This window comes from Vombatus ursinus, unplaced genomic scaffold (assembly GCF_900497805.2).
Source record: "Vombatus ursinus unplaced genomic scaffold, bare-nosed wombat genome assembly UNPS02011613.1, whole genome shotgun sequence".
Classification (NCBI taxonomy): Eukaryota; Metazoa; Chordata; class Mammalia; order Diprotodontia; family Vombatidae; genus Vombatus; species Vombatus ursinus.
Genome location: NW_020951391.1, coordinates 3,410,555 through 3,470,275, shown reverse-complemented (window position 1 = coordinate 3,470,275; position 59,721 = coordinate 3,410,555). Strand labels below are relative to the sequence as shown.

Genomic DNA, 59,721 nt, shown 5'->3' with positions numbered 1-59,721 from the left:
ATGGGCAATCCACCTGACATCTTTGATTAACTCTGTGAAAACAGCACTTTAGATAATGCCATGTTACCAAGGGCAATTCCACAGGATACATTGGTGGATTTCAAGGGACATAGAATACCATTGATGTAAAGATAGCAGCCCATCTATGTTTTTCTTTTTTTTTTTTTTGTTTTAGGCAATTGGGGTTAAGTGACTTGCCCAGGGTCACACAGCTAGTAAGCATCAAGTGTTTGGTCTGAGGCCGGATTTGAACTCGGGTCCTCCTGACTTCAGGACCGGTGCTGTATCCACTGTGCCACCTAGCTGCCCCCATCTATGTTTTTCTTATCCTGAGAAATTGTCTTTGTCCTTCCACAAGACCTCCATGATATCTGTCCAACTGACTACAGGTCTTCCTTTCAATCATTTAACTTTGTATGGTGAACTAGTAGACCTCTTGATATTATTTTTCACTATTCCTACAAAGAATATATATATTTTTTAATCTGGACTTATGATTTCATCCAAGCCAGGAAACTCCACTATGAAAATCAATGAATGAATGAAAGGAATAAAAAAGCATTTATTAAGCACTTACTATGTGTTGAAGGAAAAATCAAATATTACAAACTATACAAGGACTTGGTAAAGCAGATAATCTCATCCACTAATATTTCTTGTCTTTAGAGAAGATATATGCATCACTTTCTCATAGTAGTTACCTCAACCCTACATTCTTAAATCTTCTTTAACTGTTGGAGAAGTATTTGGTCACCTCCTTTGAACAAGAATTGTTTTCGCATCCTGTTAAATCTTGACAGTTGCATTATAAATAGTCCCTCATTTAATCTCTTGGAAAGATTCCTCCTTTCTCTATCCCCATTTGTCCTATAAAAGCTATTAATTATCTATCCTAAATTACCATAGAATCGTGCTCTGATTGGCTATGGTCTCCAAGGGGTTCTGAAAAGTTTGAAAAAAAAAACTCTCAGTACTCTAAGAAGATGAAGCTGCTACTGTCTTCAAAGCCTTCCTTAGCACACTAATAAATTTTCTTTTTCTTTTCTGTTTGGTTAAGGTTATCAGACCAGCCCCACCCACCCCTACTCCCCTGGATCTGTCAGCAGATCCAGCTGGTGAGTGAGATCTCTGAGGGCTTTCCAAGAACTGAGGCTAGGAAATTCCCCAACAGCACAAAGCACTGAGCTGAGTTCTGGGGATACCTAGAAAAGCCAGACAGGTCTTAGTCTCAAGGAGTTCACATTCTAAGAGGGAGAGGCAACCTGAGTAGGAGGTTTTAGCTGCAAGTCAGATCGATAACCCCCATGGTATATTGATTGCAATGACAAAGCTTTAATGTTATTTCCTCTGATTTTTAAAAGTCAGCATCTCCAGCTAACAGTCTCTGACGCCTTTGATGAGATTCTTGGAGTGCTGGGACCCCGACCCGACATGTGAGTCCTGCCCGAATGAATTCGACCCACGTCTTCTTTCAGCCAAAGATAAAGTTTTATTACCGATGACCATACAGGCCAGACTCTTAAGGAATCTGAACATTAGTGACACCCGTAAGGACAAGCGGGCATGAGGAAATCTCAGCATTTAAAAGGGGGCCAGGATGGTTCTTACATACAGCCGAGTAATTTTGAGGTGTTGGGAGGAGGGGCTGGGAAGAGGATCTGGGTGACCGGGGGAGGAGTTTAGGAAGATGGGGAGTGTTGGGCTAGTTGGGGTAACAAAGAGCTGGAAAGAACCAGTTGGATGGGGTCAGGATAAGATCAAAGGTGGGAAATATACTAGGATCAAAGATTAAACTTCTTCATTAGGATGTCAAAGACTAGGCTTTTTAGCTTTTCTGGGGCTCGTAGTCAAATGGGACCCAAATTCTTTTTTGGAAGGTAAGGGGCAAGCCCATACCCTGTCACCTTGAGGCAGATTCTGAACTGGTCATTTGGACTCCAGAGTTGGCCCTTTAACCACTACACAATGCTACCTCTCATAGGACAGATAAAAAGAGCTTTTTTTAAGTTATATTGGGAAAAAGAGGAAGAACAAAGGAATTGTAGAACCACCACTTAGTTTGCTTCTCTTTTTTCTGCTGAGAAGAATAATCATTGGACCAAAAAGGTGGGCCAAAAATGGTTTATTAGTAATAATAGATAACTGATAACTAACGCTTCCTTGGCTACCTTCAAGATACAACTCAAATCCCAACTTCTGCAAGAGTCTCTTCCCTGTCCCCTCCAGCTAGTGCCTTCTCTTTGAGATTACCTCCCATTTATAATCTATATGTATTGTAGGTAGTAGTTGCTTACATATTGTATCCTCCATTAGGGCTCTTTTAGGACAGGGCCCATTTTGTGGGGGTGAAGGGGTTGCCTTTCTTTGTATCCCTAGGGCTTTGCACAGTGTCTAATATACAGTAAGTGCTTAATAAGTGTGTGTTGACTAACACAGAATTGAAACCTAAGATGAGTAGGGAGATAGGAAGATGGCACCTAAATACTCTGAATGAGTTCAAACCACTGGACTGAAAAGAATTAATAGATGTGACTGATGAACCACTGTCAGTGATCTTTAAAAGTCTTTGGATAATAGAAAAGGTACCACTGGACCAGAGGAAGGCTCATCCCGGTCTTCCAAAAAAGGAAGACTAAAATTAGCAAGTATCTAGAAAAGAAAGCTATTATCAAAAAGGGCCAAGACAGCTTCACAGAAGGATGGAGGAAAATAAGCATTTATTAAGCACCTACTGTGTACCAAGCACTCTGTGAAATACTTTACAAATATTATCTCAATTGATCTTCATAACAACCCTGGAAAGGTAGGTGCTATTATTGTCCCCATTTTACAGCTGAAAGTGGGGCAGAGGTTAGGTGACTTGCCCAAGGTCAAAGTAAGTGTCTGAGGCCAGAATCAAACTCAGGTTATCCTGACTCCAGGCCCAGCATACAATCCTGAGGCCACCTACTTGCCTCAAGATTATAGAGATGTGGTCAAAATGATAATAAAGTCAGTTGGATTCAGAACTGATTGAATGGCAAGACCCAAAGGATATTTATTAATAATGCCTCAGTATCAGTTTGGAAGGTCTTTAGTGGAGTACCCAAGAGATTTGCATTTGGCCCCCTTCAGTTTTACATGTGTATCAGTGACTTCAATGAAATCATAAATGGTGTGCTTATCAAATACAAAGATGACCCAGAGCTAAGAGGTATAGCTAACACAGCAGATGACAAATTTAAGACCCAAAAACATCTTGACAGGCTAGAACACAGGGCCAAATTTGGTAAGATGAAACTTAATTCAACAAGCATTTCTTAAGTACCTATTACGTACCAAGAACAATCTTCAACACTTGAAATGCAAAGATAAAAACAACAGACCTTATGCTCAAGAAAGAAGCTTGCTTTCTTGGAGGGGGGAGGGAGCCAAACAACATATATGCAGATAAAAACAAAATAAATACAAAGAAATTTCATTGAGCATGGGGGATACTTAAGGGAAATCAGGAAAGGCCTTTGGTAAAAGGCTGGCTTTGAGAGTCTTGAAAGGAACTAAGAGGTGGGGGTAAAGGAGAACATTCCAGACACAAGGGACAGACTTTGCAAAGGGACAAGAAGTGTCATATACAATTTACAACAAGTAGGTGAGTTGGGTTAAAATCTAGAGTTTGTGAGGGAAATAATGTGTAATGAGCCTGAAGAGATGATAGATTGGAGAAAGCTTTTGAAGGTCCTCAAATGCTAAAACAGAGGGGTTTTTTATCCTAGAGGCAATAGGGAGCCTCTGATGCTTCATGAGCAGAGAAATTATATAGTCAGACCTGTGCTTTAAGAATATCAATTTGACACTAATACACTGTTGGTGGAACTGTGAACTGATCCAAACCATCTTGGAGAGCAATCTGGAATTGTGCCCAGAGAGTTATAAAACTGTGTATAACCCTTTGACCCAGCAACACCACTAGTAGGTCTGTTTCCCAAGGTGATTGGGGAAAAAGGAAAAGAACTTTTATGTTCTAAAATATTTATAGCAGCTCTCTTTGTGGTAGCAAAAACCTGGAATTTGAGGGGATGCCCATCAATTGGGGAATAGCTGAACAAGTTGTGGTATGTGATTATGCTGGAATACTACTGTGCTATAAGAAATGATGAGTAGGTTGGTTTTTAGAAAAACATAGATCTGCATGAAATAATGAAGAGTGAAATGAGCAGAACCAAGAGAAGGTTGTACATAGTAACAGCAATATTGTTAACTATGAATGACTAAGTTATTCTGAGTATTATAAATATCAAATCAACTACAAAGGACCTATGAAGGAAGATGCTACATGCCTCCAGAGAAAGAATTGATAAACAGAACTATACATAGTATGCTTTTACATAGACATACAGATTTAGATATAGATATAGATGTAGATGTAGACAAAGATATAGACATAAATATATCTGTGTCAAATGGATGGGGCAGAGGAGGGAGGAAGATAGTTTGCAACTTAAAATGTAACAAAAAAAATTTTTTTTAAAAATAAAAATTTGGCAGCTACCCAGAAGATTAATTGGAGAAAAGGCTGGATTCAGGAAGACCAATTAGAAGGCTGCTGCAATACTCCTGCTGAAAGCACATGAAGGCCTGAATTAGGTTGCTTTGGTGTGAGTGAAGAGAAAAATGTGAGGGAAAAAAATTGTAGACATAAAATCAACAACAGTCAGCAGCTGGATGGATATGGAATTTGATTGGGATGTACTTCATAGCTATAAGTATAAAATCTAACACTTGGATTCAAGAAAGCAACTTCATGATGATTGTGGAATCAGGAATCTTCACACAAATGAGGAAGGTGCGGCAAGATCGTTTTTTATTGTACTGTAAGATAAGTGTGAGTTAACAGTGCGAAATGACAACCATAAAAATTAACGTAATCTCAGGCTCCACTAAGAGAGGTTCAGGGTCCAGAACTAATGAGGTCATAGGCCCGATGCACTCTAAACTGTTCAGAGCACATTGGGAGTACTGTATGCCATTCTGGGAATAATATTCAAGAAAGAATATGGATATGTTGAATAGTGTCTGGAGGAGGGCAACTAGGATGGTGAGGGTCTTGAAGTCATGCCATATTAGTATTAGTAGAAGGAAATGACAATGCTTAGCTTGGAGAAGAGGCAGCTAGGTGGCACAGTAGATAGAATGCTTCACCTAGAGTCAGGAAGACTCATCTTTCTAAGTTCACATCTGTCCTGGCTACTTACTAGCTGTGTGACCCCAGGCAAATCACTTAACCCTGTTTGCCTCACTTTCCTCACCTATAAAAATGAGCTGGAGAAGGAAATGGTGAACCACTCCAGTATCTCTGGCAAGAAAACCTCAAATGGGGTCAGACAGGCCTGAAAAACAACAGAACAACAAAAGCTGGGAGAAGAAAAGACAAGTTTGAAAGGCTACATGAATATATTAAGCTTGCTCTGTTTGGCCCAAAAGACCACAACTAGGCATAACAGGTAGGTATTCCAAAGAGTGCATATCTTTTTGAAAAGATTTTACAAATGAGGGATAACGCTTGGAATTTGAAAAGGAAAATTTTATTGCATTAGCCATGGTCATTACTATTCTTGCCTATAGTTTATGTATTTTAACTAATTAACCACAGCCAATTTAACCTAATAAGATCTACAGTGCATTAAGTAGTTTCCCCATGGAAAATTTATAGGAAAATGTGGACCAGAATCAAAAAGATTGAAAAAGCAATGTAGTATTGCTAAGTATGCCAGTGAAATAATGCCTAATACCAAGGAAGTTCAAGAATACCTCAAAATATCAAAGATAGAGTCTTATTTTATATTCTGATAGCACATGGGATTTGAATGCTCAAAATTAAGTCCATTCTTAGCAAGACCACTATGCTTTCTGGAAATTTTTTTTTCTTTTGCTGAAAATAAAGATATTTCATGGTATTTTGAATTTTCTTCCCAAATGATCTGAATGCTGGGAAAAAAAACAACTTTAACAATCTCAGACCCTCTGCTAGCCAAAAGGTCACGTTAAGAAATTTTTCCAACTTATTGGGCCAAGAGTATAAAGAACCACTTGCAGACAAAGAATAGCAGCTTGAGTTTCCCCAACAAGCCAAAGAAATGACAATTTACAGAATTCTCCGCAGGAGCTTAGAGGAAATGTCAAGAGCTCTGTAGGAGGTCAGGAAAAGCAGACATATGAAGACAGTTAACGCTTAAAGATCCTAGGCAGGTTATGTAACAAGGGTGGCAGACAACAGATGTTCCATCAGATTTACAGATTCAATCTCACAGGTGCACAAAACTTGATGTACGTCAATAATCAGGTTGTCTGGGTAGAAATAGAAAGTGAGCTTGATAGCCAATTACATAGCATTTTGTTCTTCTGTACCTACACCTATTGATAAGTATTGATTGAACCAAATGTAGGAAATTAGGTAGAATCTTGTCTACAGGACATGTACCATTGTACAAATATCTGTATGATACATGTGTATATATTATACATACAGAATGATTTTTTCATGTTTTAATTCATTAATGTTTTCCAGTAATTGACTTTTCATGATTCTCAATTCTAATAAAAGGCTGATATTAATATACTTCTGGTGGTAATGTTTAGCTGTGAGTCATGGAATACCAGAACCTCTAAAGAGCAAAAATTTCAAATGGCCACAAAGTACAGCACGAGTGTGAGTAGGCTGTAGCACACCAGCAATGGAGATCCGTGCAGAAGCATAACAGAGATGTATAATTAGCAAAGGAAGCAGGTCATTCAGGTAACAAGAGAGAGGGATGACAATGGACAGCCCACACTGGTAACCCACAAAAAGTGGAGAGGTCTAGAGGAAGGGCCCTGAAACCATGGGAGGACCACCAATGGAGAAGCTTAAGTGACAAGAGACACAGAATAGGGAACTGTGCCAGGCTTGTCATTTACACCATTGATAGGAACACCCAAATGTAGAGATCCATTGAAGCGTCGAGGTTTTTAAAGACTTTATGTAAGTAGTATTTCAACATACAGGCTTTTGGGAGTTAAGGTATAAACATTTAACATCAGCTGGTAAGGCGCACCACAACTTTTATAATTTACTTCCCACTCTAAATCTCATCCTAAAATGTGTTTCAGTTCAATTATGCAAGCTTCAGGTTAGGCCTCAAGGGATCTCAGTCAGGAAGGCAAATAGAATTCTAAACATATTAAGGATTTCATTTACAAGTAACATCAATATTATGATTTAATATTTAAGTTCCAGCGTATACAAAATTAAAGTAAGATGTTCTGGGTGGTATTTGATACCTTCCTTCCTCTTGGATAAAGATACCACATCTCTTCACATGGATCTGTGACAGTTTAAAAGAAACAAATCAATCCAGGAATTGTTGTGTTTTTAAGCCCTTCTGCTCAGTGCCAATAGTTCATGCATTTCATTTCTAGGTTGCTCCCAAAATTTTTTGCACTTTTTCAAACACCAAACGGCCGATGCCAACTGCTGGAAAGAACTTCACAAAGTTGGGAGTGATGCCCCTGAATAAGCCTGTTAGCCCTTCTTTGACAATTATTTCTTGAAAGAAATAATAGATGTTCCTCTGTGGAGCTCCTTGTATGGAAGATAAAAAAACAAAAAAAAAAAGTCAGACTACTTTAATACTAACTTCCAAGTCTGTTTTTGCATGTTTTAATGTTATGTTAACATAGTACATATAATATAGTTGCACTATCGTTTACTACAATACCAACTTTTCTTTAAAAGCTTGGACCATAAGTTCAAGCTGACAATGAGCATCCCCCCTCATGAGCATGTGTGAAGAACAACAGTTATAACTATTAGATGGGTGTTTTAGTGACACTTGGATTCCTGTTTCTCAACTGTTATTCTGCCTTTTTTCTTTGTGATGCCTGGGAATTTGGCTTGGATTTTTATACTACTGTAGAAAACCTCTGTAAGACATTTCAGAACACGCCCATTGATCACAGTAAATGGCAGGGACATTTTTCTAATTCTCTTTAAAAACCTACACCATTCACAAGGAGGCCTTCACCATGCCAGATTCCATTAGATATTGCTGATATTTTCTTGTAGCAGATTTTTATTATGGTATTCCGAGGGTTAGGGCAGATGGAGGGACAGCCCCAAGGGTTTAAGTCTCCCTTCTGACACACACTGACTGTGTGACTCTAGAACAGGGGTGGGGAACCTGTGGCCTCCAGGCCTTCTAGGGCCTTGGGTGCGACCTTTTAACTGAGTCCAAGTTTTATAGAACAAATCTTTTGAAGGGGATTTGTTCTATGAAGTTTGAATTCAGTCAAAGGGCCACCCTTGAGGATCTAGAAGGTCACATGTGGCCTTGAGGCCACGGTTTCCTCACCCCTGATCTGGAGCAAAACATTGTAGCACTTGGTGCCCCCAGACAGTCCTCTAAAGTTGAAGAACAGCTGCTTATCTGAACTGGGAGAATGAAATAACAGATCAAAACTATTAAAAAAAATTTTTTCTAATTATATACAATCCCATTATATAAAATGGAAATTACCTATAAAATTCTAACCTTGCCAACCTAATTCTATCATCACCCTAAATAAAGCTAAACACAGTATTAACTACAATGCCCCAGAAAGACATTTGAAGCCTGTACTTTCTCTGCCAGAATTATTCAGGAAATAAAGGCATCACTACCTAGTAAGGTTCTTACGTTAGGTATCAACAACAAGTCAGGAAAAACCAGATCTTCAAGATGATTGAACTTCGTTATTGAAGAAACTACTCCTCGTAAAGTCCAGGTCTCAGGATCGTGCCAAACCAACAAATACAGTAACTCAAAATCCGCAAAATCCTAAAGACCTCAAAGAGAATGCCAGCCATGTGCCAGGTGAAGGAGTAGAGAGCATGATGTACTTGGAGGAAGGAAGACCTGCATTCAATAACTATCAATAAACATTTATTAAGCACCTTCTATGTGCTGACACATCGCAGCCACTTAACAGTCTTATGACCCCAAGCAAATCGTTTAACCTCTGAGTCTATTTCCTCTTTTGTAAAATGGGGATAATGATAGTATCCATTTCAAATGGTTGTTGTGAGGATTGAATGAGATAATGTGTATAAAGCATCTACAAATCTTAAACACTATATAAATGTAACTATTTACAATAAAACTATTATTTGTTTTTCAATAAAACTATTTTCAATGAAACAATTTTTTTTCAATAAAACTATTATTACAATACACATGGATGAGGCAGCATGTTGGAATAGGGAAGCAGCCTTGAAACCAGGAAGAGCTAGATTCAAATCCTGCCTCTGAGGCATATTGTCTATATGACCTTGGGCAAGTCACTTAACCTGTTAGTCCTCTAGCCAGCTCTCTAATGCTATCAGTTACAGGGAAGGTGCCAAGCTGCACTGGTAGTTTTCCCACTGAGAGTTCTTTACACCAATTAAATCATAGGTCCAGTCCCTATCCTGACCCTAAATAACCCTTTTTCTCTCTTAGCTAACACAATACTTTAACCAATTTTCTACCCTCTCTGTCTCTGTATCTAATGGGTTTAGAAATAACAGATGACTTCCAGATTCTTGGTAATTAGATGGTGACCTATAGATATGTTGTTGTTTAGTGGTTTTTCAGTCATGTCCAACCCTTTGTGACCCCATTTGGGGTTTTTCTTGGCAAAGACACTGGAGTGGTTTGCCATTTCCTTCTCCAGCTCATTTTACAGATGAGGAAACTGAGGCAAACAGGGTTAAGTGACTTGCTCAGTGTCACACATCTATTAAGTGTCTGAGGTCACATTTGAACTCAGATCCTCCTGACTCCAAGCTCAGCAACTAAGCTTCTCTGAGCTATGAATATAAAATGCTGTATACTCTGTCAGAAACAATCCATGTTTAACTGTTATGCTTTGGGCCAGGGAAGGGTTTGTTAAGAAAGAAACAGGTGACTCCATGGCAGCAATTGTGTGGCAAAGTATTGCTTCCTTCCTCTACACAGATCAAACCCTCCTATTCCCATTGAAATGCTTTTCCCCCCTCATTTTCCTCTTCCTCAGAATTTAGCCTGCTAAACAGCGTTTTGTTACAAATGAGGACGTAAAGGGTTTTCTTGGGTAAGATTGAGCAATTAATGCCCAGGCTGTTGATGTATGCATGCTACTCCACTGAAACACGAAGCCAGCTAGTGTCCCTGGGCTCTGGCTGGTGTCCCCAATGCCTCTCCTACACTGTGAAGTAGGTTGCCTATATCAGACACCTCTGATAGGTGGCCTAACTTCCTTACAGCAGCCGTCAGTCCTTAACATCCCACCCCAACATATACCAGTTCATTCCACCAGAGGTTCAGGAGTAGAATTCTCCCCAGCTGTTATTTTTTTAAAATTTCAACTCACCTTCCTCATTAACCTCCCGTCATCCTCCACCCCAGCTCTACTGTCCCTGCCACAAGTTGCTGGCTTTTTGGTTCCTCTTCCTACCTCAAACTCTTAGTTCTTTATGGACCACCCTAGAACCTTAAGTTGCAAGAAAGCACTTAGTAAATGCTTTTTCATTCATTCATCTTCCTGTAGTCCAGGTGATGTAATGGCATGGGTCCCTTAGATGCTGATTCCTATTTACACGACACAATCCATCAAACTATGCAAACAACTCCTGGCTCTTCTCTGCCTGTACCCATATAGGCACCTAGTGGATACAGCCCTGGGCCTGGCTTCAAGAAGACCTGAGTTCAAATTCTGCCCAGACACTGTTAGCTGTGTGACCCTTGGCAAATCACTTAACTTCTGCCTCAGTTTCCTGAACTGTATAAATGGGGTTAATAATAGTACCTACCTCTTAGGGTTGTTGTAAGGACAAACTAAAATAATTCACATTTAGCAAAGTGCCAAGTACATAACATAAAAACAGCTAACATTTATAGAGGTCATACTATGTATATACAAAGCGCTTAAACATTTGTTCCCTTCCTCCTTTCCCCCTTCCACATCTCAGGAGTTAGGGGTACAATGCCCCCATGATCTGGAAAATCCATATAAAATTTTTTGTCCCTCTCTTTGTACCAGAAAAAAAATCTGAATTTTTATTTTTATTTTATGGTATATTTATAGTACCTCATTGTAAAAATTGGGTTAAACATTAGGTCTTAGGCTTTGTGTCATCTGCTGACCTCTTGTCATCTGCAGCTTCTGCAAAAATCCCCCAAAATTCCCATTTCATTTTTTATGCTATAAGTTATATCAAAACATCAATAAGGAAAGTCACGATATGGAAGGGATAACTGTACCCTCATCAGCTAGATCCATAGCTTAACTTCTCATTCTCAACTTTTACTTCTGCATGTGTTGTTTTTCTTGAGCCCCCAATCTGGTCATAAGGAAAATGTATTCAACTGGTAGTCAGAAGACTGGGCTTTCAATGCTGGCTTTGCCACTTACTATCTGTGTGGCCTTGGACAGAAACTCACCTTGGGCCTGCATCCAAGTTCTCACTAGGTTCAGAGGGTAGCTGGCTAATTGACCACAAAAGTTAGATGAGGCACTACATAGCAGCAACATCAATACACCAGGGTTTACAGAGTCTTCGGCATAATTATTTAGCCAATAATTCTTCAAAATCTGTTAGAGAACACAGAAGCAACTATATGCAAATCTAAGCAGAATAGCAATGAAAAACCAACTACTAAAACTTTTTTCTCTTTCATATGAAATCCTTGCCATCTGCCATGCTGATTCTGATTTTGTAGGCTAGATTATTGCCAAAAGAGAGTGGGGGGAAAGGGAGAAGCTATTTCTACAGCTACTGTAGGATATGTACCATTCTAGCAATTAGAGTTGGCCATGTTTTAGAATAAAGCTTGTCTGACCCCTTGAAAAATTGGTTTCAAACCCAACATATCAAAACCATTTCTGCTAACCAATGTTTCTTTGGGGCAAGCCAATCTGGGAAGCTGATTTTGTTGTTGCAGAGTAGATGATCCCTTCCATCTAAAATGCTCTGTGACTTCTAAATGGTTATAGATGGAATCATAGCCATAGCCATAGTTTTAGACTAAAACTCGTTTGAAAGGGCCACCACACTTACAGTTATTTTAAATTGTCTATATTTTCTTGAAGGATTTTGAACTTTATACTTGAGTCCTGAAGTCACTGTTGAAAATAGTATAACTTCACAAAATTGAGAGAATAAATCATTAAATTCAAGAGTGTCTTTATTCAGTGTTTACTATTTTAAATATAGCCATCAGAGTCTGGGTCAGCTATATCTAGATGCAAAATGTTTAGATGAGCTGAGATGCAAGGATGGAAGTAGTTTGACATTCATACTAGAGTACAAAGTAGTACAAAGATGGCAAAAGAGAAAAATGCATTCAGAAAATTTAGGATAGGGACTGGACTTGTCATTTCATTTGGATAGGGAACTCCCAGTTTGAATATTCTCTCTACCAATGCAGTTCAGCATCTTCTCTGCAATTTAGTCTCAAGAGTTGTCTAGAACATTGAAAGATTAAATGACTTACCAAGGGTCCCATAGCTACTCCCACAGAAGTGAGACTCAAACCCAGGTCTTCCTACCTTCAAAGGCAAATCTCTATCCAGTCCATCACACTGCCTCTCCTAAAAGTTAATGCATTAAGTCCTAAAAAAGCAATAATAAAGAGGCTTAAAGGGTAGAGATCCTGTATTGTTCAGTCATTTCAGTCACATCTGACTCTTTGTCACCCCATTTGGGGTTTTCTTGGCAAAAATACTGAAATGGTTTTCCATTTCCTTCTCCAGCTCATTTTACAGATGAGGAAACTGAGGCAAACAGGGTTAAGTGACTTGTCCAGGGTCACACAGCTAGTGTCTGAAGCCAGATGTGCACTTAGGAAGATGAGTCTTCCTGATGCCAGGACAGGGGCTCTATCCACTGCACCACCTAGCTGCCCAAGTAAGTTACTTAAGTTCTCAATACCCTCAGGCAATTTTCCAAAGACTAGAAGTTGCAAAGCAGGTGCTAATCTATATTGTTAGAGTGTGTTTCCTCACAGGGAGTTAGTTCCCTATACAAATGAAATTGTAGCTTTGGGTGAACAATGTGAGAGAAATAATTAGTAATAACCAGTATCTGGGGGGATCCAGAGTTCTCCCCTTCTTCTAAAGTCCTGATTTTAAAAAGTAAAAAGTTCAGTTTCTTGAAGGACATTACTGATAATGAGATTGAATTAACTTCTCTATCCAACCCAATCCAGCCCTACAAAGAACCTCTAGTCCAGGTGAATCCCATTCAATCAAGCTTGGGTGGAGACAGATTCTTTTGTCTAGGGGTGGTCTGAGTATAGAGGTAGTTTCTCTGTCCAAGGGTGACATGATGTCACTCTCAGCCCCTCATTTTAACACAGCTCATCTCCCATTTGTGTTATCCAATGTGAGTTGATTGATGAGAGTCAGGAACATTCTCTTTGAAGGGTATTTAAACTGTGAGCCCACCACTATGATTGTCTTTGGTCTAAGAGAGACATGCTGGCCTTATTAATAAAATAATCAAATCACCCAGAAATTATTAATTTCAGACCTTTTTAATCACCACAAACCATAGTACCATGCTACACTTTACACAGAATATGGCAAAACCACCAGTGAGCCAGTGCTTTGGATTGGCTTTCAGTAGGGCTGATTCATTTGTGCTACTCTAATTGCCCGATCAACTCTTACCTGATCATCCTGACCAGTAGTATGTACTTTTGAGATAACCTATCAGGATTCAGGGAATAGGTTTGTGGTCATCAAACCACTTAAAATCAAATAGACTACAGAGAAATAAAAACAAAAATAAGAAACCTTGGCCATGGTGTTTGACCAACCTCATCTTTTAACTAAGTGTAATAGATGATATTCCACTGCCGCTTTCTTTTCTTCCTGATCTTTAAATTTGACCATATATATATTTGGAGTCAAGCATTATTAAAGCCAAAAATAATTCACGAGGATAACCAAAAAATGAGTACCATTAGCAAAAAGAGGATCTGAACATATTAAAGAGACAAACAAAATAGATATTGTTCTGTCTAAAGTGGTCTGTTATCAAAAGCCAAAATAACCTAATATGTTTCTTTAAATATAATTGAGGATTAAATTTCTTCTTAACTCAACACTATAAGTCATCTTGGGAGTAAACTCACCTCATAGACGGATAAATCTATGCCAGCATAAGGAATGATGCTCAGAAAATTAGGGACATAGCCTTTGTAAAAAGTTCCAAGGGGTTCATTCTTCACAATTTGTATGGCACAATTAAACATCCCTGAGTATTGTCCAGTTCTGCCTAGAGCCAATCTGGTCTTTATAACCTGAATGCAAAAGAATATAGTCAAATCTCTGATCAGATTTATTAAACCCAAAGCACTCTAGTGAATTTTGTCATTTCAGTCAGTTAATCAACATTTATTAAGTATCTACTATATGCCAGGCCCTGTACTAAGCACTACAGATACCAAAAGAGGCAAAAAAAAAAAAAAAAAAAAACCATCCCTACCTTCAAGGAGCTCACAATCTAACGGATTATTTCACTGATATCATACAGAATTCCCGAAAGGAAGAAATCTTACAGTGAATCATTTTCTCAGCTGCGTATACTTGCAACTGTCTACAGCAAGACTGTTCAAACTGAGCTTGGTGAAATCTTGCTGTGGTTCCATGGGATACTGGGAAAGGCCTCCAGCAGACTGCGACATGTGAGTTGAGTCCCAAAGGAAGCTAGGGATTCTCAGAGGCAAAAGTGGAGAGGCAGAGCATTGTAGGCATGGGGAATAGCCAGTACAAAGGCCCAGATACACAAGTATGAGAAGCGACAAATAAGCCAGAGTGGCGGAATCACAGAGTACATGGAAAGTGATAATATGAAAGAAGACTAGAAAGACAGATTGTTTAAAAGACCAAATGAAATAAAAATATGTTAAGTGCTTTGAAGTATTTAGGTGCTACATGAATATTAGTGATTATTGTTAATAATCAAAGTTCTATGAGTTGTTGGTATATTCATATTCTTGTTATATCCCCTATCCTATGGACAATGCATTCTGCTACTGCTCCTCTAATCCTGTGATTCAGAAACTACCAAGGTGATTTTTTTTTTCCTGATAACTCTCCCCATACTCTCATTCCTATCACACTCAGTCTTTCCTCCTCAATCCAGTGTCTGCCTCCTTTCACTGTGCTTTCTGTAGCTTCTCTGCTGTACCAGAAAACTCCCTTTTACTTTATTATTTATTACATTTATTTATATATTTAATATATTTATTATTACATAATATCTATTATACATTATATATAATTATCTATATGATTATTATTTATTCTTAATAGATTTGTTCATATATTTTTCCCATCTTCTAGAGTTCCTGAAAATGTGGCTCTTCCCTGTTCCCTTTTCCATTGCCAACTTCTCCTACCCTCATGCCCCTTCAGCACACTGGCCTAGACCCACCTGCTGCCACTCAGCAGTTTCTCCTTCGAAGTTGACTCCATCCATCCCTGCCTAGGTCCTTGTTGCTATCACCTACTAACCTCTCAGCACAAAGAGAGCGCTCTTTCTTTACCTCAATGACTTAACCAGCTGGCTCAGCCTTCTCTATCCTATCCCCTACCTTCATTCTTGGAGATGCCAATATCCATGTTTATGTCTTTTAGTCTGCTGACATCCTCAACTTGCCCCAGCCCCAGCTTTGCCCTACTTCAGCCACCCACCAAGGTAGCCACATATCAGAGTTCACCAGCATCCAACGATCTTGAACTCTGAAATTGCCCTCTCTGATGTCTTTCTGCCTCTCCTCCTGTCTCACTTGTCTGAAACCTGCTCATCAGTCTTCCTGCGATCTTGAGTCACTCCAAATCTCGATGCTCTCTTATTCTAGCACCCCGCTTCTAACATCATTTTTTCCCTTCGTAGTCCTGACCTTGTAAGACTAACCTTACACATAATTCATTCAACAAGACACCGCCCAATCTCCTTGAATCACTATTCCCCTCCCCCTTCCATTATTCATTTATTGCCATTCCTCCACCTGGGGTCACTAATAACATCTGCTGACCTCAATCCTACTCCAGGAAGTCATGAAAGCATGATGACTGAGTCTAACAAAAATTCATATTATCTGGAGTCATAATTAAGAATTCCAGTCCCCGGGACAAATTCAATAAGGCAGGGAAGGGGCAGGTAAAGTAAACTGGAGGCAGAAGCCACGAGAACTGACAAAGTGGATGAACTGGGAGGCCCAGGCAGGCAGGAGTTTCCGTCAAGAAGACTGTGGAAAATAGATAAATAAATAAATAAAAATAAATAAAAAAAAGAAGACTGTGAGCCAGGTATTGAAATTGCTAGGGAATAAGGAAAGAGACTTGGAAGTACGTATAACATGTTCCAAATCCAAAGAAGTGAACATTAAAACAACTCTGAGGTTCTACCTCGTACCATCATACTAGCAAAGATGACAAATATGGAAAACAACAATGGTGGAAAGGGTTGTGGGAGCACAGGTGCATTGGTGCACAGTGGGTAGAACCGTGATATAGTCTAATGATTCTACAAGGAAATTTGGAATTATGCGCGAAAGTCACTAAACTGTATAAGTCCTCTGACAGAGCAAAACCACACTCTACAAAACAGCGAAAGAATCTATAACTTAAAAAATATATATTTATGGTAGCACTTTTACCTATAGCAAAGAACTGGAAAGAAAGTGAGTACCTATCCATTTTGGAATAACTGAACAAACTATGATATAGAAATGTCATGGAATATTATTGCGCTTGTAAGAAATAAACAGAAACTTGGGGAGATTTGTATGAACTGAGACAAGGTGTTATAAGCTAGGTGGCTAAGTGGCCTCAGTTTCTTTATCTCTAAAATGGGAATAATAATAGCTCCTTCCTCCCAGGGTTCTTATGAAGATCAAATGAGATAATAATTATAAAGAGTTTATCAAAATGCCAGGCACATAGTAAGTGCTAGCTGTTGTTATTATTATTATTACTATTATTATTATTAAGTGCTAGACCTGGAATCAGGAAGACCTGAGTTCAAATCCAGCCTCAGACACTTACTAGTGGTGTGACCCTGGGCCAGTCACCTTAATTTCTGTCTGCCTCAGTTTCCTCATTTGTAAAATGGGGATAATAATAGCACCTACATCACAGAATTGTGGTGAGGTTTAAATGAATTAATATTTGTAAAGTGCTGTGTAAATGCCAGTTATTATTATTACTATTATTAAGTAAGCAAAACCAGGAGAACAACTGAATCATTGACTATACTGCTATAAAGAACAACATATTTGAAAGACTTAGGAACTCTGACAAATGCAGTAACCAGTCACAAATTCAGAAGCCTAATTATGGAGCATGCTTCCCATCTCTTGGCAGAAAGGTGATGGGAGAGAGGTACAGAATGGGACACTGATTTTCAGGCATAACCAATTCCACTTTTTTTTGTTTGACTGCACTTATTTGTTACAATAGAGTGCTGTTAATGGGGAAGGAGAATATTGTATTGGGGAAGGAGATAGTGATAGTGATGCAAAAAAAAAGAAAAACAAAAGCGTATCAATGAAATGTACTAACAACATGCAGAATAGCACAGAAGAAACTTCATAAGGTGACATGGACAAGAAAGGCAGTTGATAATGGGTATCATATTGCTTACCTTCTTGGTGGATGGGGAAGGGACTGGAGAAAGGGAGAGAATTTGGAACTCAAATATTTTTTAAAATGCTAAATAATTACTGGTTTTTTTTTAAAGAAAGAAAAAGAAAGGCAGTTGTTGTATACTTTAACATGAGTTCTCTAAGGACTCCCCAGAGTCCATTAGGATTCTATGACAAACATTTTCCATGACAGTGGTAAACACCTTTAGCACCTGCATGGCTCCATGTTTTGGGGCTCACTTCATGTTGATATTCAGAAGACTGCTGAACAGAGTCATTCCACTGTTTACATCTCCCTAAGAGTCTTTCATGATCTTAACAGATGGCTAAGAGACTCTTTTTTGCAGGACAGTCTTTGCCCTATATAATCAATAGTCTTTGCCCTTCTATAATCAATAAACACCAAAAGCAACAGGATCTTCAATAAACATCTCACATTCTCCATGCCTTTCTATCAGTTCTATGATTTTGGAGATTTGGCCTACTATATAGAAAATTGACTAGTGAAGGTTGTCTGTTGCTTTCTCACATTATCATCAATGTATCCATTGTAATTATTTTATAGAAATGGGAAAGTATTCATATAGGTCAATAATGTCCAGTCTTCTCAATGACCTCAGACCTCCATATTTTTTGTTTTTCTTTTATGTGGTATCTTCCCTGCTTTGAGATGTCCTGAACAATGATCCCTTGATGCCTGCAAATTTACTTCTGAGCATACTTGGTTCAAGTGTTACTGGGCTGCTCTTCCCAACTCAGTTTTCTTAAGTGTAAATTCCCCGGAAAATCATGGAACATCATATCAAGGTGACAAATGACCCAAAGGACAATGAAGAAATTGATGGCATGACGCAGAAGTTTCTGAAGACTACCAATGGAGATGAGTGCATGAACGAACTCTAAGTGTAGGTGGGACATGTTCTCCTTGACAGCTACATCTGCACGAAGTGGGAGGCAGTGAGAGATGGTGGAAAGAGCATGGGCTCTGGAGAGAGAGGACCTGGGTTCAAATCCTATCTCTGATGCTTACTACATGTGTGACCTTATCATGTGACAAGAATGTCACTTAACCTCCCCTCAACCTCAATTTCTTCATCTATAAAATAAAAGCGTTGGACTATATGGCCCCTAAAGTTATGACCCAAAATGCAACAGGTGATGTCAGATACCACCCCTACTCTGATTCTGGTTGGGCAAAAGATTTTGCAGCACAGCTAGTAGGAGAATGAATCCGAACTCTCAGAAGTGACAAGATTTTGGAAGATTTGGGACACTGTTCTGGAAAAGAGAGAGGAAGAAAGTGGATAGGGAGACTGAAAGCTGTCACATAGCTGTTTCTAATTCCTGCCACCACTAACAGGAGACTTTCCCTTTTCCATATCCACAAACAACAGCTCCAGACATACTCCCAAATGGACAGTTGTTCTGAGAAGCCACACTTGCAAGATTTTAAGACGTCATTGACCTGGCATTGAGAAGCAAGACCTTGCAGAATCTAAGGTTGCTGGATTCACTCTGAGCAAGCTGCAGACATCTCTTTTCCCTTTCCTTGGGTTGCTACAACACGTTGCTAGAGCAGCCAGAGGTGGGCACAAAGAGTTGGTTCACAAACCTGTCTTCCAGTTTTCTTGTTCTCCTTACTAGCTTAGAGGGCAAGGCCAATAAGCCAGCATGGGAAAAAGAGCTGGGAGGTCTCATAACACACATTCCCCACAAGTTCAGAAGGTTGTTGTGCCTTGGGAAATGAGTGGTGAGAATGCTTGCTGCTTGACTCATTCCTTGTTTTGCATCTTGCACTCTACTTTAAGTAGATGTCCTTTTACTTAACTATCATGTCACATGATTCAATCTGGCTGGTTAGAAAAGAGAATCAGATGAAAAAGTAGAGGCTTATGAGCAGTTAAATAAATGGAGAATTGATTACTGGCATGAGTAGAAGGCATGGCCAGGAAAAGGGCCACCTCTTTGTCAGAAACTGAAACAAAGAAAGAGAGTATGGGGAATGATGTCGATACATAAAATAGGGGTGAATAAGAAGATCAGGTGAGATGGCCTCTATTTTTTCAAAAGAGTTAAGATGCAAAGTCTTCTGCTAAGAGGGGGCAGTGTCTAAGGACTTGAAGACAACATTTCCAGCAGCTAGTTGTGGGGAGTATTAGAAAACATAGAACCCTAGATTTAGAGCCAGACAGAACCTTAGAGGTCATCCAGTACAACCTCCTAATTTTAAAGATGAAAAAAATGAGGCTTAGACTAGCTTAATGACTTATCCAAGGTCATGCAGATAGTAAGCCAAGTTTCAAACGGAAGTCCCTCTGTTTGAATCTAGTGTGGGATTGCATGTAGCATTGAGGGACCATTTGAGATTAGGTAGCATCAATTTGTGGAGGATCCAGTTGGCATGGTTTGTAACTTCCCCCAGCAGGAGAGGAAGATGGTAATGTAAGCCATGGTTGTGGTTCAGTAAGTCATGAGCAATGAGACTGATGGAGGCAAAGGATTTCAGAGTAGAGGACAGTGTATAGCTGAACTGGTTAATTCTAAGGTCACTGCTGAAAAGGGAAGAAAGTAATGGGCTGGGAGAACCAAGAGGGATGAAATAAATAGATATCATAATGAGAACAAAGACTAGGTTCTGGAGCAAGGTAGAGGGATGGATGAAGGATATGAAGTTGTGATCAAAGATAAGAATTTCACATTTCTGTATAATAAAACAGAATAGTGACGGATGAAGGTTAAAGGGTTAGCATTACTGTGTGTCTTGAAGATAGTACAAAGGCACACGGCATTGGAACTGAGGAAGCTAACAAATTGGGAAGCTGGGATGTTGAGGCAGACATCTGTTGAAGTCTGGAGTGTATGAGATCAGGGGTTGAGGCAAAAAAGAATACAAGCCAGGTATTGCAATTCTGCTCTCCACTACAAAAAGACATTAAGAGAATACACATTGGCAAAGAAAAGGAAAACTTTGGGGGTGGGGAAGATACGGAGCTCCGTTTGAGTGCCTTCAGGACATCCACTTTGAAATGGGCAATAGTCAATGGGTGGAGTAGGTCCAAAGCATTAGAACGAGCCTACCTACCTAGAACTAGAAAAACAGATCTGGGAGTCATCTGCATGGAGGCAATAAGGAATGCACAGAGAGGAATAATATGAGGCAGGGATGGTGCCAGACTCTGGAAGAACTTGGCTTGAATATTAGACATTCCAAGCCCTGACGGCTTCAGCTTCAGATCCTACCATTCCTCTGCTTATATTTAAAGTTCAAAAACCTACTCAGGGCTTCATTAGAAAGAAACACATTTTATAATTTACATTAAAATCATCAATTCCAGCAATTAATTTTTCACAATGGTCCTTACTTCCATGGGGTGGATGAAGGTCTGTGCAGTCGCGCCAGCCAAAGAACCAGAAACAAATCTCTCAATATTGCCAACTTTGGTACTGTCATGAGTAAACAACTTCTTATACTGTGTGCATAAATAAAAGGGTTCACATATATGTTAATGCTAAAATAAGAGAAAGATCAGTTCCAAAAAGAATGACACTTATTTAATATGAGCTATTATTATGATTGAATAACACATGTACAGTGCTTTACTCACATAAATTTGTAAAGTTTATAAATGTTAGCTATTATTATTGTTGTTATATTATTATATTACATAATATTATTTTATAATTATATATATTCTCTATTGTATAAACCTATATTGTATCTATATAAATATCATTATATATTATATCATTTATTATGAGCCCATACCCAGCAAAATATGTATAGTTTAAATGTATGTGCATTTAATTCACTAGAATATTAAGTAAATTATCTCTCTTGGGCCTCATTTTTTTCTCTGTCACATCACTATTGCTGTGTATGTACAGTCAGATATAAGATACTACATTTGAAATAAAAGCACAGAAACTCAAAAGAGGTAGGGACTGTACCTTATGTGCACCTTTTGATAGCAAAGTGGATTCAGAGGTAATACTAACAATGCAATGTATGGCAATGGCTTGTTTATGCAAGGATATTTAATTTGAATGGTTTTTTCTTGGAGACGAGGCCGTGATAATCTAATACAACCTGCTAGGTTACTGTATGAAGCTTTGATTTCTAAACTAAAGAATTTTAGCCAAAATTTGTAATTCCAGACATTCCAGAATTATTCAAAGACCTATTTTATTTTTTTTATAAATAGGATGATCAAAAGAGCTATAATAAATGTTAAGAAAAATAAAGCAATGAACTAACTTGTTATATTAAAAACGACATTCATCTTTCTACTAAAATGGTCTTAAGGCTTTTTAAAACTCAAAAATTGTTTCTTCTTAATGAATATTGGCAGTATCTTACCTGTTCGTATGTTAAGACCTTAATAGCCGTCTCTGGTGCAAGTTTTAAAACATTCACACCATTTCCCCTCCAAAAGGATAAGATGCCTCCCTCTTTCAACATATGCTTAAATCCATCAACAATATGAAGATGCTTTGAGTGTACATCCTGGGTCTATGACAAAGAAAAGAAATGGCCTCAGTGTTGTTATTCTTTACAAAGCACTTGCACATTGCACCTTCTATTTTCAATGTGTTTTAGCAGCCCATGGTCCATTTCAACAAATAACAATAATAATAATGAACATTATATTGCACTTACTATGTGCCAGACCTGAGCAAAACAGTTTACAATTAACTAGTTTGATTTTGTCTGATTATAGAATCATTTTGAGCTTACATGAAATTTATGACTACTCTTAAAACAGCACAGTTATTGAAAAGTACAATAGGGGGCAGGTAGGTGGCACAGTAGATAGAGAACTGACCCTGGAGTCAGGAGGGTCTGAGCTCAAATTCAGCCTCAGACACTTGATACTTACTAGTTGTATGACTCTGGGCAAGTCACTTAACCCTGATTGCCTTCAAAAAAAATTTTTAAGTCCTCTTTAAAGGAACAGCTAACTTTGACAGACATCAGTACAGCTGTAAATCATGCAAATGACTGTTTTATTAGTAGAGAGTATTTCTTGTTTCCATTGCATGCATATCTTTCCTTGTGTTGTGTGAAAGCTTACCCGCAGTTCTATTAGTAAAGTAGTTATGGTCCAGTGATACACTTTGTAGTCAGAAACACTGTTAATAAATGTGTTTCTTCTTGTTGAACTGTGTTTACCATGTGAAAAACCACTGAACTGGGGGGGAGGGAGGAAGATAGGACTGATCAGAGAGGTAGAGATAATTACTGCCTTCAAGGAATTAAAAATCTAGCAGAGGAAAAGATGAAATACATAAAGAACCCAAATGTGAAATGGTCAATAAATGCATCAGAGTGAAGCAACGGATAGAGCACAGATCTGGCCTCAGATACTAGCTTTGTGACCCCGGGCAAGTCATTTAACCCCGATGGCTTCACAAACAACAACAACAGCAATAATAATAATGCATCAGAACGGGACAAACAAGATGTTATGAGAGAGCAATAACATAGAAGGCATAATACTCTAAGATGCCATAGAGAATTGAACAGCAGACAGAAGAGAGAAAACCATTTCTTTCATCTATTCGGCATGTAGCTATTGAATCCTTCTCTTTCTCTTTTCTCCATCCCTGTCTTTCCATTCCCATCTTTTCAATCCTACTTCGGTCCTCTTCTCTTTACCTATCCCAATTCCTTCTTTTCTTCTTCTCACTGAATTTTAGTACATGCAAAGTGGATTTTTTGTTATTCTTAGTTTTCTTTCCAGTATCCATAGCCATAACAATCTCTACTTCCCAGGTGTTAGATATTAATTCTCACGATCATGGTTCAAAACAGTTTCTACCACGCTTGCGCGGTAGATATAGGAATAAAGTGATGTAAAATTGTGAGGCTATTGCTGACAATATGCTTTCTTTGTCTGTTGCCCTATAAAGCAAATGGGTACTGGTCAGTTACTGAGGACCCCCATAGAGGTGAATGTGCAGGCTGAATGCTGTGCGTGCCTTGATCGGCCCCCAATCAAGACTTGGGAGGGGGAATCTGTGTGTTTGCCTCAGCTGGCTCCCATTGAGGCTTGAGGGGATTTAGGGGAGAGCACAAGTTGTGCTGGCCTCGACTGACCCCATCGAGACGAGGGGTAGTTTACCCCCCTTCACTCCGGCCCCTGCGAGACGGGTTGTTAGGGAATGCTGTAGGAATTGGAGTTCCCATTATCAGCAAACTCCCTTTGAGAATACTAGACTAGAATAAAGTAAGCTTATTTAACACCTTATTATGACTCCATTCCTGTCTTCCTATCTGAACAGATCAAGGTGAACCTGCTAGTGAGAGAGGTGCCGGAAGCCCTCCTGTGTCTCATTCCTAAGAAATGGCGTAGTTGGTGTGTTTATTTGCTCAACACACTTCCCCATCCTTCTCTCCTTTTTCTCTCCCCATTCTGGGTCCTCTCATTTCCCTTCATCTTTTTCCCCCACTGTGTGTCCCCATATTCCCATCTCTCCTTGATTCATGATGTCTCATCTCTGACAGACCCCAATGCTGCTCACTCTACTTTGCATTAAGTGTTTACCTTCCTTCTGAGGACATTCTTGCCACCCGCCAAGGACTTCTACCCCTACCTGTGGTTACTCCCACCTTTTAGTTTCTTTTCCTCTGAGATGGAAAGTAATCTGTGTATATCATCTATTTACATGTTGTCTTCTCCATTTGAATGTAAGGTCTCTGAAGGCAGTGACTGTGTTTACCTGTCTTTTGTGTGCCCAGCACATAGTGAAGTTTCTGGCTCATAAGGAGCACTTAATAAATGCTTATCAACTTACTGGTTGACCCCTACACTTGAGGTTGAGTCATTGGAATCAAACAAGTAAGACCTGCTGGGGTCTTAGACAGTCTACCCTTAGATAGTCACATGTGTTTGGTATATCTATCAAAATACTCTATTCATACCTTCGAAGGAATATAACTTTAATAGCAGCTGGTTGAATTCATTTAAAAAAAAAAAAGGTAGTTTGTTCCTAGAAGAATCACTAATTGAAGTATCTCTGTATATCTAAATAAGTTATATTGTAGTATTGAGACATAGGATTTAAAAATTGTTTTATCTCCTAAAGAAATCCCTCTATTTCCTAAAGAAAAACTGCTGTTCCTATATATGTATTTCTTAATCCAGCATTAACAGAACTCCTTCACAAGTAGCTTTATAATATAATTGGGGAAGAGTGTTGAGAAAGTAATAACCCCCACCCCAAATAATTTCAATATACTTTTTCCCCTGAAACAGTGGGATGGTGGGTATGCCCACTGATGAAAGGGTGTGAACAACTCTTGATTGGTTTTCAGTGACTGAGACAGCCCCAATATGAATAGCTCACTGAAAGTTAAAAGGATGAATTTTGGTTGGAGGAATTAACCTCTTTGCTAATCTATCAAAAAAAAGCAATATACTACACTTAGTCCTTTTTGCCTTATCTGCCCTTTTGTCTTTCCCCTGGAATCAGTCTTTCATAGTGGAATGGAATGGAGTACAATGAGAGAGGGGATTTCTCTCTTTCCTCTCCATTAGAACTGGTAAATGGCACTTGGGGAAAGAATCATACATATGCTTATCCAAATGACCCAGGAGTTAAATTCTATAGAATGGACATTCCTAGCCCAAGATATGCCCATGGTCAGGGCAACAATAAAGTTCCTGCAGAAGCACATGGCAGAAACATAGATTTACATTTAAAACATGTAAATAACTATACACATAGATGATATACCCAAAGTGGATGGAAAGTAATCTCAGAGGAAAAGGCATTAAAAAGTGAGGTGACCACAAGTAGGGATAGAAGTCTTTGGCAGGTGGCAGAAATGTCTTCAGAAAGAACTTCCCCCCAAGAGGGAAGTTCATGGACAATATTCTTGAACCCCAACCTCATGTGTAGAGGAGGGGGATTTTAATTTCCTAGGTGGTATAACTCCAGAATCTAACCTTCTTGTCAGAGAAGTGAGATTGCTCATTCAGCACCATCCTTAGAGATTACCTCAAATAAAATCTTTGAAGGAAAGAATTATAAGGAGAATAAATAGCTTAGAAGAGAAAATGGTAAGCCTACTACAGTTAATGGACTCTCTGAAAATTAGACTAGGCCAAGCAGAAGTCAATGATTCCATGAGACAGGAAATACTAGAACAAAATCAAAAGACAGAAAAAAATAGAAGAAAATGTAAGGAATCTGCTACCAAAAAAATATCTGATTTAGAAGATAGACTGAGGAATGACCATTTAAGAATCATCAGACTCTCTGAAAACCATGATTTTAAAAAAGCCTGGACGCTATATTCCAAAAAATCATTAGGGAAAACTGTGCTGATCAATTACAACCACCACCTGAAAGGAACCCCAAAAGAAAAGTCCCAGGAATATTTTGGCCAAAATCCATAGCTTCCACATAAAAGATAAAATAACACAAGTAGCAGTTCAAGGCCCAAGGAAACAGAATCAAGTTCACACACAATTTGGCAGCTACTACTATAAAGGAGCAGAGATCTTGAAAGATGATATTCCAAAAGACATCAACTTACAGCCAAAAATAACTTACCCTACAAAGTTGAGTATAATCTTACAGGGGCAAAAATGGATTCTTAATAGAATAAAGAACTTTTATGCATTTCTAATGAAAAGACTAGATCTGAGTTGGAACTTTGGAAAGTAAGAATAAAAACCAAGAGAAACCTAGAAATATAAATTGGTTTAAACAATCATAGGGGGCTGTATAATGATGTTAATATTATAATTGAGGAGAAGACACAAGTGTCCCTTCGGAACTTAAGTCTTTAAAGAGTTTTGAGGAAGTTAAATAAGAAAAACAGAGGACCTAAGGGTAGATTGGTTCTGTTCTTGGACTTTTAAGAGGGGAAAGAGAAATAAAATACTAGTATAGAAAGGAGGAAGAAGGGGATGGATTTTGCTATTTCTCATAATTGGGGTGCATGAAAAGAAGAGCATACAAACATGGAAAAAGGAGTAGGGGCAGGAAGCATGCAATAAATCTTTCTCTTAATGGCTGAACACACTCATAAACACAAAAAATATTTGGTGTACAAATACATCAAACTCAACAGAGAAATAGCTAGGAATAGGGATGTGGGTAGTTAAGAGGGAGGATAATACCAGAGAGGGACTGGTCATAGGCAAAACAAACTTCCTGATTCTGAAGAGGGAGAATGAAAAAGAAAAAGGAAAAGAAATGGAACTTAAAGGCTACATATCCCCTGAAGAATAGCTGAACAAATTATTATTTAGGAACTTAAAGAAATATTATTGTGCTGTAATAAATGATTAGAGATGATTTCAAGGAAACCTTAGAAGGCCTATGCAAAGTGATGCAGAATGATGTAAGAAGACCTGAAAGAACACTTTATACAGCAACACCATTGTAAAGATAAACAACATTTAAAGACTTAAGAAATTTAAAACTCAAAAGTTTACAGAAGTGATTGTTGATAAATCAAAATAAATTAATAAAAAATAAGAAAAAAGAAAAAGAAGAAATATTACATCTGGTTGTAAGAAAAGAAATTACATATATTCTGAGCCAAGAGAATTGTGTAAGAGGGAAATTTACATTAAGGAATGAAAAAAAATGTTCCCTATGCAGTGAACAATTTAGGAGTTCCCAGCAAAATGTAATTGGGGAATAGTCAACAAAATAAATAAAACTATATTTAAAAAAAAAGAAAGAAAGATTTAAGAACTCTGATCAACATAATGACCGACAGAGATCCAATAATAAAGTATTTTATCCACTTCCTGACAGAAAGATGATGGACTGAAGATGAAGAAAAAGGCATACTTTTTAAAAAATAACATCCACTGGGTGGATTTTTTTTCCTTAACTATACTCATTTGTTACACTGGAATATTTTGGAAACTTTTTTTAATGCACAAAACAGAATAGAAGGAAATTCAGAAAAAAACACACATTGCAGTCCAACTTTAAAAGTAATACATTGGATTTATTATATACTTTTCAAAACAAGTGGTATGTAATTGAGATCCACAGCTTCATAAAAATCTCCTTTTTATAGTCTACTTTGTGCATGGAAATTTTTTTGGTGTTTGTTAAGTTCAGAATAAAAAAATCTTAAAAAAAAACTCAAGGTTATGAATACTGATGTTATAAATAGGATGACTAGGAGAATATTCTCCAGAATTTTCAGAACAAAATTGACAACCAACCCAAAGGTAATTGAGAGATTCATGATGGACCTAAGCATGTTATCATAGATAGAGAGTTAAAAGGTTCCTCAGAGGCCTATTTTACAATACAACCTCTTTCATTTTCCTCATTGACTGACTTCTGTGAAAGAAGTGGTATAAATGACAGCAAGAAAATATTTGATGAGAAAATAAGGTGGACTAGTCATAAATTCATGAGGCAGCTAGGTGGCACCACAGTGCTTAGGGTGCTGGTCCTGGAGTCAGGAAGACATCTCCCTGAGTTCAAATCCAGTCTCACACACTCACTAACTGTGTGACCCTGAGCAAGCCACTTAACTCTGCCTCAGTTACTCATCTGAAGAAAATGACAAGCCACTCCAGTATCTTTGCCAAGAAAACCCCAAATGGGGTCATGAAGAGTCAGACACAACTGAAAAACGACTGAACACTCATAAATTCTGACTGAGACTCTGGGAACACACCAATCCCCTACAGAATACAAAATAAGAAGTTTGGTAAATCACTTATGAAAGATCTGTGGAAAAACAAGCACAAGAATCAAAGAGACTGATGAGGCACGGAGAGGCTGTGATCTGCATGGATGGAGGAAAAGGTCCCTGCACTTAGAATGTAACAGATTTCACTACATGAAACAACATGAAATTATTCTTCAAGGAAGCCCAGTATTTCAACCTCCAAGCACTAGGAGTCTTGTACTTATGGATCCTATGATAATTTTTAATAAAATGCTTAATTTACATAAACCAAGTGTCATACATTAAGAGCCATTAAGTCTAAATTAATATTAAATTGTATTTAAATCAATATTAAATTGTATTTCCCTACTAAAATCAAACTCACATATCAAAAGCACTACTGAGATCTGAAATACTTCTTTTAAACAGCGCCACGCCCTTGTCGTATTACTTGGAAACACAGACAGATGAAATATGCAACCATTTACCTGCATAATGATTTTCAGCCGATCTAGGGGTGCTGTGCAAGTTCTGGCAACTGCACCCGATATCCCACCTGCCAGCAGATGTTTCCACCACTTGCCAGATTCTCTTTCTTCTTTTGAGAAGTCGTCAGGAATGGTTATACCATCCCCTATGTCGATCCCCTAAATGAAAAGGAAGTTACAATATTATTTAAATTAGAAATGGATCATCTCAAGAAGGCAGCATAAAGTAGTGAGGGAAGAGCATGAAAGTCAGAGGGCCTGAGTTCAGATCCTGTTTCAATCCCATTCTTATAGGGTTCCAGTGGGAGGGACAGGCTGAGTCTCATCCATACCGCCTTAGGGTTGCCTTATCAGGATAACATTTTATCTGGTTTTTCTGCACAGAGCAAGAGCCATTTATTAGGGCCTGGCTGTCATCTCTTAATTTAGGACATGGAGTCTGGATGTAGCCTTAATTTAGGAAGCAGTTTTGGCAAGTGGCTTCTGCGTTCTCCTCTATACTTTTAATTTCTATAGCCCATTTATTGTTATCTTACACTGGCTACTTACATACTTACTACACTACTGGACAGGTGGTCATGGGGACCATAGCAAAAAATAATTTCCATACAGTTGCCTATTATGGTGTAAGGAATTGTAGTAGGTGTTGGGAATATAAAGTTAAATGAGATATGATCCCTGTCCTCAAGGAGCTTCCAATCTAGTTGGGAAAATAAATTTGCACAACTAAGTATACTGTCAAATAGAAGAGGATAAGCACATGAATATAAATCAATGCAATGTCAGTTCACATAGAATTGGGATTAATTTCAATTACAAATCACCCTCCCTTAAAAAAACACCATTTTCTTCCTATGTAGATCAACTTTCCCCTACCTTACATAGGATGGGTAATATGGATCAAAAACCTTGACAGGAACACCTTGATGGTTTCTCTTGATGCCACACATATTACCAGGATGTGATTTTGGGTTAATATATGATACATTTTGTAAATTATGCTTCTTCAATCTTTGGAATGGTTTATACATGACTCCCAGGTTCCCTTTGCAATCTTATCCCCTGCTATTGCCCCTTTATGTTGTTGTTCAGTCTTTTCAGTCATGTCCACTCTTTGTGACCCCATTTGGGGTTTTCTTGGCAAAGATACTGGAGTGGTTCGCCATTTCCTTCTCCAGCTCATTTTATAGATGAGGAAACTGAAGCAAACAGGGTTAAGTGACTTGTCCAGGGTCACATAGCTAATAAGTGTATGAGGCTGGATTTGAACTCATGTTGGTACTCTATCCACTGTGCCACCTAGCTGCCCCTATTGCCCCTTTATACTTGGGGCAGGGAGGTGGCCATCAGGGGGGCCAGAAGGAGATACAATTTTAACACAGAGCTCTCTGAAGGAATATCAGTCCTGTCCACATTCTTAACCTGGGATCCCTGACTTCTTTTTTTAATAGTTTGATAATTATATTTCAATTTAATTGGCTTTCTTTGAAATCTTCTTTATTTTACTTTATGCATCTAAAAACATTCTGAAAAAGTGTCCATAGGTTTCACCAGACTGCCAAATGGGTTCTGTGACACCCAAAAAAATTAAAACTCCCTGGCTAGGCAGCAGGACGGAGAATTAGAAACTATATGCCCTGGCCCCTGGTCTCATCAGTCTGACTGCCACAGTCCAAAACTTGCTAAGTAAGGGGTTGCTCTACCAAGCTTCCTGGGGTTTCCCTATGTGAGAGCTACCTTTGGCTTAGGGCATAAAATAAGCATGAGGTATAACACAAACTACACTTACAGTAGAACGTTTCCAAAACCGGGCAATTTCCTCCATGTTCTCTGCTGGGTTAAATAAAAAGTAATCTCTCCATTCATTCCAGTCCACTGACATAGTCCCATCAGTATCAATGCTGAAATAATAATAATGACATGCTTAAAACCTGTGCTCTAATTCATACATAAAATTATCAGCAGTAATTAGCATTAGCAATCCATCTGGATGAAAAACAGTTCCATATTACACATTTGTGGCAACTACCACAACTCATTACCCTGGAACCATTTTCATTTTCTAGCATTTTCTCAACTCCTTCTCCTCTTGAAACACCTTGCTCCATTCATGGCTCAGTTCAAGAGATGTCTCCTACAAGAGGCTTCTCCCAATTTTTCTAGTTGTTAGTACTCCCCACTCTGAAATTACTTTGTCTTGTATTTGTATGTATTAAGCATTTACTTATCTGTGAGCAAGTGAAAACTGAAGGCAAAGACTTTGTTCTTTGGTTTGGGGGTTCCTAGGACCTAGCATGGTACCTGGCATGCATTAAACCCTTAATAAATTCTTATTGAATGGAACAGAACTCTTTCTTTGACTTGTCTACCTGTGGTTGTTATTTCCCCAACTTTAGAAGGATTTCATATATATGCCTTCCCTTCCTGAGCTACAGGTATGGAAAGAGGACTTTCATTATGTACCCAATTCAGGAGTCAAATGACATGGAATCATTTGGAAACAAACTAACAGCCACTTGAGGGAATTACAGACAATTCTCTGATACCAGGATTTAATGACAGAAATACAGCCAAATATGGTGCTTTCTCCATCAGGATTTTTGAGTCTTAATGGAGTTGGAGGAAAAGAAAGCTCTACTATTTCAGTGAAGTTGCTGCTCTAGAAGGTCCTTCTGTGCTGCTGACATTAATTGTGCAGAAATAATTAGTGATTAATTAGAAATATAACAATGCAACAGTGTTGTTGATGTAATCACATCCTCTACCATTCAGAACCAGCACCACCACCAAGAAGTTCTAGCAGTTCTTGCCAAAAACTCAAAAAAGTACTCAAATGCTTTAATGGGTCAGTAATCTCAACAGTTCAGGAGATCCTTTTATGAAGAATGCAACCCACCCATACCTGTCCATCCTGTGTGACTCTCATCTATGTCCTCCTAAAAGTTCACCATTGAGAGGTCCACCTAGTTTTCTAGAGGTCCATCCTCACTTTCTCCCAACATCTGGAGGGTAGCAGGGAGGCACTCTGCTGTCTACCTGTTGTCCCTCACTTTTTCCATGTGACCAGTTCATCTTCTCTTCATTAATGGTAAATACTTTTGACAAGTATACATCTCCCTGTTTTATGATTCCACTAATATCTATTATCAGAGATTCAATCATTGAACAGGATTGTTTCTGTCGTAACATCTTTCAACAAATAATGAATGATCTTGATATGGTAGAATAGGGTTTTTTGTTCATTTTTTTTATTTTTGGTAATCAACAAACAATAAACACAATGATGTCTTTTCTACATCTTTCTATCAGTTGTGTGGGATCCATTGTTGTCTAGTGTTTGTGCAAGTCTGCTTGTTCCCTAATGCCCTCATTAAGGATATCTTCAATTGATGGATAGATGAACCTCATAAACACAAATGAGAGAGCGGTCATATAGGTCAGTGGTTATTGATGTCTTCCTGAAACTTTTTTTTTTGGAATCAGCAAAGTCTGAGATTTTTTTTCTACACCTCTGGTAACTTCCCCTCCTTTAGACACTCATAAATCAGTCCCTCAATGCCTTCTCAATTGTATCACCTGCTCTTTCTCCCTCCCCCCATCTCCTCTCTATATACTTGACCTAATCTGGCTGCTTTATCCATTTTTGTTCTCCTTAGTGTTAATTATACTTCCTCTGAAAGAAAATGAGGGACTGTGATGTTAGGGTCCAAGTGTAGTGACTCCACTATCCTTGATGGAGAGAACATTTTTATAATATTTTTGCAGATATTTTCCTTTTTATTCTCTTTGTAGCCCTCTTTCCATTTTTGTCCTTGAATGTCCTTGGGTGACTTTGCTTAGTTGGATATTTTTGCTAAACCTTCTTGAGACTGGTTTTACTCTCCTATTGCTTCTCTCTACTCTATGATACTGCTCATAATTATTGATCATTCTTCTTTTTAAGATTTTACAAAGGTGTTTATATTCTAACCCATCTCTCTATGTTTGGCAAGTAAGTTAAATGCTTTCTGCCTAAGGCATTTTCTGGGTTCTTTTGAACTCCTTATTGTAGCAATACTGGTTTAACTTCTGAATGAAAAAATTATAGTCAGTATTCATATCATTTCTGTTACCCATTTCCCATTAATAGCTTGTTTAAATAATTCAGGGTTAAATCTTAATTGTATTCCATATCTTTTTCTCATTATTCCCAACATGGTAGAACCTGCCAGTGCTTGCATTCCATTGGCATTACCTTTAAGAACCCAGAATCACCTCCACACCTCCATGAGGCACCATGAGGACTCTTGTAAAGCCAACAATGGCTTTTTAAATATTCTTTTGCATATCACCAAAGATAAGGCCTTGAACTTCCAGTATATCCATGGCTCTCTTAGTCCAAGATAAACCTCAACCAACTATAGCTCTTATTTGAAAAATAATTTTTTCACTTTACAACTATTTTTAGTAGTGTATTTTTGTCTAAAAGAAGAAAGGTAGTACTAAATCATTCCTTCCCATCCTGTTTGATTCTTATCCATATCCTCCTTAGAAGGCCTTCCTCTAGGTCTTCTGGTATCACATGGGTACTACTGCAACATCCGGGCTGCCCACCTATTATTCCTCTCTCACTAGCCCACTTCCTTTTCCAATCATAAATTTTCTAGATGACATATCTTAGGCCATCTCTTTTGCACAAGTTCTGCTGTACTTGTACTTTGCACAAGGTAATGTTCTGCTGTCTACTTCCAATTGCAATATATTTGTTGCTCTTTTACCCTTTGGATCACCAGCAATTTTGATTCTTTAGAAAATGTAGCATTGTTCCCTGACCTGTAGATTTGGGAGAAAAAATGCTTTAAAAAGTTGAATTTGGGGAAAACTTGGGGGGAGGGAGTTTGTTTCAGGGAGAAGATTTGGATTGTTGAGAGTTCTGTGCAGTTTCCAAAGAGCAATTGATCCCATTCTCTTCCAATTTAGTTCTGGGCCCAGCTCATTGTCCAACCAAAGTGTCTACCCAAGATATATCAATTGATAGACCAACTAAATTGAATGCTCAGACATGTCATGATCTAGACTCCCGGCATTCTTCATCCACCTGTTCTTTCCTATGTTGATTGCTAGGCTGAACTTTCTTGAGTGCCTATGGGCTCATTTGAGAATTTCTGTAGTATTCCAAGCCCCTTTAGAAGCCTCTAGGGGAACCTCATCTTCTACAGAGAGCTCCTCTTCCAATTTAACCTTGAGCTAGCTGTCCTCCAAGACAATGGCAAATCCTTCTGAACACCATATGTCTTCTTCTTTTATGCTCTGTACTTTTCAGTTAATTGTGTGACTGAAAATGTGACCTTTTTTTTAACCCATCCCTACACACATAGACACACACATAGAAAACTGCCTAGAGCATTAGAAAGTTATACGGCTTATTCCTGTTTACCTAGTTATCATTTGTCAGAGTAAAGACTTGAACACAGTGACTACAAAGCCAGCACCCTATCCACTATGCCTAACCAGTCACACATGTGACTGTAAAGATGTTCTCTGTCATATATATTATTTGTGAAAGCCTGCCTATTCCCTTATCGTCTTTTTGGTGAGGATACCTTCAATACATACGCAAAATATCTTCATAAAGGTTTTACAGAGAGGAAAAGTAGGCAGATGAGTTAGTAATAACTAATATCCTCTTTTTTATTTTTTTTTTGGTAAGACAATTGGGGTTAAGTGACTTGCCCAGGGTCACACACAGATAATAAGTATTATGTGTCTGAAGCCGGATTTGAACTCAGGTCTTCCTGATTCTAGGGCCAGTGCTCCATCCACTATGCCACCTAGCAGCCCCTAATTAATATCCTCTTGATCACCTTTTGTTAGTGAATTCTTCCCCGTCTTTCAGGACCCTCCCCTATTTCATATATCTTGATTGTCATTCGGTCAACAACCTCAAAATGTGTTGTCTACAGCACAAAGATCCTCTGTGTATACTTGGTCTAGACTAGTTACTCTTCCTATCTATGTCATCTTGCTCCATTTCTACTCTTCTCAGAAAGCCTATCAGAGACAGGAATGTTAGCCATACGTATAACAGAGCTACACACACAGTGAAAAAAATAGAAGGTGAAGGCAGGATGTAGTTATGCTTAATAGAAGGAATTAACAGGTGATGAGATCACCAATCCACTAAATAAGTAAGCCCTTACACTGTGCACAGTATCTTTTTTAAAGTCCATGTATATGTATATTTATGTACATGTATTTATATACATATATATTATACACACATGTAGAGTCAATCCAATAAACAACATACATGAGTCAAATAAGTGTTTATAAGATTAAGGAAAAAGAAAAAAGGACCATATTTCTATAGATTACAGCTTCTATTATGGAACACTGAAATGTAAGTTTTAAAAAAATTATCAAAAATAAAAATAAGGGCTAACCTTTGAAGAATTTTGTCTACCTGTTGTTCAGAAATGTCTATACCTAGTATCTTGAGAGACTGGATAATTTCTGAAGTTTCAATTACTCCTTTAAAAGAATGAAAAGAAAAATACGCCATTTAAAAACCTTTGAAAAGACACGGATGTCAATATTTTAGGGGCATGGTTATAACAATCTATAAAATTCCAACAATTATGATAGTACCTGGCCTTTATAGGCAAAGGTTAAATAAAGAATCAAGAATGAAAACCCTATTTGAACTTGTAGGGAAACATCAAAGAAAACAATCAGCTTTTTATATATATATTTTATTGATATCTTTTGTTTTCACATCACCTTCATTTCCCAATGTATCCCTTCCCCCTCCCTAAGAGCGCCATTTCATATGACAAAGGGAAAAAAAGCAGTTCAACAGAACTAACCAACACATTAACAAAGTCTGATATTAATAATGTGCTGTGTTTCACATATCCATGCTCTATATATGTGGGTACATGTATATGTGTATTATCATGTTTGTGTACATATATGTATATGTTTACATACATGTATATATCCATATATATCTATAGAGAGAGATATAGATACAGATCTATCCAGATGTCCTTCTATAAAGAAGGATGGGAGGTGTATTTTCATAGCTTCTCTTCAGGACCAAGTATGGTCATTACAATTACAGAGGAGTCAGTACAGATTCTTTGTTGTTCTTCTTTCCCATTTACAGTGGTGAAGACATTGTTTGTATATGGATCTCCTACTTCTGCTTACTTTACTTTGTATCAGGGTACATCTAAGTGTTGCCCTGTCACTCTTTATTCTTCATACTCACAGGATCAAAGCTTTAGAGCTGGAAGGGACTTTCTTAGAGACCATCAAGTCCAACTCCCTTTTTTACACGTGAGGAAAGATACTGAGAGCGATAGTCACTTGCTTAGAGCTAGTTCAGGCAGAATAAGAACTCAGGACTTCCTGACTCAAAGTCCCACACTTCAACTGGGCCACCTGGCTATGTACATCACTTCTAATAACACAATAACATTCCATTACATTCAGGCACTACAATTTGTATAGCCACTCTCCAACTAAAGGACATCTACTTTTGCTTCTTTTTAATACTGAAAAATGCCACTATAAATCTCTTTGAGGCATTTGTTTCTAATACTGACCTCCTTGGAGTATATTATATGCCTAGCAATGGGTCTTCTGGGTCAATTTGTTAGCATAAATCAAGATTGCTCTTTAGAATAGTTAGACTAATTCACAGTTCTACCAACAATCCATTAGTGTACTTATCTTTCCACAACCTCTCCAGCATTGACCATTCTCATCTTTTTCACCTTTTACAATTTGCTGGCTGTGAAGTGAAATCTAAGGGTTAACTTTGATTTACCCTTCTTTATTAGTAGTTATTTGGAACAATTTTTCATATGGCTGCTAATAGTTGCAATTCTTTTGACAGCTACTTTTCCTCATCCTATGATCACTTATCCACCAAAGAATGGCTCTTAATCTTAAGTATTTTGGTTAGATCCCTGTATATCTTGGGTATCAGATGTTTATCAATTTTAATATAATATAATTTAAATTATCAAAAAAATGTATTCATCTCTCTCCTTAATTTGGTTAAAAATTCTCCCGTAGCCATAAGTGTGAAAGATATCTAATATTTATCCATATAATTTTTAATGTAATCACCTAATATCTTCAAGAGTCATGGAGAGAGCAAATAAGACAGAGCTGGGGAACAGTTTAGACATATTTTTAAGATCTTAAGAAAAATAGAAAAGAGAAGGAAAAAGGAATACACTAGGGAGAAAAAAGAAGGAGGAAGATGGTACTACTTACTATCTCACATAATCAGAGTTTCTAAAACTATACAACTATCAAAGAAAGAGTTGGTGGTAAGGTACAAATTAATGAACTATACCTAAAACCTCACTTTTACCTAAACCAGACAAAGGAGAGTTAAACAGATATACACAGAGTTTGGTCTAGAAAGACACTAAACTCAATAGGGAATAAGGTGAGAACAGACAGAGGGGCAGTGAAGATTAAAAGAGAAGGTAAATTCAATAAGGAATTAATCATGAATAAAACAAACTCCAACTTCAGAGGGTGGATAATGTGAAGAGGGAATAAAAGGGAATGAAATGTAAGAACTTGTGACTGGGGACTAGACAAAAAGAGAAGAGGTACAGGGAATGGAAGCAGACTACATAAAATATAAATTGTTAGAGTTAAGCATACTCCTCTCTCACTATCCTCTTCTTTGTAGATAGGAAGGTTTGGTGGGCAAAGAAAGGAATCCAATAATATATTATTTACAAGAAAACACTTGAAACATAAAGATTCCCACAAAGTTAAAAATAATGAGCTGGAGTAAAATCCATTATGCTTAACACAAACTCAAAAAATCCGGGATAATAAACATAGTCTCAGACAAGGCAACTTTAAAAATAGAATTGATTGAAAGAGATAAAGAAGTAAATTACTTATTCTTAAAGAGACAATACATAATTAGTATTAATATTTTATATATACTATACTTGAGTCATACATATATATAAAATATATACACATATAGATTATAAATAAAGGAAAAGTTAATCAATTTACAAGGAGAAATATAGAGTGAAACTACAATACTAGGGGATCTCAATGTACCCATCTTAGACCTAAATAAATCTAACCAAAAGATAAGCAAGAAAAGTTATATGATAAGTCTCTGGTGATTACTGAATAGAAATAGAAAAGTGTATTTCTCAGTTGAGCATGGCCATATTGTGCCATAGAAAGAATGCTGGTTTGGAAGACAGAGGAACTGGGCTTTAATCCTGGCTCTGTTACTTATTACCTATGGGACTTTGGGCAAGTCATTTCACCCTTTTGAGCCTCACCCATACAAATATTAGCCATGTAATAAAGGATAAAACTTCACAACTATGGAATATCTAACATACCCTTTACAATACAATAAAAATAATATTCAATACAGAGACTCTGAAGAAAGTATTAAGAAATTAATTGGAAACTAAGTTCCTTAATCCTAAAATAAATAATGGGTCAAAGAACAAATCATAGAAACAACTATCAGTCCCATTCTCTCTACTCACACAGTCATGTTTCACCTGATAGTTGTCATTCTCTGTTTTTGTTCTCCCTGAATTAGGTATCAAAACCATATTTGTGTCATATAAGGAATTTGGTAAGACTCCTTCTTTACCTATTTTTTCAAATAATTCATATAATAGTGGAATTAATTGTTCATTAAATATTTGGTAAAATTCACTTGTAAATCCATCTGGTCCTGGGGATTTTTTTTCTTCTTAGGTAGCTCATTTATTGCTTGTTTAATTTCTTTTTCTAATGTAAGGTTGTTTAAGCATTCTATTTCATCTTCTGTTAGTCTGAGCTGTTTATATTTTTGTAAATACTAATCCATTTTACTTAGATCATCAGTTTTATTGCCATATAGTTGGGCAAAATAGCTCCTAGTAATTGCTTTAATTTCATCTTCATTTGTGGTACATTTACCTTTTTCATTTTTGATATTGGCAATTTGGTTTTCTTCTTTCCTTTTTTGATCAAATTAATGAATGGATTGTCTATATTATTGTTTTGTTTTCCATAAAACAAGCTATTATTTGTATTTATTAGTTCAATAGCTTTTTTATTTTCAATTTTATTGGTCTCTCCTTTGATTTTTAGGATAACTATTTTGGTATTTAATTGGGGATTTTTAATTTATTCTTTTTCTAGTTGTATGCATAATTTATGGATCTGTAATTTATCTCTTTTATTGATATAAACCTTTACAGATATAAATTTTTCCCTAATGCTTTCATTACACCCCACAAATTTTGGTATGCTGTCTCATTGTTGTTTGAATTCCTTGTTTCCAAATCAGCTCAAGCACCATCTTTTACATGAAGCCTTTCTGAATTCCCCCATGGCTAATGCTTTTAGCCTTCTCTCCTCCATCCCCTGACCCTACAAAAAAAATTACTTTACATTTATTTTTCATGCATTTTACATATACATCTATAAGCTTGTCTCCTTTCCCTGATGGAATGAGTACAGGGACTGGCTCACTTTTGTCTTTGTATCTCTAGTACCCAGCACCATGCTTGGCATAGAGAAGGTACTTAAATGGTTCTTGATTGATGAATGGATAAATGATTAATTCCAATCTCTGGGGGAAGAAGAATTTTAAATTTTAAATAAAGTACTAGCAAGGTAGCTATAATATCATAAAGATCATATATTATGACCAGGTGGGATTTATACCAGAAATTCAAGGCTTATTCAAAATTAGGAAAATTGTAAGCATAATTGACCATATCAATAATAAAAACAAAAAAACTATTATTCTTTGCAGATAATATGATGGCATATTTAGAGAACTCAAGAATATACTAAAAATAGTCAAAATAATAAACAATTTTAGCCAAGTTGTAGGATATAAAATAAACCTACATAAATCATCAGCATTTCTTTACACTACCAACAAAACTCAGCATGAAGAGATTGAAAGAGAAATTCCATTTAAAATAAATACAGACAATAAAAATACTTGGGGGCCTTCCTACCAGGACACACACAGGAACTATATGAACACAATTACAAAACATTTTTTTTACAAAAGAAAACATAGCTCTAAACAATTGGAGAAACATTCATTGTTCATGACCTAGAAAACAGATAAACAAGATATAATCAAAGAATAAATGGATTACCTGAAAATCATGACCAAAAAAAAAGTTTGCATATTATATTTCAAGAAATCGTAAATGAAAACTGGCCAGATCTCTTAGGACCTGGGAGCAAAATGAAAGCAGAAAGAAATCACCAATCATCCAAAGTGGCAAGCAATCACAATCAAGATCACACAAGACTTGGTTATTAGTCGCTCAGATTTCTTCCTCCAAAAATTGTTAAATTGGCATTTTTTAAAGGAAGAAAATCCAACAAACATGAAAAAAGTGCTTCAAATAACAACCAATTAGAGAAAGCAAATTAAAGTAACTCAGAGATTCTACCTTACATACATCAGATTGACAAAGATGACAAAAAAAATTAGAATTGTTAGAGATAAACAGGCACACTAATACACTGAGAATAGAGCTATAAAATGGTACAGCCACTATAGAAAGCAACTTAGAACTATATACAAAAAGGCATCAAACCGTGCCAAACCCTTTTGAGCAAGAGATATCAATACCAGGTCTATTACCTCCAAAGACATCAAAGAAATAGTAAATGTATCCGTATGTACAAAAAATATTTATAGCATCTCTTGTTGTAACAGCAATATACTCCAAACTAAGGGGGTTCCCATCTATTGGGGAAACAGCTAAACAAATTAGAGTACTTAAATGCAATGGAATGGAATACCGCAAGAAATGACGAAATGGATGATTTCAGGGAAAATCCAAAAGACCTGTATGAAATGATGTAGACAGAAGTGAGCACCCATTGCCTAACCCAAAAAAAAAAAAGAATCGAGCAGAACCAGAAAAAACTAGTTGTACAGTAACATTGTAAAAAAAAAAAAACTTTTGAAGACTTAATCTGAACAATTCAACATGCTACTCATCTCCTAATGGAGAGGTAATGAACTCGAGATGCATAATGAGATACATTTTCAGACAGACAATATGGGATTTTGTTTTGCTTGTTATAATTATTACAAGGGATTTGTTTGTTTGTTTTTGTTTTTGTTTTTTTCCAATGGGAGAACAGGTGAGAAGGCAAAGGGAGACAAGGATAAAGTAGCAAAAGAAAAGAGTCATTGAGGCAGAGGCATCTTTTTTTTTTTTTTAATGGAGAGACAAAAACAAATGGAAGGCTACAAATAAGGCCAGGCAAGCAGGATATCTTTGAAAGTTACAGACTGACCTTATTACATACTTTAAAAAAACATGAAGTATAAGTATTTCATGTGCCATCCTCTTGTTCTGTTATACCATGAATATGCAAATGTCTATTCCATTTGGTGTTTGTTATGTTCAAGAAAATTAATTTTTTTATAAAGAAAAATAACCCTGAAAGACTTGAGGCTTCTGATCAATGCAATGACAAATCACAATTCCAGAGGACCAAAGATGAACCAAGGTAGGTGATGGATGAAACACACAGGATAGGCATGTTTAGAATAGGCACTCTGGCACAATTCAAGAGTATGCTTTGACCATAAATATTTGTTATGAGTGTTTTATTTTTCTTTTTTGTCATAGTGCAACTGGGAACTAGAGAATGTGGGAGAGAAATTAAATGGTTGCTAATTAAAAAAAAAAAAAAGAGAAAAACCCTTACTTGACTGTACCATTAACTCAAGTAATACTCTGATATTTCTTCTACTTTTCTCTGCCAAGTACCTTTAAAAAGCAGTCTACATTCCTTGTCACATTCTCTTTTCATTCACTTCTCTCAGTCCTTTGCAGTCTGGTTTCCAACCTTACTACTCAATTGAAACTATTCTTTCCAAAGTTACTCATGATCTTTTGGCAAAAATAATGCCCTTTTTGGTCAAGAATATCAAGGGGATTAATGGAAAAAGTACAAAGGAAAGTGGCCTAGCCATATCAGATCTAAAACTGTATTATAAAGTAACAATCATCAAAAACTATTTGGTACTGGTTAAGAAATAGAATGGTGTATCAGTGGAATAGATTAGGTACACAGGATAGTAGTAAATGACTATAGTAATCTACTATTTGATAAACCCCAAAGACTCCAGCTTCTGAGATAGGAACTCACTATCTGAAAAAAAAAAAAACTGCTGGGAAAACTGGAAAATAGCATGGCAGAAACTAAGCATAGACCAACATCTCACATTGTATACCAAGATAAGGTCAAAATGAGTAAATGATTTAGACATAAAGGATGATACTATAAGCAAATTAGGAGAGCAAGGAATAGTTTACCTGTCAGATCTATGGGGAAGGGGAGAATTTAAGACCAAACAAGAGATAGAGAACATTATGAAATGCAAAATGGATAATTTTGGTTACATTAAATTAAAAAGGTTTTGCACAAACAAAACCAAAACAACCAAGATTAGAAGGAAAACATAAAGATGGGAAACAATTTTTGCAGCAAGTGTTTCTGATAAAGGCCTCATTTCTCACATATATAGAGAACTGAGTCAAATTTATAAGAATACAAGTCATTCCCCAATTGATAAATGGTCAAAGGATATGAACAGGCAGTTTTCAGATGAAGAAATTAAAGCTATCTATAGTCATATGAAAAAATGCTCTAAAACACTATTGACTAGAGAAATGCAAATTAAAACAACTCTGAGGTACCAACTCATACTTATCAGATCGACTAATATGCCAAAAAAGGAAAATGATAAATGTTGGAGAAGATGTGCACTAATGTATTGTTGGTGGATCCAACCATTCTGGATTGCAATTTGGAACTATGTCCAAAGAGCTATAAAACTGTGCATACCCTTTGATTCAGCAATACCCACTATGAGGGCTGCATCCTAAAGAGATCATAAAAAAGGGAAAAGGATTCACACGTACAAAAATATTTACAGCAGCTATTTTAGTGGTAGCAAAAAAATTGGAAATGAGGGGATGTCCATCAATTGGGGAATGGCTGAACAAGTTGTGGTATATGAATGTAATGGAATACTATTGTGCTATGAGAAATGACAAGCAGGACAGTTCAGAAAAACCCTGGGAAGGTCTATAGGAACTTATGCAGAGTGAAGAACACAGTAACAGCAATATTGTAAGGAGGATCAACTGTGAAAGACTTAGTTATTTTGATCAAGACAATGATCCAAGACAATTTCAAAAGACTTATGACAGGAAAATGCTATCCACCTCCAGAGAAAGAACTGCAGAGTCTGAATGCAGATCGAAGCACACTATTTTCTCTTTTTTGTTGTTTTTTTGTTTTTGTGGCTTTTCCCTTCTGTTCTGTTTCTTTTTTCACCACATGACTAATGTGGAAATATGTTTACGTGATTGTACATATATAACCTATATCAGATTGCTTGCCATCTTGAGGAGGGGGGAGTACAAGGGGGGGAGAGAGGAAAAAATGGAACTCAAAATCTCATTTTAAAAATGAATATTGAAAACTATCTTTACATGTAATCGGAAAAAATAAAATACTATTTACAAAAAAATGCCCTTTTCTCAACCAGTATTTGATAATGTTGATTATTATCTCCTCCACCTGGATACCATCTCCTCTCTAGATTTTCATTGACCCTGTGCTTTCTTGATTCTCCTCCTACCAATCTGATCACTACTATCAGTCTCCTTTGGGGGCTCCTTCTCCGTAACATACACCCTTACTGTGGACGTATCCTAAGGCTCTATCCTGGTCCATCACATGGACTTAATTATCAGCTCTATGCAGATGACTCCCAAATCTATACATGAAGCACAAGTGTTTTCCCTGAGCTCCTATTGTGAATGTCCAAATGCTTATGGGACACTTGATACAGAATGTCCCATAAGCATCTCAAACTTAACATTTCCAAAATAACCCTCCTTGTCATTTCCCCCCCCATCTACCCATAACTGTGCCCATTACATACCCCTCTTCCTAAAATGTCTTATTTCTCTTAGAGCACCATCATCCTCCTAATCATTCGTTTTAACCTCATTGGTTTTGTCCCTGATTCTTCACTCTCTCTCTTTCACTCCACATATCTAATTGGTTGCCAAATATTCTCTTTTCCACCTACACATCACCTTGCCTATCAGTCCCATTCTCTCTACTCACACAGCCACATTTCACCTGGACTACTGCAATGGCCTTGTAGCTGGTCTCCCTACTTTATCTGTCTCCTATCTCTAATCCATCTTCCACACATCCACCAGTGATTTTCTTAAAGTACAGGTTGGGCCATCTCACTCACCTGCTCAATAAACTCCAGTTACCCCTAGGATAAAATATAAATTCTTTTAATAGACATTTAAAGTCCTTCAGAAGTCAGCCCTAACCTTTAATTTCCAGCAGTATTACATTACTCCCCTTTCCACATTCTATAGGCCAGCCAAACTGTCTTTCTTGCTGTTGTTCATACATGACATTCTATCTCCCACCTTTGTATTGGCTGTCCTCGGTGCCTGGAATGCACCCCCTCCTTACCTCTGACTCTTTGAATTCCTTGTTTCCGAATCAGCTCAAGCACCACCTTCTACATGAAGCCTTTCTGAATTCCCCAGTGGCTAATGTCTTTAGCCTTCACTCCTCCATCCCCTGCCCCTACAAAAAAAATTACTTTATATTTATTTTGCATGCATTTTACATATATATCCATAAGCTTGTCTCCTTTCCCTGATGGAATGAGTACAGGGACTGGCTCACTTTTGTCTTTGCACCATGCTTGGCATAGAGAAGGTACTTAAATGGTTCTTGATTGATGGATGGATGGATGATTAATTCTAATCTCTAGGGGAAGAAGAAAGCTAAAAGCTTTCATATTAGACAATGAAATGTCCTTCAGTACTGGTAGTGTGTGTGTGTGTGTGTGTGTGTGTGTGTGTGTGTGTGTGTGTGCACTTTAAGCCAATTGCAAATGGAAAAAATGAAACTCACCATCGTGATTTTTGTCCAGACTAGTAAATGCCAACTTCATCTTTTTCTCATGGTTTTTAAGGTACTGCATAAACTCTTCAAAATCTAGCTGGTTATCCTTGTTAGTATCACCAGCACTTAAGAGATCCTACAAGCAAGAAGAAAACCATTAGAGAGAAATTCTTCAGCACTATTGTATAGCTGGACTGATCCTATTAAGTGAATCAGTTTTGTCAGTCCATGGCTAAATCAAGGAAAGACATGAAAATTACAGACTTCCAGTACAGTGGTATCAAACTCAAATAGGAACAGGGGCTGCTAAATCCCACATGAGAATCTCTTCAGGCTGCATAATGACATAGAAATCTACATGTTAATAATATCCCTGTTTTATTGTCTTTTTGTTTATTTGTTAAAGTTTTCCCAATTATATTTTCACTACATTTCACCTTGGGCACTCAAGAGTGTTATGGGTCATACCATACACCCCATGTTTGACACTTCTGTTTTAGAATGAAAAGGGACCTTAAAGATCACCTAAGACCTACCTCTCACTTGACGTTCCATAGTTTCTGAATTTTATAAAACACTGGAAAAATCACCATTATACCAGATGCAAACAAATCCAGGTTTCAGGAAGAATTCTTTATTGAAACAATGAAGCAAAGACTTCCATAATAAAAGGCATGTTTTCAAATGTTATTATAGTGATAGCTTCTCTGATATGTACATTAAAAGTCCTCAAACTAGAGAAATTTCTAACTGATGCCCAAGCATGTCACTGTTCTCATTCTGCTGGCTATGGCCCTCTTTGCAAAATATAGATACCATCCCAAAATCATCCTATTTATTTTACAGAATTAAGAGAGAAGGCAGTATGGTACAGTGGAAAAAGCACTGACCTTGGAGTACTCATATATCTGTTTACATGTCTAATTACCCACTACTTATATATCCTTTTAAGGAACATAAGCCCCTTGAGCACAGGGCCTATATTGGGTTTTTTGTCCTTACACCCTGAGAAATTAACACAATGTCTTCCACATAGTTGATGTAATAAATCCTTGTTGAATGTAATTTAAGTCATCCAGATAAGAATGAAAAGGAAACTTATTAAGGTCATTTTGAATTCTATGAACTTCTTTTGCTTTTCAACTACGTATCATGGTCCTTCTACACATAGATTGGCAGCATAGACTTGGAATACGCTTAGCACAAACAATAAACTAGACAAAGCATCCAAAAGTATGACTATCCCACTTTACCTTGAGCTGCCTTAATACCATATTAATTAGCAAAAGTAGTTCTCTGAAGCAAAGTCACAAGTCTCTGCTTCCTAGAGAAAACTTGAAGCCTCATTCTGCCTGCTTCTACTTCCACAAATCTGTATAGGTCATCCCTAATGACTAGAATAAGAGTGGCCAGGTGGTGAGGTGGATAGAGGGCCAGGCCTAGAGTCACCGCTTCCTGAGTTCAAATCTGGCCTCAGATACTTACTGGCTATGTGACCCAGGGCAAGTCATTTAGCCCTGTTTGCCTCTGTTTCCTCATCTATAAAATGGGCTAGAGAAGGAAATGGCAAACCGCACCAGTGTCTTCACCAAGAAAACCCCAGATGGAGTCATAAAGAGTTGAACATAACCAAAACAATGGCCAAACAAAAACATGACTAGAATGGACTCCCCCAATAAATTCAAATTTTGTTGAAATTTTTCTCTTTCTTCAAACCAGCTGTCATCATTAAAGCCTTCCTTGATCCTCCTCTCTTCAAATATTTCATAGTCTCCTCTGCGAATTTAATATATTCTAATCTAATTAAGTTACATATATAAATATATATGTCTTTTCTCCTCTTACTAGATTAAAACTCCCCGAGACTGAAGACCACATCATCATTTATCTTTGAATCACCAATGCCTAGCAGAATAATTTTCAATAGAAGGCACACTTAAAAAATATTATTGAATTGAAATGACAAAGCAAGTCAAAATGACTTGCTCTTTCTATCCTTGCTTGGTTCACCTTTATCAAGACCAAGTTTTAACTAATTTGCTTTATTAGAACCATTCCTGGCTGTCTACATTATCTTTGAACCCTTTATCTAATGCCTTTCCTTATAATCAGACACACACTCTTCACCTGTTTCCTCTTCTCTATCTATATATAAACCTACTCTTCAGAATTAGATCAATTTCCTTTTACAAACTCACATACATGTGATTTTACATGAAAAAAAGCGTTGTGGAGATAGGATCCTTGTTTTTTACCCTCTTTCTAGAGGCAGCTAGTGATGCAGTGAATAGGGTGCTAGGCCTGGAGTTAGGAGTAGTTCAAATCTAGCCTCAGACAATTACTAACTGTGTGACTCTGGGCAAGTCACTTAACCTCATTTGGCTCAGTTTCCTCAACTGTAAATTCCTTAACTGTAAACTCTAAAATAATAACACCTACCTCCCAGAGTTGTCGAGGGGATCAAATGAAATATTTGTTAAAGTACTTAGCACAGTGCCTGGCGTATAATAAGTGCTATATAAATTCTTTTTCCCTCCCCTTCCTACCAACTTATTGTGTGGACATACAAATTAAGGTCGCAGGTGAGTAATTGCTAAGAACATTCCTTTAAAAATGCATACACAAAAAAAAATGCATACACTCAGCTTGGAATAAGGAAGACTCATCCTCATGAGTTCAAATTCAGCCTCAGACACTTACTAGCTGCGTGACTCTGGGCAAGTCATTTAACCCTGTTTGCCTCAGTTCCTTATCTGGAGAGGGAAATAGCAAACCACTCCAGTTTCTTTGCCAAGGAAAACTCCAAATGGAGTCATGAAGAATGTGAAATGACATAACAACAACAACAAACATTCCAGAGGGCTTGAGAGATCAAATTCATTATCTTTTGGAAACACATATCTCTCCACCTTCAAGATTTAGCTCAAGTACCACCTTCTACACCCCGCCCCCCCAAAAAATGCATACACAGTCCCTACCTTGGTATTTACCATCTTCAACCTAAGAAAGTTAAAAAGGCATAAATTCTCAAAACTTTGAGTGATTCTGATGATTTTGACCAAATTTATTTTTAATATTCTAAAGATAAAAACCATCAGTTTTTATGGTTTCAAGCACATGTAGTTTAAGTAGTCTGTGTCAATAATCTGTTTCCTGATGAAATCATTGCCCTCCAAACTTCAATGTTACTCAATGCCATTTTCAGACCACATCTGCATTATCTTTATTGCAAGGATCGATGAGGAGGAAACGGAATTAAAAAGCTTCTGCCTTTTTCAGCCCATTTGTCATTTGTGTTTCCCCCATAAGAGAGGAACTTTTTTCTTTTTATCCTTCTCTTATGCCTTATTCGTTTAAGGAACATTTTTCTATTTCCCTTGAAAGCTGCAAAATGGGGCTTGTTGTAGAGGAAGTGGGAAGAAAAGATGAATTATGGCAAAAAGATAGGCAGCTAGGTGTCACAGTGGATAGAGCTTGGAATCAGGAAGACTTATCCTCATGAGTTCAAATTCATCCTCAAACACTTACTAGCTGTGTGACCCTGGGCAAGTCACTTAACCCTTGTTTGCCTCAGTTCCTCATCTGCAGAAGGAAATGCAAACCACTCCAGTTTCTTTGCCGAGGAAAACTCTAAATGGGTCATGAAGAATGTGAAATGACATAACAACAAAAACAAATATTCCAGAGGGCTTGAGAGATCAAATTCATTATCTTTTGGAAACAAATATCTCTCCAACTTCAAGATTCAGCTCAAGTATCACCTTCTACACAAAGCTTTCCCCTACCTCCCTTAACTACCTTGAATTTATTCTGAATAATACAGACATGTTGCCTCTACCACAGAATGGAAGCTCCCTGAGGATAGGGATTGTTGCCTCTAACCACAGAATGGAAGCTCCTTGAGAATGGACTGATTGAATAGAGGTCTCTGATTAGGTTTCGTGTTAACAAATGCCCAATGTCCACCGCTAGGCACCTATGTTCTTTAGGGAACAGGAAATCAGAAGTGATTCAGACAAGCAAATGCTAACCCAGATCTGACCACGTGTTTCAGCACTATATATCCTTCGAATCTGATGCATTCTATGCGTTTGAACAGAATGAAACCATAACCCCAAAATGACAGACAGCCATGAACATTCCCACATGTAGGCAGAATGAGTCTTCTTTATAAGGTACAGCTTCAACCAGTCTTTCCCCTGCATGTACCCTTAACATCACTGACCCTCTCTGCAAATACTCTTACCACCAAGTATAGGCCAGTTTATATCAAGAGATATACTAACAGCCTCCCTATTTTCTGGCTCCAATGAATGCCCTAAAAGAAATACTATTGCAAACTATTAGAGATCTCTCTAGCTGAACTCCACAGCCCTGGCCAGCATGGAATGGAGATCAATCAAAAAGCATTTATTTAATTCCTACTGTATACCAGACCTTGTGCTGGGAATAGAAAGACAAAAAACAAAATCCCCCTTCCCTAAGGAGCTTGTAGTCCAGTGGGGGAGGGTAATAAGTGCATATGCATAGGAATATACAAAATATATACATACATAGGAAATAGCCAGCACAAAGGAATGAAGGCAAGAGGCGTAATATCATGTTTGAGAACTAGTAAAAAGTCTTGTTTTCCTGAACTACAGTGTGCTTTGAGGGAATAATGTACAATAAGACTGGAAAGCTAGGTGGCACAATGGATAGAGTAACAGATCTGACATCAGAAAGACTCATCTTCCTGAGTTAAAGTCTGGCCTTGGATACTTACTAGCTGTGTGACCCTGGGCAAATCACTTAACCCTGTTTGCCTCAGTTTCCTTATCTGCAAAATGAGCTGGAGAAGGAAATGGCAAACCACTCCAGTATCTTTGCCAAGAAAATCCCAAATGGGGTCAGGAAAAATTGGGCATACTGAAACGATTCAACAACAACAATAAGGCTGGAAAGGTAGGATATAGACAAGTTGTGAGCTAACAACTTTTGAGAGCCTTATCAGCCATTCAAAGAGAGGGAAGACATGAAGAGTGAAATGAGCAGAACCAAGAGAACATTTTATATATATGTATGTATATATATATATATATATATAGTAACAGCAATATTGTTCAAAGAATAAGTATGAAAGAAAGAGTTATTCTAAGTATTAGAAATACTGAAATCGACTACAATGCATCTATGAAGGAAGAAGCTATCCACCTCCAGAGAAAGAACTAATAAATAGGAGTATGCATAGCATGGTTTTATGTGTGTGTGTGTATGTACATCAAATGGTGACCTTCTCTAGTGTGGGGTGGGGAAAGAGGGAGGGAGACAGTTCAAAACAAAATGTAGCCAAAAAATAAATTAATTAAATTAAACAAAAAAAAGAAAGAGAGAGAGGGAAGACAGGAGGACAAACTTCCACCTCCTACATTGTTTCCTTGCCCCCATTAATTAAGGCCCCAAGCCCCTAAAAAAGGGGTCTGAGACAGATAACTCTTGCCATTAATCCATTCATTACCCAAGGAAGGTGTAAAGGACGACAGGAGCTGGTTTTCTGTTTTGGTAAATGGCCAAGAGAATTGGTGGAAGGCAATTAAGCTGAACCTTCCACAGTCTCTCTTAACAGATGTTTTATTCATTTTCTTGGTATAATAAAATTGTGTGTGGCTACAGTGCAAATCAAGTGTGGAATGGTATGAAATGTAGAAAGTTGGTCAGATTAAAGGGAATCTGCCCAGTGAGGGGAAGGGACAAACCAAATGAAGATTTCCATAATTTTACTATTTCAAAGTGATGTTCTAGTATCATAGAAAATGTAAAACACTGAAGCATATCTATTAAAAAGAGAAGTTTTCACTTGCCATTTGTATTTATTATAGTTTTAGAAGTCTTATCAATAAGGCATGAAGAGAAATTTTAAAAATTAATTATTATCAAAGAAGTCAAAATATCTGTTTTTCATACAACATGATCATATATCTAAAAAATGGAGTCAACAACAACAAAAATTAATGGTGACCAATGATTTTACTAAAGAAATTAGACATAATTCCCCTCTCCAATTATCTGTACCATATTCCAGCATTAAAAATAACAAGAAATTAATAGCAAGAAAAAGAGCCTTTACAATATTAAAAAAAAATGCACTAAATATTGACTTGAAGCATACATACAAGAAACCTGTAGAAAAACAACTTCCTTAACAGAAATCAAGGAAAAACTGACTAAATAGCAAGATATTCTCAGTGCAAGTCAGGTAAAAACTGCAAAAAACAGTAAATGTATCCCAAACCAACTTACAGATTTAATGCAATACTATGCAAAATACCAATATGTGATTTCACTGAATTAGATAAAATCATAAAAAATGTCATATGGTAAAATAGTGACAAAGACTCAATCTGTGATTTTCATAAGGATAGAAGAGTAAAAAAGAAAAACAGCAAAGTGGGGCTAACAATACTAGATATGAAAACATTACAAAGCAATAATTATTTTTAAAATGTCTCTTACTGGGGAAAGAGTAGAAAGTCAAGGAAACATAATAGGACCCAGGAATAGAACCCAGTGAATATAAAAAAAAGTGATGCTTGATAAGCCCACATTTTAAAAACATTAGGAATAGAATCACCATTAAAAAAAAAAAAACTTTTTGAAAAAAATGGATGGCAATACAGCCAAAAAACAAATGAGTTTAGATACACATCTTATGCCATATACCATAATAAATTAACTGGATCCACAATTTAAATTTTTTAATTTATTAAAAAATGGAAGAAAAAAAAATTTTCTTACCTAGTTAAAGGAGGGACAATTTTATCAAACAGAACTTATTCAACACAAAATAAAAGGGTTTGGTTATATGAGAATAGAAAGACTTTGTAAAACAAAGAACAATTTCTCTAAAGTTAAAAGAAAAGAAATAGATTGAGAAAATATTTGCTTTCACAATATAAAAATATGTATTAAATGCTTAAGATTCTAAAAGGAACTGATGTAAATATACATTCTCCAATGGAACAAGAGTCAAATGATACAAATGGGCAATTTAGGAACAAGAAAATGCAAATTGTTGCTAAAAGAACATCAACTTCCTCAATAATCCAAGAAATGCATGTAAAGACAACCTGAGGATATGTTCTTATAGAAAAATACAAAAAATTTATGAAAATCTAATATCGGTAGAACCGTGGGGAAACAGGCATCCTATTACAACGAGACTAGTGCAGACGTTTTGGAGGGCAACATAGCAATATATGGTGACTAATACAACTTTTCATGCCTTTCAATCCAGCAAATCCATTGTGATGACTTTATCCTAACAATATTTTTTTTTATTTTAAACACATCTCTACAAAAACATTCATAGTTTAATACGAAAGAAGTTTAAAGCAAACGTATGAAGAGGACAGCAAAAAAATAAGTTGGAAAATATGGTTCATGCATGTAATAAATAGAAATAATACAGCATTTACTATATGTCAAGCACTGTGCTAAATGCTTTACAATTATTATCTCATTTAATTCTCACAACAATTCCGGGAGGTTACAGTTTTGGTAGTTGTATCCCCACCATCTAGCACAGTACCTTGTTCATAGTAAGCACTTAATAAATGATTATTGAATTTAATTAAATAAATGCCAAGAGGCATTTGAAGAAGAAAGGGGGAAAAGAGTCATAAGGATAGAAGAAGAGTAGAATGTGAGAAATATAATGGATTCAGATGCCATGGGAACTATACACACACATCTTTTACCATCCCCTTTAGCCAGTGCTATGTAAGCTCTATTAAGAGGTTTCCACTAGGCCACATACCTCCCCCAGTCTCCAGTCCTCTCAAATGACACCTCCTCCAAGAAACCTTAACCTATCACCATACCTTTCCACCCACACTCCCCATATATCACTTTGCTGGCACATCTATGTGCTCACCATATGTCGCTTTGTATTATAGTTATTTGTCCTATGTGTCTTTTCCCCTACCTATAAATTCCATGAGAGCAGGAACCTCTTACCATTTTTTTGTCTTTCACCCAGCAAACAGCATAAACTCTTCATAGAATAGTTGCTTAACAAATGTTTGTTAAATTGCACAAAACTCTTGATGGTATTTGTACACCAGAGCCTTAAAAGCTCAATTATTTTCCAAAATTAAATCATAGGCTCATAGTTTTAGATTTGGACCTTTCATCTCTTCCAACCCTCTCACATTTACAGAAAAGGAAAAGGAGGCCCAGAGAGAGGCTGTCACTTATCCAAGATCACCCAGGTAATAATAAGTGGTAATACAAGGATTCAAACTCAGATCCTCCAACTCCAAACCCAGCACTTTCTCCATTAGAAAGCCATTTATCTAGGGCTTCAATTCTACATCTAAGAGTTCTCAGCAAGCAGCAGCCATGAAGACACATTTAGGCCACTAGGTGTCTAGAGAGGTTTCCTAAAAGCAATGGTCAGTACTTTGAAAGGGCCCCTCTCCCAGAGCCTCACAATTTCTGAAACACATTCAGAGGTTACAATCTGTCATCACTGTCAACCGTAGGGGACACTCTTAGGGGATTCTCAGAATGAAATCTTTCCACTTTTGCTCACTCAATCATAAGATCATGGATTAAGTTGGAAAGGAGGTCAAGATAGGTGAGATTTTCGTTATTTTTCATTCATCAAATTAATACAAGAATGAGGATGGGGAAAAGGTGTTTTTCTTAATTAAATTAATTAAAGAAATTCAATTTAGCTATGTGTCTTTCGCTAGATATTGGAGGAAAGGGTTTGGTTTTGCCCACGTCTGGCCCGTCCCCTTTAAAACCTGTTCGGGGCTGCCCACATTTTGCTCATCTTTGCCTAGAGAGAAGTGCAACTTCCCGAGACCCTCTTGAAGCTCGACAATGTCCACCTTCCCGTCCCCGTCGCGGTCCAGCTGCCAGAAGAGGTACTCATAGCGGCAGTTGGACTCTTTGTCTTTCTCGTCGCTACTGGAGGTTAGCACGAAGCCACGCACCCAGCGGAGCATGGTGTCCAGAGGCAGTGGGGGGACACCCTGGGGGACGTGGGAAAAGCCTCCTCTGGACACCAGCCGGGTTCCCAGCTTGCCCTCCTCGGCCCTGTCCAGGCCTTGGCCCCCGCCCGGCCCAGCCGAGGACGGCGGTGGCGGCGGCTCGGGCTGCAGATCGAGACGGGCCCGAGCCGTCTGTCCGCGTAGAGGCAGCTGCACCAGCACCCGGCATAGCGGACAGCAGGCAGCGGCGCTCATTTAGCTGCTGTGCACGGAGGTGAGCGTCCTGGATGGGAAGCTCTGCCCGTCTGCCTATGGCTCAGGGTTGGCCGGGACCAGGAGGGCCCTGCAGGGGCACATTTTCGGGGCGCAGTTAGAACGCAGAGAGGAAGAGGAGCCTAAAGTCCTGCGCCCGTTTCTCCGCGGAGGGCAGTTCCTGCAGTGCAGCTCCCAAGAGTGGGGCAGGACGAAACTGGGAGACTAGCACTGATATTGTGTCGGGGCGCAGGGCGCTGGACTGGCAGGGAGCTGCAAGTCCCCAAGCTCGTGTCTTTCCTGAGCATCCTGACTCAAGCCACCTATGGTCTGTTTAGCTGTGTCCCTTTCTGGGTCCCTGCCAGCCTACAGGACAACACACATTCCGGTGCCTGGCTCAGTGCATTAAACGCAGTAGGAGCTTCAGAAATGTAAAATGAAGCGTTAAGGCAGCTACGGAGATTTCCTCCAGGGATTAATTTTGACTTTGACTTTGGGGTGGGGTCAGTCTTTCTGTAGGAAACGAGACACCTAAGGAAGGGCAAAGAAGGTGAAATGAAATATAGGTAGCGATAGTTTACCTTCGGTTCTTCGCTGCTTTGATTGGTTCTTGTGATAATACTTTTGGGGTTGGGATCCTGAAGGATTGATATAGAGAAAGCAGAGGAATTGCGTAGAAACCTGTCCACACCCTGAATTTTGTGTTAAGAAGCTAATGATCTGATCTACAGTCAGCTCCATGTCTTGTTTTAACTGACTATATAGAGCTTCTTCACCTTTGGCTGCAAAGTATATAATCAATCTTTATTGACCATTTGGTGATATCTGTGTGTAGAATTGCCTTTCGGGTTGCTGACAAAAGAGTGTTTGTTGTGACCATTGAGTTATCTTGACAAAACTCTATTAGTCTCTGCCCTGCTTCATTTTGAACTCCTGCTTCATTTTGAACTCCAAGGCCAAACTTGCCTATTATTCCAGTTATCTTTTCACTTCCTTCTTTAGCATTCCAATCTCCTATGATGAATGTGACATCTTTTTTGGTATTATTTCTAGATGTTGCAGGTTTTCACAGAACTGATCAACTTTGGCCTCTTGGGCATCAGTGGTTGGAGCACAGACTTGTATTACTTCTATAGAATTATGATGTTGAAGGGTTTGCCTTGGATTTGAGCAGATATCATTTGGTTATTTTTGAGATTATACCTCAGTACTGTTCTTTTTACCTTTCTGTTGACTATGAGGGCTATTCCACTTCTCCTAAGGGAGTCTTGACCAGTTGCATATGGAGTGACATCTAAATTAAATTCTCCCATTCCTGTCCACTTCAGTTCACTGACACCCAAGATGTTTAATCTTTCCATCTCCACCATCTCCACCACATCCAGCTTACCTTGGTTCATTGATGTTACATTCCAGTGTTCCATGCCACATTGACCTTTACAGCATCAGACTTTCCTTTTGTCACCAGGTACATCCACAGCTGAGCTTCCTTTCAGCTTTGGCCCACTTTATTAGTACTGGAGCTACTTGTAGTTATCCTCCGCTCTTCCCCAGGAGTATGTTGGACACATTCTGACCTGAGGGGTTCATCTTCCAATGTCATCTCTTTCATCATTTCAGTACTGTCCATGGTATTTTCTTGGCAAATAGACTGGTGCAGTTTGACATTTCCTTCTCTAATGGATCACCTTTTGTCAGAACTTTCCACTATGACCTATCTGTCTTGGGTAATCTTGCACAGCACAGCTCATAGTTACATTGAGCTATGAAAGCCCCTCTGCCATGACAAGGCAGCGGACTATGGATCAGATCATGAGCTTCTTATTGCAAAATTCAGACCTAAATTGAAGAAAGTAGGGGAAATCATCAGTCTATATAAGTAAAACCTAAATAACATCCCTTATGAATATGAAGTGGAGGTGATGAATAGACTTAAGGGATTAGATCTGGTAGATAGAGTGTCTGAAGAACTATGGACAGAGGTTCATAATATTGTACAGGAGGCAACAACAAAAAACATTCCAAAGAAAAAGAAGAGTAAGAAAGCAAAATGGCTGTCTGATGAGCTTTACAAATAGCTGAGGAAAGAAGAAAAGGGAAAGGGAAAGATATACCCAACTGAAGGCAAAATTCCAGAGAACAGCAAGGAGAAAATGTTTTCTTAAGTGAGCAATGCAAAGAAATAGAAGAAAACAGTAGAATAGAAAGGACAAAAAGATCTCTTCAAGAAAATTAAAGATGTCAAGGGAACATTTCTTACAAAAATGGACATGATAAAAGACAAAAATGGTAGGAATTTAACAGAAGCAGAAGAGATTAAGAAGTTGCAAGAATAACACAGGAGAACTACACAAGAAAGATCTTAGCATCATAGATAACCAAGATGGTGTGGTTATTGATCTAGAGTCAGACATCCTGACTGGAAGTCAAGTGTACCTTAGGAAGCATTGCCAACAATAAGGCTAATGGAGGTGATGGAATTCCAGCTGAGCTATTTAAAATCCTAAAAGATGATGCTGTTGAAGTGTTGCACTTAATATGCCAGCAACTTGGAAAGCACAACAGTGGCCTCTAGATAGGAAAAGATAAGTTTATATCCCAATCCTAAAGAAAGGCAATAACAAGGAATGTTCAGATTACCAAAAAATTGTGCTTGCTTTACACACTTGTAAGGTTATACTTAAGATTCTGTAAGCTAGGCTTCAGCACTATGTGAACTGAGAATTACCAGAAGAGCCGGCTGGTTTTCAAAGAGTCAGAGGAACGAGAGACCAAATTGTCAACATTCATTGGATTATGGAGAAAGCAAGGGAGTTCCAGAAAAACATCTACTTCTGCTTCATTGACTACATCAAAGCCTTTGACTATGTGGATCACAACAAAATGTGGCAAGTCCTCAAAGAGACTGGAGTACCAGATCATCTTACTTATCTCCTGAGGAACCTGTATATAGGTCAAGAAGTGACAGTTAGAACCAAACATGGAACAACTGATTGGTTTAAAAATGGAAAAGGAGTACAAGGTTGAATATTGTCCCCTTATTTATTTAATTTATATGTAGAGTACATCATGTAAAATGCCAGGCTGGATAAATCAAAAGCTAGAATTAAGGTTGCCAGGAGAAATATCCACAATCTCAGATATGTAGACAATATCACTCTGATGGCAGAAAGTGAAGAAGAATTCACCCTCTTGATGAGGGTGAAAGAAGAGAGTGTTAAAGCTGGCTTGAAGCTTAACATCAAAAAAAACTAAGATATTGGCAAATGGTCCTATCACATGTTGGCAAAAAGGAAGAAGAACGGGAAGTAATGTCAGATTTTATATTATTGGGCTCAGAGATTACCGCAGACCGCAACTGCAGACATGAAATTAAAAGACATTTGCTCCTTGGAAAGAAAGCTATGGCAAATCTGGACAGCAGACTAAAAAGTATAGATGACACCTTGCTGACAAAGGTCCATATAATCAAAATGTTGTTTTCTCCAGTAGCAATGTATGGATGTGAGAGTTGGACTATAAGGAAAGGTGAGCACTGCAGAATAGCCACTTTCAAATTGTGGTGTTGGAGAAGACTTTTGCAGGAAGATCAACTCAATCAATACTAAAGAAATTAATTCAGGTTCTTCACTGGAAGGTCAACTACTGAGGCTGAAGCTTAAATACTTTGGCCACATAATGAAAAGACAGGACTCATTGGAAAAGACACTTATGTTGGGAAAGATTGAAGGCAAAAAGAAAAGAGGATGGCAGAGTATAAGATGAATAGATAATGTTATAGAAACACAAGAACTTTGTTAGACTTCAAGAGATAGTGGAGGATAGTATGGTCCATGGAGTCACAACAGACAGAAGAGGAGCAACCACACCCTACCCACCAGCTGTGTCTATCCAGTTCCTGGTTAAGTTAAAGCTTTGGAACATGGGATGCCACTCCAACTACCTGGGATAGGAATTCTATCTACCACCAAAGAAAACATCTGGAAATAGGGTTCAGTGCTGGTGTTCAGTTCATTAAGTTGTAAAAAGTCATAATGGAAGAGTGGGAAAGAAGAAGAAAAGGAAGATAGTAAGGAACCATCCCCACTCCCATCCACCATTTCCATTAATCCTGCCAAGAATATGTGCATTTTACCAGAGGATTTTTTTAAGGGAAAAAAGATAGGCAGAAACTGTCTTCCCAAATTACCTTGGGACTGCCACACAAAAAAAAAAATCTGTGGGATGCATTTAAAACCTCAAAAGTGCTAGGATGGCTGCCAGTCTCTTGATTTTTTAACTCAAGATTTGTCCAAACACTTAGCTGTGTCATCTTCTGCATACCCTGGGGGTAAAAAAGATTGTACCACTAGAAACAAGCCAGGATCAGGATCAGGGTTGGGTTTTGTTCGTTTGTTTGCTTGCTTGCTTGCTTTTGGGGTTGTTTTGTTTTGTTTTTTTAAAACTGATACTATCAAATCCCCACTCTGTTGCTGCCTGTGTGACCTTGGCTAAGTTACTTAACCTTTCTTTGCCTCAGTTTTCTCATCTGTAAAATGAGGTTACAATATGGCCTCCAAGGTCCCTTCCAGCTCTAAATCCACGATTCTATCTGGACTGAAGTTTCTTATTATTTCAAGATATTAATACATTTATTGCTTTGATGGCTTGTTGTTAAGGTCTGAGAGGTTTAGAGACCCCTCAAAAACTGGACAGGGTCATCTGAAGTCATTCATAGACTTAAGCATTCTTTAAGTCAAGGTAGCAAAGATTTATTGTTACACTATACAGTGGGCAGAAGTCCTTAAAGAATTCTGCCATGGTGGGCAGAGCTCCTTAGGGAGCATGCAACCTAACAGGAATGATGCTTTTATAGGATATATAGGATGCTTATATGTGTGTATGTGTGTGTGTGTGCATGTATTTTTTTTCCTTATATAGGAAAAGTAGTGGATTATGTGCCAAGTCTGCTAATTAGCCAATAACATACAACTATGGCATTCACTACTGGAAACCACAGGGAGGGGGGAGAGAGAGTTCCTAACGGGTATATTTTTGGTCTGTTATGTCTGTATCAAGATAGTTTTGGGAGTTGATGTCTATAGCTTGACCTCTAGATTGTATATGGTAACTGTGGGCATCAGTCCTTGATAGTTCTGTTGGCACAAGATAGTCCTGTTCATACAAGGGAAATTCTACAGAGGTCAGCTTATTTTTGTAACAGGGAGATAGTTTGCCTCATTGGGCCCACTCATGAGTTATTGCCAGAGATAGGGTCCTTGATCTGGAGGGAAATTGTCAGGGATAGTGTTTCTGAGGCTATGGAGAAATGTGATCTTGGAAGTGGGGTCTGAGTACAAGCACCCAAGCACCCCATCATTGTGGTAATTCTAACATAAGTTTTTATAAGCCTAACTAAGAATAATTTACCTTAATTCCTTAGGTATATCTGCCATGTGCAGACAGGTGCCATATGTAAGCATGTGCAATGTGTCTGGGCAACAGTAATTGAATATCATAACCATTATCAGAATTTGTGCAAACCAGACACACAAAAGAAAAGAAATCAGAGCCAGAATACTTAATAATTTCAGAACTAGACCTAGGCCACATGCTTATAAATTAACAATATTAAGTATAATTTACAAAAGAAATGAATGTGAAGTACCAATGAGAACAAAACCAAAAGAATACTACAAACAATTATCTAA

At 37.7% G+C, this 59,721-nt stretch overlaps 1 protein-coding gene and 1 pseudogene across 1 annotated transcript; both read right to left on the bottom strand.

Annotated features, from left to right (window-relative positions):
- Positions 1-7,430: 7,430 nt before the first annotated feature.
- LOC114039109 (calcium-binding mitochondrial carrier protein SCaMC-1-like) lies at positions 7,431-53,794 on the bottom strand. The gene is made up of 10 exons (XM_027856750.1): positions 53,609-53,794; positions 44,811-44,937; positions 35,237-35,324; positions 30,604-30,715; positions 28,815-28,973; positions 22,027-22,179; positions 21,032-21,139; positions 14,151-14,318; positions 11,454-11,604; positions 7,431-7,609 (listed from the first exon to the last, which is right to left on the bottom strand). Exons 1-10 carry the CDS (start codon positions 53,792-53,794, stop codon positions 7,431-7,433), a joined length of 1,431 nt encoding a protein of 476 aa, XP_027712551.1.
- Positions 53,795-54,256: 462 nt separating this feature from the next.
- LOC114039108 lies at positions 54,257-55,661 on the bottom strand (annotated as a pseudogene).
- Positions 55,662-59,721: the final 4,060 nt, after the last annotated feature.

Excerpts from the sequence above, each read along its gene's own strand:
- LOC114039109 (XM_027856750.1), bottom strand. The coding sequence starts at position 53,794 with ATGCTCCGCTGGGTGCGTGGCTTCGTGCTAACCTCCAGTAGCGACGAG. Across the intron at positions 35,325-44,810 it reads TCTGGACAAAAATCACGATG|GAGTAATTGAAACTTCAGAA; the intron begins GTGAGTTTCATT and ends ATTCTTTTAAAG. Across the intron at positions 28,974-30,603 it reads GGTTTTGGAAACGTTCTACT|GGGATCGACATAGGGGATGG; the intron begins GTAAGTGTAGTT and ends CTTTTCATTTAG.